The sequence below is a fragment of the Ornithorhynchus anatinus genome, chromosome 5, assembly GCF_004115215.2.
Source record: "Ornithorhynchus anatinus isolate Pmale09 chromosome 5, mOrnAna1.pri.v4, whole genome shotgun sequence".
Lineage (NCBI taxonomy): Eukaryota > Metazoa > Chordata > Mammalia > Monotremata > Ornithorhynchidae > Ornithorhynchus > Ornithorhynchus anatinus.
Genome location: NC_041732.1, coordinates 94433945 through 94505484, shown reverse-complemented (window position 1 = coordinate 94505484; position 71540 = coordinate 94433945). Strand labels below are relative to the sequence as shown.

General features: G+C 43.3%; 1 protein-coding gene across 2 annotated transcripts; it reads left to right on the top strand.

The window, feature by feature from the left end:
* Positions 1 to 12439: 12439 nt before the first annotated feature.
* VAPA (VAMP associated protein A) lies at positions 12440 to 71198 on the top strand. 2 transcript variants are annotated; one of them, XM_001512245.3, is made up of 7 exons: positions 12440 to 12553; positions 46171 to 46323; positions 55366 to 55469; positions 56974 to 57054; positions 65607 to 65738; positions 68042 to 68215; positions 68556 to 71198. In XM_001512245.3, exons 1-7 carry the CDS (start codon positions 12469 to 12471, stop codon positions 68712 to 68714), a joined length of 888 nt encoding a protein of 295 aa, XP_001512295.2. In that variant the 5' UTR covers positions 12440 to 12468; the 3' UTR covers positions 68715 to 71198. The 2 variants fall into 2 exon arrangements, with proteins under 2 accessions (XP_001512295.2, XP_007667045.1); XM_007668855.2 differs by lacking the exon at positions 65607 to 65738.
* The last annotated feature ends 342 nt before the right edge of the window (positions 71199 to 71540 follow it).

The window sequence follows — 71540 nt, the reverse complement described above, 5'->3', positions numbered from 1 at the left end:
CAAGAGGCCTTCTCCAACTAAGCTCTTATTTCCCCTAATCCTGCTCCCTTCTGTGATGCCTTTGTACTTGATCTATGTCTTTTATACATTTAATATTCATTCCACCTCCAGCACTTTTGTCCATACTCATAATGCATTTTAATGTCTATCTCTCTCACCCTAAAATGTAAGCTTCTGGTGGGTAGCGTGGTTCAGTGGAAAGAGCCAGGGCTTGGGAGTCAGAGGTCATGGGTTCAAATGCTGGTTCTGCCACTTGTCAGCTGTGTGACTGTGGGCAAGTCACTTCACTTCTCTGGGCCTCAGTTACTTCATCTGGAAAATGGGGATTAAGACTGTGAGCCTCACGTGGGGCAACCTGATTACCCTGTAAATCTACCCCAGAGCTTAGAACAGTGCTCTGCACATAGTAAGTGCTTAACAAATTCCAACATTAGTATTATTATTATCTACCATCCCTGTTGTACTTTACTCTTCTAAGTGCTTAGTATAGTGCTCGGCACACTGTGAGTGCTCAATAAATGCCACTGATTGATTGGTTATCAGTAAAAGTTTTATTTTGGTTTGTATGTTACACTTTTCCAACAGCCTTGAAAATAAGTACTGACTCACTTTTAAAGAGCCTAAAATCAATCAATCAACCAATAGTATTATTATTATTATTATTATTACATCACTTCTCTGTGCCTCATTTTCCTCAACTGTAAAATGGGGATTCAATCCTTCTTCCTCCTACTTAGCCTGGGCTCCCAGTGTGGGACAGGGCCTGTGTCCAACCTGATAAAACATGTATCCACCCCAATGTTTAGAACAGTGCTTGACACATAGTAAGGGTTAATATTAATGATGGTATTTGTTAAGCACTTCCTATGTACCGAGCACTGTTCTAAGTGCTAGGTAATGATGGTATTTGTTAAGCTATTACTATGTGCCAAGCACTATTCTAAGAAATGGGTAAAAATTAAAAAAAAAATAAACGTTGGTATTTGTTAAGCGCTTACTATGTGCAGAGCACTGTTCTAAGTGCTGGGATAGATACAGGGTAATCAGGTTGTCCCACCTAAGGCTCACAGTCTTCATCCCCATTTTACAGATGAGGTAACTGAGGCACAGAGAAGTTAAGTGACTTGCCTACAGTCACACAGCTGCCAAGTGGCAGATCTGGGATTCGAATCCATGACCTCTGACTCCCAAGCCTGTGCTCTTTCCACTGAGCTAAGCTGCTTCTCTGCATAGGGTAATCAAGATACAAGGTAATCACGTTGTCCCACATGGGCCTCGCAGTCTTAATCCCCATTTTAGAGAATGAAGTAACTGAGGCACAGAGAAGTGAAGTGACTTGTCCACAGTCACACTGCTGACAAGTGACAGAGCCGGAATTAGAACTCATGACCACTGACTCCCAAGCCCGTGCTCTTTCCACTAAGCCACACTGCTTCTCACAAATACCATGAGAAAACATTGGGGAGCTGGAGGAGATGGAGATGGAAAGGAAGGGGTAACATACTTAAGGATTGCCATTGCTTAAGAGCCCTTGTGCACCAGTAGTTTTGTGTGGTATTTGTTAAGTATTTAATAATAACGTTGGTATTTGTTAAGCACTTACTATGTGCAGAGCACTGTTCTAAGCGCTGGGGTAGATACAGGTTAATCAGATTGTCCCACGTGAGGCTCACAGTCTTCATCCTCATTTTACAGATGAGGGAACTGAGGCCCAGAGAAGTGAAGTGGCTTGCCCACAGTCACACAGCTGACAAGTGGCAGATCTGGGATTCGAACCCATGACCTCTGACTCCCAAGCCCATGCTCATTCCATTTACTATGTGTCAAGCGCTATTCTAAGTGCTGGGGTAGATTCAAGTGAATCAGGTCAGGCATGGTCCCTGTCTTGGGGGGGCTCCTAGTCTAAGTAGGAATTTTTGATATATCTATGGGAAGGAGTTTCTTTTAGATCCTGTGTTCAATTCTTCCCACAAAATATTTAATAATTGTAAGTGACACGGTTGCCCATCCACATCCACGTCCAACAAAAACTGCTCACCATCGGCTTTAAAGCATCCCACCATCTTGCCGCCTCCTACCTCAGCTCACTACGCTCCTTCTACAAGCCAGCCCGCATACTTTGCTCCACTAGTGCTAACCTTCTCCCTGGGGCTCTCGTCTGTCTCACCGCCTACCCTGAACCCACATCCTGTCTCTGGACTAAAATGCCCTCCCCCCTCAAATCCATCAGACGATGACTCTCCCCCAGCTTCAAAGCCTTAGTGAAGGCCCATCTCCTCCAAGAGGCCTTCCCAGACTAAGCCCCACCTTTCCTCATCTCTCACTCCCTTCTGCATCACCCTGACCTGTCCCCTTTGCTCTTCCTCTGACCCAGCCCCACAGCACTTATGTACTATCTGTAATTTTATTTATTTGTGGAAGCAGCGTGGCTCAGTGGAAAAGAGCCTGGGCTTCGGAGTCAGAGGTCATGAGTTCGACTCCCGGCTCTGCCACTTGTCAGCTGTGTGACTGTGGGCAAGTCACTTAACTTCTCTGTGCCTCAGTTACCTCATCTGTAAAATGGGGATTAACTGTGAGCCTCACATGGGACAACCTGATTTCCTTGTATCTACCCCAACACTTGGAACAGTGCTCTGCACATAGTAAGCACTTAACAAATACCAACATTATTATTATTATTGTATTGAAATTCATTCATTCATTCATTCAATAGTATTTATTAAGCGCTTACTATGTGCAGAGCACTGTACTAAGTGCTTGGAATGTGCAAGTCATCAATAGATAGAGACAGTCCCTGCCCTTTGACGGGCTTACAGTCTAATCGGTGCCTCCCCGACTTCAGACTTTAAGCTCGTTTTATGGGCAGGGAATCTGTTGTCATATTGTAATAATTATGGGGGTATTTGTTAAGCCCTTACTATGTGCAGAGCACTGTTCTAAGTGCTGGGGTAGATACAGGGTAATCAGATTGTCCCTCGTGTGGCTCACATTTTTTAATCCTTATTTTTACTGATGAGGTAACTCCCAAGTGCTCAGTGCAGTGTTCTGCACATGCTAAGCGCTCAATAAATACAGTTGAATGAATAAATGAATGAACCTAATAATTTAACTCTTGGAAGCTGGATTTTCTATAAGAGGAAGGGTCAGGTGACTGAGAATCAGGATTTTTTTTTTTATCCTCAACTTTACCAGTGTCTTGTGACGTTCTGAGCTGTGCTTCTGTTTCCTCATTTTACAATAAAGGTAATATTTAGGAAGAATTTTAAGGGTGTGTTGGGTATAAATGAGATAATGTTCGTTTTATGGTTGTTCCAGTGGATAGACCGTGGCTCTGGCAATCGGGAGATTTGGGTTCTAATCCGAGCTCTTCCCGTGGCTGGCTGATATGGTCGAAGACCACACATGTCTTTTGCAGTGCACTGCACCGTTATTATTATTTTCATCTTTATCATTATCATATTTATAAAGTGCTTACTATGTGCCAAGCACTATTCCAAGCACTGGGGGAGATAGAAGTCAATCGGGTCAGACACAGTCCCTGTTCCACAGAGGGCTCACATTCACACTACCTACCTGCACGGTCACTGAAATTTGTACCCAAGTGAGAAGATGGCTGCCAGAGAAAAGAGAGGCAAAGTGACACTTTGCAAACCACTAGGACTATAATCAATTCCTCTGTGCAAATTCTAAATCCCGAAGTCCTGACTCAAGTTCATCCTCCATTCCTGATGGGAGAGTCCATTAGCGGTGACATATTTAAGCTTGGAGGGGAGGCCTTTAATAAATGTAAAATACAATAATATAAATAGGGTAAGATATAATTGGAAAGGGATGATGGGGGAGAGGACCACGATAGCTGTGAGTATGGGGACAAGCATATTTCTGGAGATAATTTTCTAGGGGAGTTTTTTTTTTGATTTGGCCCAAGGCACACCTAACTTTAAGCAGGGATTGCCCATGCAGTCAATGTGAATATTCCTGGAAACATACACCATTATTCCTGCTGCAGAGTCCGTTCCTGAAACTCAAGAGATAGCACATTTTCTCGACTGACGGACAGTGCTCTGGGCTTTGCCAGATCTGTCCCTCTGTGCACTAACACCCACTAGGACTCATGTACTTGTTTTGTTTTGTTTTGTTCTGTTTTGTTTGGCTGTCTGTCTCCCCCGTTTAGACCATGAGCTCTTTATTGGGCAGGGATTGTCTCTATCTGTTGCCGAATTGTCCATTCCAAGCGCTTATCCCAGTGCTCTGCACATAGTAAGCGCTCAATAAATACGATTGAATGAATGAATGTAAAGGAGTCGGTCAGAGCCGCCTTAGCAGCAGCGGGCAAATCAGGGGGTCTTCTGAACAATCAGGAAATAGACCTGATGACATAATCTTCATGACCCGCTCCCTATTAACCCACCCAAGAGAGGCAGCGTGGCTTAGTGGAAAGAGCATGGGTTTGGGAGTCAGAGGTAGTGGGTTCTAATCCTGCCTCTATCCCTTGTCAGCTCTGTGACTTTGGGCAAGTGGCTCAGTTACCTCATCTGTAGAATGGGGATTAAGTCTGTGAGGCCCACGTGGGACAATCTGATAACCTTGTATCTATCCCAGAGCTTAGAACAGTGCTTGGCACATTGTAAGTGCTTAACAAGTATTATTATTATTAACAGCTGGATAATTAGATGGATTTTTAATTAAGATCTTTGAGAAATATCATTGTGATCAACAAATATGCATAAAGTGTACTCTTTTGTTCACTATCCTGCTCTAAGTGCTGGGAAGTTGCAGTGAAGGAATATATAGTCCCTGACCACAAGAAGTGTACATTTTAAAGCGAAGAAACAAAACACAGAAAAATCCCTTCACAAAACACCCTGCTCGGGGAGATAAAACTGTTCTCAAATAAGTAGTCAACATGTTGCTTTTGCAAACTTTTAAAAATATGGCATAAAGTTTACCCCATCCACATTCTGTTCAAGCTATTTCGGTGAATAGTAACAGAAATGTTTTCTGACAGAGTACTATTATAAGAGAATATAAACCATATTATTAGTTACTAAAAGTCTACATAAGCTTGCGGTGGGCAGGGAACGTGTCTTGTATTGTACTCTCCCGGAGTACAGTTTTCTGCTCAATTAAGTGTTCAGTAAATATCATTGATAGTATCTTCGCCAAATTTTAATCTTGATAATTGCATTCTGTCTTCCCAGAACTACCCCTTCAATTTCAGAAGGAAAAGGATCAAACATGAATATGTAAAAAAGAACTCTCCATGTCAACAGTTTTCAATTATAGCCTTGTAAAATTGATTTTGCATGCTAATGTCCTCCTCAGGTTCAAGACAGGTAGTTTTCATTCATTGAGTTCCAAGAAACACTTTCTCACATCTTCGATTTCCTAGTATGTATAATAATGGTCATAATTTAATCAATATTCCATATCAGTAATTGGATCCTAGCCAAGGTACTTTTTTCAACAAAACCACATTCTTGTTCTAAACGTAAAAAGAAATATCTGATTGCTCTTCCCCATTAGTGCTGTACTATATCTCCCATTAACTTCTCTTGTTTTTGTCCACAAGTGAGAGGTATATGATCTGCTATATTCATTCATTCATTCATTCATTCATTCAATCAATCGTATTTATCGAGCACTTACTGTGTGCAGAGCACTGTACTAAGCACTTGGGAAAGTACAACACAACAAGAAACAGTGATATTCCCTGTTCATAGCGAGCTCACAGACTAGAGTGGGGGAGATAGACATCAATACACATAAATTCAATTTCAGATATGTACGTAAGTGCTTTGGGGTTAGGAGTGGGGAAGAGAAAAGGGATAAATAAAGTTACAGATATGAACATTGGAGGACATGCCCGAACTCTGAAATAATAATACTATTTAAGCGCTGAAATAATCATGATAGCCAAAACTACCAAATTCCAAATACCAGGATCAGTGTTCTTTGTTCTTTTTAAGAACTTCTATCATTTTAATGTTTTAAAAGAATGGTAAATATTTGGCAAATGTTTTCAAACCACAGTTTTTAATTTTTTCAGAAATTAGTTATACCTGGAATGATTAAAAAAATCAAATCCTCTCAACTGCTTACTGCTTCCTCTGTTTCCTTGGATAGGTTAGAATCAGAATGTCAAAACTGTACCATATCTGCCACTTTTAAAGGCCACACGACCTTAGGCTAGATGCTATTTTAAAATTTAATCAAATAAATTAAAATTACTGTTGTGAAAGTATCACTTTCAAAAATAATAGTAATCGTACCTTATGAAGAGAGCATTCATGATAGAGCTACCTTGCAGAAATGATCGCTTTGGCTGATTTGCTAACCTGTGAACTGGACACTTTATCTTCTTCCCCAAAGACCTTAATTTTACGTTTCTGCCTAATTGACTCTGTCCAGAGGGTGTGGCCTGCTGCCGTGGGTTTTTGTAGTAATATTTTATTGCAAACAGCGAGGCCATACCTCTTCAGCCAGCAACACACCAACTAATTCTGTCACTCAGGGTTTCTTCCTAGATGTTTATATCGATGTTTCGTTGCTTCAAGTCTGCCCATGTGTTTGAGGTGTCTTTATTTTGGGGGTATTTGTTGAGCGCTTACTATGTTCATTCATTCATTCAAAAGTATTTATTGAGCACTTACTATGTGCACAGCACTGTACTTAGCGCTTGGAATGTACAACAGATAGAGACAGTCCCTGCCCTTTGACGGGCTTACAGTTTAATTGGAGGAGACGGACAGACAAGAACAAGAGCAATAAATAGAATCAAGGGGATGAACATCTCATTAAAACAATAGCAAATAAATAGAATCAAGGCGATGCACATTTCATTAACAAAATAAATAGGGTAATGATAAATAGGGTAATGTGCCAGGCACTGTACTAAGTGCTGCGATAGATACAAGTAAATCAGGTTGGAAGAGTCCTTATATCACATGGGGCTCAATCTTAATCCCCATTTTACAGATGAGGATACTGAGGCCCAGAGAAGTGAAGTGACTTGCCCAAGGTCATACAGCAGACAAGGAGCAGAGCCGGAATTAGAACCCAGGTCCTTCTGGCTCCCAGGCCCATGCTCTATCCACTAGACCACGCTGATTATTCTGAGTTTATTTATGGTGCTAGTTCACTGCAAAAAAAGGTTTTGGATAATTATCACATCCTGCCCAGTGGAATCTATTTAAGATTATTATAGATTTGTCCTCAACTCAGGATCCCAGTCTTGGAGATTTTGACAATGCCATGGATAATGAATGTGGCAAATCCTAAGAAGGAGTCATTGGTGGAATTCTTCCAGGACCCGGACATGACAGGAAGATGAAATCCAGGTTTCACATTTAAACCACAAAGAGCTACAAAGGCTGTTTTCACCAGCTTTAGTTTAAAGCCTGGAGCTAAACCCAGCCGTCCAAATAAATGTCCCCAAATCAATCAATCAAATTTATTGAGAGCTTAGCATGTACAGAGCACTTGGGAGAGTACAACACAATAACAGACAAATTATCTGTCCACAACGAGCTTACAGTCTAGAGGGAGACGGACATTAATGTAAATAAGTAAATTACGGCTATGCACATAAATGCTGTGGAGCTGGGGGTGAATAAAGGGAACAAGTCAGGGCGACGCAGAAGGGAGTGAGAAAAGAGGAAATGAGTCAGGAAAGTTCTCTTGGAAGAGGTGTTCCTTCAGTAAAGCTTTGAAAGTGGGGAGAGTAATTGTGAGATATGAAAAGGGAGGAGATTCCAGGCCAGAGGCAGGACATGGGCAAGAGGTCGGTGGCAAGATAGATGTGATTGAGGTATAGTGGGTAGGTTGGCATTAGAAGAGTGAAGCGTGCAGGCTGGGTTACTGTAGAACAATAGTGAGGTGAGGTAGGAGGGGGCAAAGTGATTGAGTGCTTTAAAGCCGATGGTAAGGAGTTTCTGTTCGATGTAGAGGTGGATGGGCAACCACTGGCGTGTCTTGAGGAGTGGTGAAACATGGACAGAGACATTTTTTGTTGAAAAATGACCCGAGCAGCAGAGCGAAGTATGGACTAGAGTAGGGAAGAGACAGGAGGCTGGGAGTTCAGCAAGGAGGCTGATAAAGCAATCAAGGTGAGATAGGATAAATGCTTGGATTAACGTGGGAGCAGTGTGGATGGAGAGAAATGGGCAGATTTTGTTAATAATAATAACTGTGGTATTTGTTGAGCACTTACGATTTGCCAGGCACCGTACTAAACGCTAGGTTAGATACAAACAAATCGGGCTGGACACTGTCCCTGTCCCATGTGGGGCTCACAATCTTAATCCCCATTTTACAGCTGCAGTAACCAAGGCCCAGAGAAGTGAAATGACTTGCCCAAGGTCACAGGGCTGACAAGTGGCAGAGCTGGGATTAGAAGCCATTACCTTCCGACTCCCAGGGCCATGCTTTATCTACTACGCCATAAAGCTTCAACATTTTAGCAATGTTGTGAAGGTTGAACCGGCGGGATTTAGTGATAGATTGAATACATGGGTGGAATGAGAGAGAAGGCAAGGATAATGCCAAGGTTGCAGGCTCGCGAGAGGAAGGATGGCGGTGCAAGTCAGGGGGAGGGCAGGCTTCTGAGAGGGCAGATAGGGAGCTCTGTTTTGGGCATGTGAAGTTTGAGGTGACGGCAGGATATCCAAATAGAGATGTCTCTTTTTGCAGGAGAAAATGCGAGACTGCAGAGAGGGAGAGAGATCAGAGTTGAAGATGTAGATTTGGGAATCATCCTCATAGAGGTGGTAGTTGAAGCCATGGGTGAGAAAGAGTTCTGTAAGTGAGTGAGTGCAGATGGAAAATAATGATATTGGTATTTGTTAAGCGCTTACTATGTGCCGAGCACTGTTCTAAGCACTGGGGTAGATACAGGGTAAGCAGGTTGTCCCATGTGAGGCTCACAGTTAATCCCCATTTTACATATGAGGGAACTGAGGCACAGAGAAGTGAAGTGACTTGCCCAGAGTCACACAGCTGACAAGTGGCAGAGCTGGGATTCGAACCCATGACTTCTGACTCCCAAGCCCAGGCTCTTTCCACTGAGCCACGCTGCTTCCCAGCCATAGAAGGGGATGCAGAACTGACCCTCGGGAGATCCCCCCACAGTTTGGGGGTGGGAGGCAGTGGAGCAGTCCAAGAACGGTAATAAACTTAAATATACGAATTGCGGGGCGTTGGGGGGTACCACCTAGTGGGATTTGAAATACAAACATACACCATAAAAACCCTTCATCCAATTCCCCCCATGTTAGAGAAGGAGCACGTTGTAGTGGACGGAGCCCGGGCCTGGGAGTCAGAAGGTCAGGGGTTCTAATCCCAGCTCCGCCACTTAATGATAATGTTGGTATTTGTTAAGAGCTTACTAGGTGCCAAGCACTGTTCTAAGAACTGGGGTAGATAGAAGGTCATCGGGTTGTCCCATGTAGGGCTCACAGTCTTCATCCCCATTTTCCAGATGAGGTAACTGAGGCACAGAGAAGTGAAGTGACTTGCCCAAGGTCACACAGCTGACAAGCAGCAGAGCTGGGATTAGAACCCATGACCTCTGACTTCCAAACCCAGGTTCTTCTACTAAGCCATGCTGCTTGTTGGTTGTGTGACCTTGGGCAAGTCACTTCACTTCTCTGGGCCTCAGTGACCTCATCTGTACAATGGGGAGGTCAATCTGTGAAGCCCACGTGGGACAGGGACTTTGTCCAACCCACTTTGCTTATATCCACCCCAGCCCTTAATATAGTATCTGGCACAGAGTTAAGCGCGTAACAAATACCATTTTTATTATTTAGGGGAAGCAGCCTGGCTCAGTGGAAAGAGCACGGGCTTGGGAGTGAGAGATCATGGGTTCGAAAGAGATCATGGGTTCGAATTCCGCTCTGCCACTTGTCATTCATTCAATAGTGTTTATTGAGTGCTTACTATATGCAGAACAATTCGGGAACAGAGACAACCCCTGCCCCATGACAGGTTTACAGTCTAATCGGGGGAGACAGACGGACAAAAACAAGACAACATGATCACGATAAATAGAATCAAGGGGATGAACGCCTCATTAACCAAATAAATAGGGTGTCAGCTGTGTGACTGTGGGCAAGTCACTTCACTTCTCTGGGCCTCGGTTACCTCATCTGGAAAATGGGGATTGAGACTGTGGGCCTCACGTGGGACAACCTGATGACCATGTATCTCCCCCAGCGCTTAGAACAGTGCTCACCTCCTCTTAAAGCTCACCTCCTCCAAGAGGCCTTCCCAGACTGAGCTCCCCTTTCCCTCTACTCCCTCTACCACCCCCCTTCACCTCTCTGCAGCTAAACCCTCTTCTCCCCCCTTTCCCTCCACTCCTCCCCCTCTCCCTTCCCATCCCCTCGGCACTGTACTCGTCCGCTCAACTGTATATATTTTCATTACCCTATTCATTTTGTTAATGAGATGTACATCGCTTTGATTGTATTTATTTGCTATTGTTTTAATGAGATGTTCATCCCCTCGATTCTATTTATTGCCATTGTTCTTGTCTGTCCGTCTCCCCCGATTAGACTGTAAGCCCATCAAACGGCAGGGACTGTCTCTATCTGTTGCCAACTTGTTCATTCCAAGCATTTAGTACAGTGCTCTGCACATAGTAAGCGCTCAATAAATACTATTGAATGAATGAATAAATGAGTAATAACAACAATGTTGGTATTTGTTAAGCGCTTACTATGTGCAGAGCATTGTTCTAAGTGCTGGGGGGGGGGGATACAGGGTCATCAGGTTGTCCCATGTGAGGCTCACAGCCTTCATCCCCATTTTACAGATGAGGTCACTGAGGCACAGAGAAGTTAAGTGACTTGCCCACAGTCACACAGCTGACAGGTGGCAGAGCTGGGATTTGAACTTATGACCTCTGACTCCCAAGCCCAGGCTCTTTCCACTGAACCACGCTGCTTCTCACTTAACTTCTTGGTTGCCTCAGTGACCTCATCTGTAAAACCCGCCTGTCAGCTGTGTGACTGTGGGCAAGTCACTTCACTTCTCTGTGCCTCAGTACCCTCATCTGGAAAATGGGGATTAAGACTGTGAGCCTCAGGTGGGCCAACCTGATTATCCTGTATCTCCCCCAGGGCTTAGAACAGTGTTCTGCACATAGTAAGCGCTTAAATACCATTATTGTTATTATTATTATTATTATTAAAAGGGGGACTGAGACCGTGAGCCTCATGTGGGACAACCTGATTACCCTGTATCTCCCCCAGGGCTTAGAACAGTGTTCTGCACATAGTAAGCGCTTAAATACCATTATTGTTATTATTATTATTATTATTAAAAGGGGGACTGAGACCGTGAGCCTCATGTGGGACAACCTGATTACCCTGTATCTCCCCCAGCGCTTAGAACAGTGCTCTGCACATAGTAAGCGCTTAACAAATACCAACATTATTATTATTATTATTAATAAAGGGGGATTGAGATGGTGAGCCTCACGTGGGACAACCTGATTACCCTGTATCTCCCCCAGCACTTAGAACAGTGCTCTGCACATAGTAAGTGCTTAATGATGATGATGTTGGTATTTGTTAAGCGCTTACTATGTGCAGAGCACTGTTCTAAGCGCTGGGGTAGATACGGGGCAATCAGGTAGTCCCACGTGAGGCTCACACTTAACCCCCATTTTCCAGATGAGGTAACTGAGGCACAGAGAAGTGAAGTGACTTGCCCCCAGTCACACAGCTGACAAATGGCAGAGCCGGGATTCGAACCAAGGACCTCTGACTCCCAAGCCCGTGCTCTTTCCACTGAGCCACACTGCTTAACAAATAGCAACATTATTATTATTATTAATAAAGGGGGATTGAGATGGTGAGCCTCACGTGGGACAACCTGATGACCCTGTATCTCCCCCGGCGCTTAGAACAGTGCTCTGCACAGAGTAAGCGCTTCCCAAATACCAACATGATTATTACTCTTGAATGAATGAATGAATGAGATGTTCATCCCCTAGATTCTCTTTATTGCTATTGTTCTCCCCCGATTAGACTGTGAGCCCGTCAATGGGCAGGGATGGTCTCGATCTGTTGCCGAATTGTCCCTTCCAAGCGCTTAGTCCAGTGCTCTGCACATAGTCAGCGCTCAATAAATACTATTGCATGAATGAATGAATGAATGAATGAATGAATGAATGGTGGCCGCCCGGGCCTCGCGGCGCAGGCGCGCAGCGGCGGCCGCGCCAAAAGTGCGGCGGGGTGCGGGGGCGCGCACGCAGGACGGGTCACGTGGCGGTCGCAGTGCGCGCGTCCGCCGAGGGTCGGTCGCGGCGGTTGCGAGGGCGAGGAGCGCGTCCGCTCGGGTCCGCTCGGGTCCGCTCGGGTCCGCTCGGGTCCGGTTCGGGTCCCCGCGCGCCCCCGCGCCCCCAACGGCCGCCGGCGCGCCCCCGCGCCCTCCCCCCGCCCCCCTTCCCCGCGCTGGCTGATGGCGGCCGCCGCCGCCGCCGGGGCCATGGCGAAGCACGAGCAGATCCTGGTCCTCGACCCGCCCACCGATCTCAAATTCAAAGGTAAGCCCGTGAAGGGGCCCCGGCCGCGGCCTCCCCTCAGCCTTGCCCCTCGGGGGCGCGCGGCCGGCAGGGAAGGAGCGCCGGGCCCGCGGGGCCTCCTCGCCGCCGCCATCTTGGGCTCCCTCAGGGCCCCGGCCGCCGCCTTGGGCCTCTCGTCGTCCCGGCCCGGCGGAGGAGGAGCGGCGGGGACCCCCCCCCCCCCGAGGGTCGCCGATCCCGGGGAGACATCCCCCCACCCCCGCCCGGGCCGCGGGCCCGGCCCCGTCATGGCGGGAGGCAGCAGGCCCCGGGCCTCCCCGCCCCATCAGGACCGTCGCCGCTGGCCGCGGAGCCTCGTCGCGGGGCAGGGATGGGCCCCGTCGTCCGTGCCGAGCGCTTAGCCCGGTGCCCTGCACGTAGAAGCGCTCCCTCGATGCGATCGAATGAATGAATGCGCCGCCCGCACAGCCTTGGAATGACCGGCGTCGGTTGAGGGCTGGGTCGTGGAAGACCCCCGCGCCCCGCCCCGGGGACGGGTGCCGCAGGCCGAAGCGCTTAGCGGACACTAGGCGCTCGGGAAGTGCGGGCTGAATGAAGGAGGTTGCAGGCCGGAGGGGGGAGAGCGCGGAGGGGGAAGAGCGCGGAGGCGGAGCCGCTTGTCCGCCTCTCTCGGGGGTCCCTGGGTTCCTTTGGGGGTCGCCGGGTCCCCGCTGGGTCCCTTCGGGGGGTCTCGGGGTCCCCTCGGGGTCCCTTCGGGGGTCTCTGGATTCCTCCGGGGGGGGTCTGTGGGTACCTTCGGGGTTGTCTGGATCCCTTCGGGAGGGGTCTCGGGGTTCCCTCGAGGGAGTCGCTGGGTCCCTTCGGGGGGTCTCTGGGCCCTGTCGGGGTTTGCTGGGTCCCTTCGGGGGGTCTCGGGGTCCCGTCGGTGTCGGCCTGGGGGGCGGTGCAGGGAGGGGACCCGGGCCCCCCGCCCTTGGGCCTGCCAGGCTCCTCCACCCCCCACCCCCTGCCCGATGGGCACGGTGGCCCGCCCCGTTGGCAGCCCACAAACCCCGAAAACCAGAGGGCGGAGGGGGGGAACCCCCTCAAAAGTACCCCGGACAAGCCGGGGGGGGTCCCCTTTTCTGGTCGCTAAACCGGGGGGTCCCCCCCCCCGACCTAATGTGGGACCCCCCACCCCCAAGGGCCGGTCCTTGGCCGCCTCCTGGGGCTGGCATTGCCCATCCAGGCCCAGGAGACGAGGCGGGGGAGGAGCCGCCTGCCTTCTGCCCGCCTCATTTCATTTATTTATTTAATTATTTTGCACCATCACCTCTGAGGGACGAGGTGTGGGGATGGCCCAGGCCTCGGAGGAATCCCTTTGACAAGGTAGAAGGGCGCTCCCGAAAAAAAAAAAAGTTGAAATTCAATAAGGCGTTGGCTTCAGGGATCCTCCGGCGGGAGGGAGGCGGCCATGGGGAAGGGAGCCCATCAAAACGCGCAGTGGAGGGTCATTCATTCAATCGTGTTTATTGAGCGCGTACTATGTGCAGAGCACTGGGCTAAGCGCTTGGACTGGGCAATTGGGCCACAGATAGAGACCATCCAACGACGGGCTCATAGTCCAAACGGGGGAGACGAACAGCGAAGCAAAGCAGAACAAAACAACATCATCGAGATAAACAGAATCATGGAGATATACATCTCATTAACAAAATAAATAGGGCGATAAATAATGTATGTAAATATGCACAGTGCCGAGGGGAAGGGGGAAGAGCAGAGGGTGGGAGGAGAGGAGGAGCAGAGGGAAAGGAGGGGGGGGCTCATTCTGGGAAGGCCTCCTGGAGGAGGTGAGCTCTCAGTAGGAGAGTCCATTGGCCATCCTAGTTAGAAGCCGTTATTCGGGCTCGAGTTTTAACCTGCTGTGAAGATAGGGCCCCAAAACACCTTTCGGGGAGCAAATGAAAGAAGCTGAAGTTCAGATCCCCGGGCGTATTGAAGGCAGAAAAGAAAAACTTAACACAGACACCCCACCCCCAAAGTAGCCGCTGGAGAAAGAGTGCTATTTAGTCCAAAAAAATGAAGAGGCGTTGGGCCGGGGCGGGGTCGGAGAGTGTGCACAGTAATTGTTTCTCTGGAACTATTTTCATCTGGGCCGTTTGCTGATTTAATAAAATAGATATTTAAACACCATTTATTAGGTAGGGGATTCGATTAAAGGGCAATGTTGACATTGCTGTGTCTTCCAGACGTTCTGCTGGAGGACAAGGAAAGGCTTCAAAGGAAAGGCTATACTTTTTTTTTATATTCATTCAATCGTATTTATTGAGCGCTTACTGTGTGGAGAGCGCTGTACAAAGCACTTGGGAAGTACAGTTTGCCAACAGAGACAATCCCTATCCAGTATTAGCTGGGGAAAATACCTGAAAAGCTGGTTTATAGTTGAAATTATTCGGCAGCATCAGGGCGTGCCCCGTTTTATACTGTAAGCGTTCTGTTTTTACTCCCTGCTACTATAGTAAGGCTTTGGCAGCTTGAGAACCTCTTCCAAGGGCATCGTGAAGTAAATACCTCTAGTGGACAGGTAGGCTAACCCAGCTCAGTGTGCTTCCCTTTAAAGGCATGGGAGCCTTGAAAACTAGTTTTTAGGTAAGCTGAATTAGCTCATCGCTATTTTGCTTGTATTTAACCTTATATGAAAAGCACCTTTTGGTTGTATTTTTATCACGCTTGATGTACTAAAGACTCTTCATTTAGTACTATTTCTTGAGCGCTGGTGGATGCAGAGCATGAACTAGGGCAACAGACTGGCCCCTACATAATCTGAACACAACTTGAACTTCTCATTAGATGTAAAGATAACATGCATTTATTGGTTTTTCATTTGCTATCAAATAGTTTATATTTAATCCTATGCTGAATTCAGTAGGTATGTGTATAAAGCCAGTTGCCTTGGCTTATTCCGCCTCTGATGGAGGAGCAGTGTGGTCTAGTGGAAAGATTTAGGGCCTGGGAGCCAGAGGACCCGGGTTCTCATCCTGACTCTGCCACTTTCCTGTTGTGTGACCTTGGGCAAGTCATTTATCTTCCTCTGTGCTTCGTTCTGCCTCCTCAAATTGTGAGCTCCCTGTGGCACAGGGACTGTGCCCAAACTAATTATCCCATACTTATCCCGTCACTTAATACAGTGCTTGGCAGAGAGGAAGGGCTTAACAAGTATCACAATTACTTTGGAAGCTTTGCACAGAAAAAGTGTGTGCCATTTGGAAAAAATAATGGCTTTGAGGATTGGGAGAGCTAGGTATTGGACACATTTTCCAGTTTAAATAACTCAATATGAACAGCAGTGATTGGGTTAGCTCACTTTGCACTGCTGAGTCTTAATACGAGTGGCTTCTAAGTGGACTAGAAAAATTATAAAGTTTATGGACATCAAAATGTGCATTCGATGGCAGCATACTATGTATCCCCCACCACTAGACCGTAAGCTCGTTGTGGGCAGGGAATGTGTCTGCTTATTGTACTCTCCCAAGCGCTTTGCACAGTGCTGTGCACATATTAAGCACTCAATACAATTGGATGAACAAATATCTAGTTTATGTAAAATGTAGCTGAGCATTTTGGGCTTCTCATCCACCAACTCTAGAAATGTGGAGTGCCTAATGCTTCATCCACATTCCAAAGTGGAGTTTATTGTTATTTTTGCCTAGCACTTGGAAAAGATGCAAATCGAGAATATGCAGTGTGACAAATCAGGAAGGTTGAACTTGGAGTAAAAATAGCTCACCTTTGAATCTCTTTCCTTGTCCTCAAAATCTGCTGCCAGATTTGGCCTAGGCAGTGCCCTATTTGTATAGGAAGTTTGAGGTGAGTGTCTTGTTCCATGAATACTTTACTAGAACTCATCTTTTATTTCTAACTAAGCTCTGTCCAAAGAGTCAGCAAGGGTGTGGCAGATTACTATTGAATTGCTTTTTTTTCAGACCTTCCTGCTGGGAAGGAAATGTTCTTCAATTAAAAATAAATAGCATAGAACAAAGTAATTGGATTCTAACACTTAAAAAAGCATCTTAAGAATATGTGGCTATCAGGTGAGAATTTATTGGGTGACAATTGACTTCGTTTACTGTCCTCAACTGTAGAAGGAGAATGTGTATTTTAATTTGGGAATGTTGAATAAATCAAGATTAATTCACTTCCATCTTTATTGATATCTGTACACTTAATTTATTGGATGTTAATTTTGTTAGAAATAGTTATTTGTTTTTGTAGCGTATGTAAAGTTCTGTAATCGCCTATGTAAATTTCTGTAATGAAATAAAGAAAAATTGAATGTGTTAAGTGCTTTCCGATCATCGCATACGGCTAATCTTTTTTCATTTTGAAATTGTTTCTCGGTATCAAAAATTAGTACTGACAAACTGATTATAAGAAAATGTGTGGGTGGTGAATGATTGATTTTGCACCATAGATTTGCCCAATGAAGATTCATTAGCCTGCTGGGAATCTTCAGAAGAACTAAATGGATATTTGTTGCCTAGACAGAAGTACTTAGAGAAGCATAGTGGCACAGTGGAGAGAGCATGGGCTTAGGAGTCAGAGGTCGTGGGTTCTAATCCCGGCTCTGCCACTGATCAGCTGTGTGACTCTGGGCAAGTCACTTGACTTCTCTGTACCTCAGTTACCTCATCTGTAAAACAGGGATGAAGACTGTGAACCCCACGTGGGTCAACCTGATTACCTTGTATCTACCCCAGCGCTTAGAACAGTGCTCGGCATATAGTAAGCACTTAACAAATGCTATTATAGTTATTTTGTGAGATACAGCCACGTTCAGGACTTTGGCTTGGTTCTAGATAACTTTACTGAGATACTTTACCCAGGGATCTTAAGTTCTTAAGAACACCAATTCTCTATAATCACAAACCTGGAGGAAATTAGGTTTCGTTTGAGGGAACAGAGGATATGTGGTGTGCCCAGGATTTTTATAAAGCAATCAGTGGGTTGGAATTTACTCCATTTTTTTATTTGGAGGCTTGTTCTCCACCTGGTTGGGTACTTAAATTCTTAACCATCAAAATATACTTTAGGCTTACTTGAAAAAGGGTTAGCTGTCATTTTTAATTCAGTGGGCACATTACCTGTTTCCAGAAACTTTGTGTTCTCCATTCATGTTAGTCGTGCCCTTGGATTTTTAGAGAGAATCCAAAATAGATTTGTGACAAGCTGGTTTTATTTTGATATTGGTATTGTTGGGAAAGTTTAAAGCTTAGGGCTCCCGAAATATTTTCACATTAAAGCAATAGAACCCAACTATGTACAGTTCTGCCTCGTTACAGAGGATAATATTTGCCATGGTTCAGTTGATAAAGTATTAGTTTATTCTTTTAGCCTTACCTATCTTTGATGTTTAATGTTTGAGGGGATTATTAGTGAACGTTTTTAATCATTTGAAAATCTGTTTAGTCACATCCAAATCCTATCAATCAGTTGGACTTACTGTGTGTAGAGCACTGTATTGAGCACTTGGGACAGTACTGTGTATCGAAGTTGGTAGACACGTTCCCTGTCCACAATGAGCTTACATAGTAGAGTTGTTTTCCTTGCTTCCCTCTGAGGTGGGTTATTAAATTTTTAAAATTTATTCTATGGAGTTGCGTTTATGATGGAGGCCTTTACATTGAGACTTTGGCTCTGATCAAAAAGATGTGGTGGACAAGCATAGGTGACCTCTTTATAAGGTTGGTGGATGAGGGGAAGAGCAGAGTTGGTGCTGGCTTGTTTTTAGCTTAGCTCATCTATATTGTCAATGTGAGGCTTCAGAGTGGGAATGTAACAGGATGAAAATTCCCCCAGTTGCCTGGATGCCTTCCATTTCTCACAGCTACTTGAAATCCCGAGTTCCTGAGAGCAAAATGGTTTTTCAGTGGTCTAGGTCATGGTGGATCTAAATAAATTTTTATGATATTGATAACGCCTTGAGGTATGCTTCCCATATTTGGAATACTGTGTTAATTTGAGATTGGAAAGCTTAGGAATGGGCACTTAACAGCATTAGAGGTTTTTATCTATAGTCTTCCTTTATATTCGAAGGAGACACCACTGACGGTGATATTCAGCAATGACTGCATTTGGCCCCGTACCAGTGTGGAACCCACCCAAAAAAGCTGTCCTGTGTGTCGTCGTGCCTGGCATTTTTTTTCTCTTTTGCCTTCTTGTCTTTACCAAGCTTTTGCTCAAAAAAGAGCCCCTCCTTTCTTCTCTAGACTGTAAGCTTCTTGCGGGCAAGGAACGTGTCTGCTGACTACTGTACTCTCCCAAGTGCTTAATACGATGCTCTGCAAAGTAAGCAGTGATTGATAGCACACCCATGCTAACTATATCCCGAGCAGCTGACTCCCGGTTTTCAGCTGAGATTCAGCGTTATCTGAGGCTTTGCTTCATTGTGTCCTTAAAATATGGCCTCCTTGCCTTAGGTTCTGGTTTCCCAGTTTCAGTTTAGATATTCTGTTGGCTTTCGTTCTCCTCACGTGTCCTACTCAAGCATAGCTGTGCTAAGGTGAGCATAGCTTTGATCCTAGAAGATTGATATTGTTTGTAGAACTTCATTGTTGTAATCTGGCTTTGCCACTTAAAGATATTTGTTAGCGCTTACAATGTGCCATGCACTGTACTAAGCGCTGGAGAATGGCCAAAAAGATTTAATTGCTCTACCGAAAGAGGAGCAAAAGCACGAAAGAGAAAGGGGCTTGATATGGGAACTAAGCATACATATGGGATAGTGGAAATATTCTGTAATTTGAAAAGTAATTGAATTTAAGAGTAAGTTTGCAAGCAGCTGGCAAAGCTCACTACTTTCTCTTAAAAGTCTGAGGAAAATAACTAGAAATATAGGAAGGTAAAATCTACATTCCCTTTCTCTCTGTCCTTACCCCAAATGCAGAGTTTTGCACTGCTGCATTTCAGATATGGTTTTCTTCAAAGGAGAAGCTAGGCAGGTCATGAATCATGGGACTCTTGATTGGTTTTGTAAAAAGTAGCCAATTCCTGAACATGCTTTTTTTCTAACTTTAATGATTAATTAAAGCGATGCTTTTTAGTTGCTGTTGAGAAATATTTATGGATGTATCTCATGTGCATAACAGTAAGATACATAAGATGCAGCATTTATCCACCTATCTGAAATATATTTATATCAATGTCTGCCTTCTCCTCTCCCCACAGCCCCCCAGGCTATAAGCTCATTGTGGGCAGGGAATGTGTCCACTAACCTTTTTTTCATGGTACTCTCACAAGCACTTAGTAGAGTGCTCTGCATACAGTAAGTACTCAGTAAATGATTGATCTTAGCTTGTCCAAGGAGTTGAGTGTTTAGAGAACTGATATTCTCCATTCTTTTAAAGAGCTTGTGCTTTTGTGTGTGTGTGTGTGTGTCCACTTGACAGGCCAGAATCAAACATGGTTGCTGCAGAAAACTACAGTTCAAAGGAAAGTTTAGCTGGAAGGGTAATGATGTTTTTAGTGTATAAATTTATAAAATAAATTTTATGTTTTCATTTACATTTTACATTTTTCTAAATGATTTTAACTCTGGGACAACTCAAATAATTTACATTTTGACTGGGCAAGAAAACAAGTTGAAGATTTCAGGGCCGAGGACCAAGGAAAGGTAATTTTTACCATCTTTAGAGTAGGCTAGTTTAACCAGACACCCTGGGTGGGAAGTGAAGAATGCTGCTGTTTATGTTCCAATTATACCTCCTAGGCCGAAATAGTTCAATTTAGACTGGTTGATTTGGCGGTTCGTAATAATAATAATGTTGGTATTTAAACGCTTACTATGGGCTGAGCACTGTTCTAAGCGCTGGGGTAGATACAGGGTAATCAGCTTGTCCCCGGTGAGGCTCATGGTCTTCTTCCCCATTTTACAGATGAGGTAACTGAGGGCACCGAAAAGTTAAGCGACTTGTCCAAAGTCACACGGCTGACAGGTGGCGGGGCAGGGATTAGAGCCCACAACCTTTGACTCCTAAACCTGTGCCCTTTCCACTAAGCCACGCTGCTTCTAATGAGAATGAAATGCAATGGAATATTGCACTGTGAGACTACTCAATGCATTCCAAGATAAAGTGGCATACTTGCTAGGCTGACTTTCCATATCTATGTTGACATATGGCCCCACTAAACACTCCTGTAAAGGTAGAGAAAAACATCTGTCTAGTTTGGAAAGCCAGTAATTCTCTATTTGAAGTGGCTGGGGAAGGGAGAAAGAAAACTGGCAGAGAAAGGTAGGTGCTTCAGTGGAAGCACATCCAATGAAAAACATTTAAAGAACATCTGTTCTTGCCTGTCCTGCTGGTCGGCAAGGTCCTTGTGGGCAAGGATCAAGTCAGATAACTTGTGCTGTCCCCAAGTGCTTCGTACAGTCTTCTACACAGTGGGTACTCTTCGAACATTACTGATCTATGAGATTTGGATCACTTATTTTGTAGCTTCAAGCCTCACACTAGCAAGGAAATTTTGCCCAGGTAGAGCATTTATGAAAACCGTAGTAGATTCTAAACTTCACAAGCCTGTTAAAGAGAAAAAAATAGTAATTAGAGAATTTATTGTCCATGCTGTGAAGATGCTTTTGGTAACTTTTACCACGATGATTTAAAGGAAAAAAATTTCAAGATTACAATCATATGATTTCTTCACCCAAAGGCATTTTTTTATGCCATTCTTGCCAGCTCTGAACTGGTGCGTGTCTTCCTTCTGAAGCTTGTGAGAATTTGAATCCTTCCACTTTTCTTGCAGGCTTGCACAGGTCTGAATGTTGCAAAAGAAATATGGGTCATTTTGCCTTGATGATGTACAAGGAGAAAACTATTAGATAGCTAATGAGAAGCAGCGTGGCGCAGTGGAAAGAGCACGGGCTTTGGAGTCAGGGCTCATGAGTTCGAATCCCAGCTCTGCCACTTGTCAGCTGTGTGACTGTGGGCAAGTCACTTAACTTCTCTGTGCCTCAGTTCCCTCATCTGTAAAATGGGGATTAAGACTGTGAGCCCCACGTGGGACAACCTGATTCCCCTGTGTCTACCCCAACGCTTAGAACAGTGCTCTGCACATAGTAAGCGCTTAACAAATACCAACATTATTATTATTATTAATGTGTAACACGTTGTTTTTAGTAGTTTAAACAAAACCCTATACATACTGGAAAATACACCCAATTCTCCTGTAATGAAGGGGTCAGGGGAAAGCGATTGTTTTCTTTTAGAGCCCCATGTTAAGGAAAGCTCCTTTTGTGGTCCACACCCGTGCTCTGCTATGTAATATGTGTACAACCATTTCTTCAGTCAATGGTACTGAGTGCTTACTGTGTGCAGAGCTCTGTACTGAGGGTTTAGGAGAGTACAATGGAATTAGCAGGCACAGTCCCTGCCCATAACTAGCTTACACTAATATAAACATATTAGTATATTAATATGAATAAATGATTTAAAATACCTAATTTAAAGGGCATTTATGTAAATTCCGTGCAGTCGACATATGCTGTATCCATACAGACCCACATTGTTGGAAGAGTGTTTCCTAGTTCCCCCCATCACGGAGTCTCTCCCAAAATGGGTAGTGCAAAATGCATATGGCAGAACCGAAGGGTGCTCAAAGACTTTCTGCTTCTTTAATACATTAACATCTGTTCAGGACTTTTCTTTTTCCAATATTCTGCCCCAGGGAACACAACTGACAGGGATGAGCATGAGCAAACCCCTAACAATTCTTAATTCTTTCCTGCAGGATCTGGGTCCCGAAGTCATCGTGACTGTATAATCAATCAGTAAATGGAACTGAGCACTTACTGTGTGCTGAGGACTGTATTCAGTGCTTGGAAGAGTACAGTATAACTGAGTCAGTAGACACTTTCCCTGCCCACAACAAGCTTACAGTCTAGTGGGGAGACAGGCATTAATACTTAATGATAATTATGGTTTTGTTAAGCACTTATTGTGTATGGGGTCCTTTACAAAGCACTGGGATGGATACAAGCAAATCGGGTTGGACACAATCCCTTGTCCCTCATGGGGCTTGCAATCTCAATCCCCATTTTACAGACGAGGTAACTGAGGCACAGAGAAGTGAAGTGACTTGCCCAAGGTCACAGCAGACACGTGACGGAGATGGGATGAGAATTAATATAAACAATTTATAATATAGATACGCAAGTGCTCTGGGGTTAAGGGGGGGTGAATATTAAGTGTCCAAAGGTTACAGATCCAAGTTCATAGGCGACATAAAAGGGAGAGGGAGCTGTTGGGGAGAGAAGGCTTGTCAGGGAAGGTCTCTGGGAAGAGATGTGATCTTACTAAGCAATTTGGAGCATAGCTCTTATAACGGGAGACTCCATTATCATCATTCTGGGGTAGCCCAAGAGGAACGGAGGAGTGCACGTATCCAGTCTTTTAAATCTACCTGAGAATAATAATGTTGGTATTTGTTAAGCGCTTACTATGTGCCGAGCACTGTTCTAAGCGCTGGGGTAGACATAGGGGAATCAGGTTGTCCCACGTGGGGCTCACAGTCTTAATCCCCATTTTACAGATGAGGGAACTGAGGCACAGAGAAGTTAAGTGACTTGCCCAGAGTCACACAGCCGACAAGTGGCAGAGCTGGGATTCGAACTCATGAGCCCTGACTCCAAAGCCCGTGCTCTTTCCACTGAGCCACGCTGCTTCTCCAAAGGAAGCTGAAACTCATATACCCAGTTCTTCAGTAGTGCAGTGGTTGCATATTAGCAAAACTCCAAGTTAAGGAAAGCTCAAGTATGACCATATACTGCATTACAAGGATGTGCAGTTTTTTCCAACACTGCGGCGCACTGTATCCAGCGGGCTTTGTGTGGTCAGGTGAATATTCCCTACCCTCAATGATAGCGAAGCCCGTAGTAGGGAAGAACCGGGTGTACCATTAGGGAAGAACCGGGTGTACCATTTTCATTCAGCAATTTGATAGGCACATAAAGCTGGTAATGAGCACACTGAAGCACCTGTGGAACTTGTCGTGTCCTGCCTAAATTACAGCTTCGGTCTCCTCACTGACCTTGCTGCTTTCATAGATTGTGAGTCGTCCCCCCCCCCCCCCCCCCCCCAGGGCCAGGATGTCTAATTCCTGCTTGTACACTCTTTCCCGGCACCTAGTAAAGTGCTCTGCACACAATAAGCACTTAATAAATACTGTTGCTACTCTTACTCCAGCCTCTCCCCTGTCTGGTGCATATTTCACTGGATCATTTTTCTAAAAAATAGTTCTGAGCAAATTTCCCCACTTCAGGTACCTCCGATGGTTGCCCATGTACCTCAGCATCACACAGAATCTTCTCCCACTACAACCCAGCCCGCTCACTTTGCTGTTCTAATACAGAGTTATTCACTGTCCTTCCTTCTTGCCTCTTGCCACCAACCCCTTGCTCATGCTTTCCCATCTGCCTGGAACTCTGTCCCTCTACTTAGGAAAGACCAGCACTGTACTCTCCCCATCTTCAAAGGCCTCCTGAAATCTTATCTCCTCCAGGAGGCCTCTCATCTCCTAAGGCTGTTTTCCCGCCTAACTCCAGATTCCACAGATGAGGTAACTGAAACACAGAGAAGTTAAGTGACGCCCAAGATCACCCAGTAGACAAGTGGTGGAGGTGGGATTAGAACACAGGTCTGTGGTCTTTTCAGTAAACCCCATTTACTGATAATCTGGTTTGGATCCTGAGTAAGGTTGCTTGTTTCTTGTCTTCTCCCACCAACCACTTTCTCACTCCCCTTTCATATACATCAGACCATTGCTGATCATTTATACATCATTAAAACCCTTCTGAAATTGCATTTTCTTCAGTAGGCCATTCCTAAATTAGTCATCTTCCCTCCCCTTCAACAGCCATGAAAGCACCTGAATACTCCCAACTCTGACATAGCACTTATTCACACGTTACTTCTTCCTACCTATAATTTAGTGTCTGACTTTATGAGGGTCAGGAATGATGTGTGCTGTACTATATTCTCCCAAGTGCTTAGCACAGTGTTTTGCACATAGTAAATGTTCAGTAAATATTATTGCTTGAGTTACTACTATGTGAAAATGCAGCACTTTAAGCAATTTTTAGCTTGCATGAAATCTTGAAGCATATATTTCTGTAGATAAGTGTTTCATGAGTATATTTTATCTGGAAGTAATGGCTGAGTTTGCATGTTCTTCGTTATGCCCAACGCCTATATTGAGGTCTTTCTGTATGCAGAGAACTGTTCTAGGAATTAGCATTTCCATTTTCAGGAGACTAGTCTGTAGGATAATTCTATAAAGTGTGCATTTGTGTAGTTTTAGATATATTAACTATTCTGATGCAAAATTGCAGCTTAAATATATGGTTAAGCACTTAATAAAATGAACTTTAAAATAAAAAGGTTTTATGTACTCAACTTTTTATAAAGCAAATGTGACTGAACTTTAAAAAAAATCCATAGATATGCATGCATGCATGAATGCATACCTGCACATATAAATTGTATTTATATTTGGCCATTAGGGTGAATGTGCCTTTGAGGGAAAAGTTTCTTAATAGGTTTTTTTTACCTCCATGATGATATATGAAAATAATATTGAATTTTAAAGAACCATTTTATATCATGAAATTCAGATATTGTATCTGTTTCAAAACAAATTTATAACAAATCCCCATAATGCTCACAAATGTGAAAAGGTTTTGAGGTCATTCTGCTGCTTTCTCCTGTTTAGAAACTAAAAAAAAATTGGCTTGAAAAGAACACATTTCCAAGGTGACGTACTAATGAAATGGAGTGAAACTTCCTGCCAATGTTGATTTCAATTGGGCTACTAGGGTTATCTCTGTGGACAATTATGTGGCTCTTATAAGAAGATATTGTTGATCTAGTACAGAGGTTGATAACTCCTCACCATCCCCCGTTCTCGCCTATCCCTCCGTCCGACCGTCGACCCTTGGGCTACGTCCTCCCACCGTCCTGGAATGCCCTCCCGCCGTCCTGGAATGCCCTCCCTCCTCACCTCTGCCAAACTAATTCTCTTCCCCTCTTCAAAACCCAACCTAAAGCTCACCTCCTCCAAGAGGCTTTCCCAGACTAAGCTCCCCTTTTCCCTCTGCTCCCCCCCTTCACCTCTCCACAGCTAAACCCTCTTTTCCCCCCTTTCCCTCTGCTCCTCCCCCTCTCCCTTCCCATTCCCTCAGCACTGTACTCGTCCGCTCAACTGTATATATTTTCATCACCCTATTTATTTTGTTAATGAGATGTACATCACCTTGATTCTATTCATTGCTATTATCTGTCTGTCTGTCTGTCCGTCTGTCTCCCCCGATTAGACTGTAAGCCCTTCAGTGGGCAGGGATTGTCTCTACCTGTTGCTGAATTGTACATTCCAAGCGCTTAGTACAGTGTTCTGCACATAGTAAGCGCTCAATTAATTCCTGATCCTAAGGAATGACAGTGATTTTCTAGTGGGACACAGAAAGATAGTGGCAGGGTGGAGATAGGCCACTGTCCTCAATTCCTCTAACAGAGGTTCAAGTAAATTAAATTTTGTCATTGCTGTATCGGCAGAATCTCTTGAATGGAGTGAGTCAGGTATAAATACTTTGGAGATTTTAGATTTTTTTTTTCCTCAAGAAAAACAGTAAATCTGGAGAGTGCTCAGTTTCACCCCTCTCTAGGTGAGCACATTTCATTACAGTCCTTATTTGCTTCCTTCTACTGTGTTATGAAGGGGAAGAAAAGAAAGATTTTTTTTGATTACAACACCTTTAATCTCCTATTCGCTTGTAGTTCCTAGAGTCCATTGGGACCACGTTCCGAAGCCTTGAATGTAGCCGTCTTGGTACAAGGTCGCAGATAGTTACTGTTCTCTCTTTTCCCACCAAACTTTCACGTATGTAAGCTAATTCCTGCCAGTGTTTCTGTGTGGTGTTCTAGGGTCATCAGCAGGGATGAGGTAGCAAAACCAAAACTTCTGTTTCCCAAAGCTAATATAAAAAAAAGTAGCCAGTAGGATTTCAATTAAAAAGTACAAGTCATCTTCATATTGCCTTCAGTGGGAGTACTCTTTGGAAAGTTAGGGAAATGCAGAGAAGTTCCAGGAGAACTTATTGGAAATCTGGGAGTTTGCAAGGGCAAGGGATTTAAAATAGTCTCCTTTATCTAGGAACCATACATCTAGTTGGCTCCCTGTAAAAAATTATTTTGTGTGCAATCAGGCCTGGGAAGAGAGGTAGGAGGGCTCCATGTGGCAAGTGAAGGGAGAGCCTGACTTAAGGAATTGGATTTGAGGGAGTGTAGGCAGGTGGGAATGGCTGCTGGCTGTGCACTTTCAGAGAGCCAGAGTCAGGGCACTGTGTAGATTTTCACATATCCAAAACAATCAGTCAATGGCCTTGAGTGTACTAAAGCCCTGTACTAAACACTTGGGAGAGTTCATCAGAAGGTGCATTCCCTACTCAAAGGCTTTATTAGCATACCCAACCCAGGTTGCTCTTGATTATGTAGTGTTACTTTAAGTTCACCAATTTAGGTTTTAGGCTCCTCATATTTTTGACAGTTTAAATAAGGACTACGTGGGGGATGGAGAGAGTAGAAAGATGAAGGGGTTTATGTAGCATCAATCAAAGCGATGGTTTTTATTGAGCTCTTTCTGTGTGTGGAGCACTCCTCTAAACGCTTGTGAAGGTACAGTACAGTAGTTGTTGGGTACGATCCCTCTCCACAGGCAGTTTAAGGTCTAGAGGGAGAGACAGACATTAAAATGAATTACAGCTAGGGGTTACCATATTGCCTTTAGGGATTACTCGTGGTCAGGATTTTCTAGAGAGTTCTGGAGACATGTGATCACTCTAAATTTAATCACTTTACTTAGGACAATAAAAATATAATTAATAAATATGAAAATATTTTCTGAAAACTGTAATTGTTCGGTGTTTTTGTGTAGTTGCCATCCACCAGCCTATATTCTAATAATAACTGTGGTATTTCAGTGCTTACTATATACTAAGCTTGGGGGTAATAATACTAACAGCTGGTATTTAGGTGCTTACTATATGCCAAGCACTGTACTAAGCCCTGGGATAGAAGGTAATCAGGTCCCACATGGGGTTGTGTCTAAGTAGGTGGGAACATAGGTATTAAATCCCCATTTTGCAGATGAGGGAACTGGTGAAGTATGGAGAAGTTAGTTGATTTCCTCTTTTCTCTTCTCACACTCCCTTCTGTGTTGCTTCATTTGTTCTTCCCCCCTTCCCAGCTCCCTAGCACTTAAGTACATATCTGTAAAATATATATATTTGTATTGATGTCTGTCTCCCCCTCTAGACTGTAAGCTTGTTGCAGGCAGGGAATGCCCTTGTTCATTGTTGTATTGTACTTTGCCCAACACTTATTATAGTGCTCTGCATACGGTAAGCCCTCAATAAATATGACTGACTGAATGAATGAATGATTTGCCCAAGGTCACACGGGCGATAAATGGCAGAGTTGGGATCAGAATCCAGATCCTTCAGCTCCCCGGCCTGTTCTCTTTTCACTGGGCCATACTGTTTCTCAGATCCAAGGTAATGAGGTTGGAAAGAATTCCTGCCCCACATGGGGATCACAGTCTAAGTGGAAAGGAGAATAGGTGAATAATCTACATTTTACAGATGAGGAAACTGAGGCACAGAAGTTAAGTGACTTCAAGATGGTTACCCAGCAGGCTAGTGTCAGAGCCAGGGTTAGAAACCAGACTTGTGTTCTATCCATGAGGTCACACTGCCTCTCTGTACAGACAGCAGCAATAGCAACCTGCACCCCCCTCAATCATTGCTTGGATTAGCTATGAGTATTTTTCCGGATTTTCATTTGAAAAAATGTATCTGGAACATGCTTAGGTAATAAATGTCCAGAATATCTTTTTAAAAGACTTTCAGAGATCCTTTACAGTCAGTAGTGAAGTTTAAGTTCCACAGACTGGTCAGGGACTGGTCTTGTTAATTCTCTGGTTGATGTATACATTTTTTAGATGGAATGTTGAACATTGAAGGCAGAAAAAAAGTAAATGGAATAATAGATTTTACTAGATAAAAGAACCGCTTTTTACTGAACTCCCTAAAAATAGGGAATATTGTACAGCATGTTGGAAAAGCTGAAGGCCTTCTTAACCCCTAAGGAGTTTGAGTTCCTTTGAGGATCTCTTTAGCGTCAGAGGGCTGTCATCTCTCCTGTATCCTTTCGACTCTGAAATTTAAGGGAAACCAGGAAGCCAGTTAAGAACTGGAGAGCTTTTTAAGTCAAACAGAGAAAGCTCTCCCTGAAAGAGTGTTCAGTGGTTGAAAACTCTCTTCATGCTTTTTCCAATCTCATATGACAATCAAATCTCTCCTGTTTCCCCCCAGAGACCTCCAGTCTTTTGACCCCCCTCAAATTTTCTAAAGTCGTCATGTTGTATTTGGTCTCCATATACAACCAACCTTCTCTTGACGCACAGATTGACACTCGCAACACCACCCTCTCCATTGAACTCAGCTCCCTCGCTCCACATCCCTGTGCCAATCTTAGTACCACTAGCCACCACCCTGGCAACACCTCCACGGTCTTCTATTTCTGCTACTCTGCATGAGCTGCAAAGCTCTGCAGGTGGAAATCTAGACATCAGGCTGACCTTGTCCATCATAAATTCATCCTCTCCCGCTTTAACTCTGCCCTCTCATGTCCAGCAAAGCTATTTCTTCATCCTTATTGACTCCCATGCCCATTGCCTTCGCCATTTGTTTTAAACATTTACCTCCCTTCTTAAACCCCTTGTTCCCACACTTCTTCCCCCATTTTTTGCCCCTAATGGCTGGCCACATATTTTGTTCAGAAAATTGAAGAGATTTGTCTTGCTCTTTGTAAAATCTCCCCTACTCCTCTGCATTCCCTCCATCCCTCCTGCCCTCTCTTCAATTCCCCAGTCTTTCCCAGCACAGTGTCAAGGTATCTCCAGCCTCTTCTCAAAATTTACCCCCTCCACTTCTGCCTAAGGACCCCATCTCTTCTAACCATATCAAAACACGTCCCTTTTCCCCACCCTGACTACATTTTCAACCATTAACTTTCCAATGACTTCTTCCTCACTGCTTTTAGACACACTCATATATCTCCTATCCTAAAAAAAAGAAAAAAATCCCTTCCATGACCGCATGACTCCCTCTAGTATTGCCCATCTCCCTCCTGCCATTCCTCTTCGAACTCCTTAAGGGACTTGTCTATATCCGCTGCCTCCATTTCCTCTCCTCCGGTTCTCTCCTTGCTTCCCTCCAGTCTGGCTTCCCCCACTTACCTCCACAGAAACTGCCATCTCTGAGTTCACCAAAGATCTCCTTCTTGCCAAATTCAGTGATCTGTACTCCATCTTATTTCTCTTGACCTCTCAAGATGCCTTCGACACTGTGAACCACCCCCTTGCCTAGAAATTTTCTTTAACCTTGGCTTCTTTGACTCTGTCATCTCCTGGTTCTCTTGTCTTTCTGGCCACTCCTCAGTCTCCTCCTCTGCTTCCCACCCCCTAATAGTGGGAGTCCCTCAGAGGTCAGTTCTGGGTCCCCTTCTATTCTCCATCTACATCCACTGCCTCGGAGAACTCATTTACTTCCTAAGTTACAACTACCGTCTCTATGTGGATGATACCCCCAAATACTTCTCCAACCTTGACCTTTCTACTTCTCTGCAGCCTCACACTTCCTCTTGTAATCAGAACAGCTCTACTTGGATGTCCTGCGAACATCTCAAACTTAAACATGTCCAAAACAGAACTCCTCAACTTCACACCTAGACTATATCCACCCTCTGCTCTTTTCCATCATTGTTGACCACACCATTATCCTCCCTGTACCACAAGGCCAAGTCTTGATATTATTCTAGACTCATCTCTTTGATTCAACAACATGTTAAATCTGTCACCAAATCCTTTTGGTTCTACATTCGCATCATTACTAAAATCTGCTCTTTCTTCTCTGTAATAATGATAATAATGATGGCATTTGTTAAGCGCTTACTCCTCCATCCAAACTGGTACTAAATGGATCCAAGCACTTGTCATATCCTGCCTTGACTACTGCACCAGCCTCCTTGATGGTCTTCCTGTCTTCTGTCCCTCCACTCTCCAGTCCTTCAGTCTGCTTCCCAGATAATTTTTTTAAAAAAATCAAAACAAATGCTCGTCTCCCCAGTCTTCAGGGATCTTTAATGCCTTCCTATTCGTTTCCTAATCAAGACAAACTCCTTACCATCAGCTCTAAAGCACTTAATCAGTTCACTGCCCCCCTTACCTTGCTGATTTCCTACTACAACCCTGCCCACACTTCAGTTCTCTAATGCCAGCGTACTCTTTGCACCTTGATCTCATTGTTCCTGTCACTGATTCCCTTGCCCATGTCCCCTACTTAAGCCTTCATTTCCCATATTCCTTCTCCCCTCTGCATGGCCTATGCATTTGCTTTTGCACCCTTTCAGCACTTATTATTTACTCCACTCTCAGCCCTATAGCACTTATGTATATTTCTAAAATATATTGTAATGTCTCTCTTCCCCCTCTAGACTGTAAGCTCTTTTGGGCAGCCAACACTACCAACTCCTGTTGTACTCTCCTAAGAGCTCAGTGTTCCGCATGCAATAAACCCTCAAATACCATTGATTGATCAGATCTAACAATGAGGGTATGTACTTTGGAGTGATGTCTGTCTCATGAGCACAAGATATTTGGGATGACTGATTCAGTCCATCAGTCGTTTGTACAAAGTGGTTTAGTTGTGACTTTTAGAAGTAAAAACCGAGCTGCGTATCAATCCTCTCAGGCAGAGCACTTGTCCGCATTCCTGGTGTGTCCATCGCCTGTGAGGATAGTTCTCAATCTTAGATTTGTAAGAAGAAACTGGATAAGGGGGTTGCTTAGTAGAGGCAATCTTTGTTTATGGGAAGAGAGGGGAGGGAAAGGAGAGAGGAGCCTAAGGCCATTTAGGTTCAGTCTCCAGGGAGCTATTTTAGGCTGCTGTGGCTAAGTAGCTCTTTGCATCTGAGAGAGATTCAGTCAATCAGTTGTATTTATTGAACACTTACTGTGTGCAGAGTACTAAGTGCTGTACTAAGTTCTTGGGGGAATACAATATAACATAGTTGATGGGTACGTTCCCAGCCAACAATGAGCTTAAAGTCTATAGAGTATAGGATAGGGTAATCTGTAGCAATAATTCAGTATGACCATACTTCCTTTGGAGAACAGTGAATGTGATTAAAAAAAAAGCCAGTTTTCTTGGTGGCATTGCAACATTTCTGGTCTTTCTGATGGCAATATTGGAGTTCTGCTCCTCAAAGTTTTAGATGAGGTTTCTTTCTCTCTAGTACCAGTGGACTTTCAATTAGCCATTCATATTTTAATTAATCACTTAGTGGTATCTATTGAACAAGACTGTCAGCCCATCAATGGACAGGGATTGTCTCTATGTGTTGCCGAATTGTACATTCCAGGCGCTTATTAGAGTGCTCTGCATATGGTAAGTGCTCAATAAATACTATTGAATGAACTTACTGTGTGCAGAGCACTGTTCTAAGTGGTCAGTTATATGCTTTTAAAAAAAGAATAATGGATACATTTCTCGGGGAAAACTTTCAGCAATCTAGAAACTCTACTAATCTATAATATTTATGAAGAGGTAATTCTTTCACTATTTGCCTTTTATCAAAAGAAGTTGGAAGGGTCATTCTGTTTCAGTCCTAAAGTGATGAATTGATATAATTAGAACCAGGAGCTACCATGTTAATACAATCACTTCCGCCTGGGTTACTGCATCAGCCTCCTTGCTGACCTCCCAGCCTCCTGTCTCTCCCCACTCCAGTCCATACTTCACTCTGCTGCCTGGATCATCTTTCTACAGAAATGTTCAGGACATTTCTCTGCTCCTCAGACTCAAAGGTTTGCCCATCCACCTCTGCATCAAACAAAAGCTCTTCACCATTGGCTTTAAAGCACTCCACCACCTTGCCTGCTCCTACCTCACCTCACTACTCTCCTACACTCCAGCCTGCACACTTTGCCCATCTAGTGCCAACCTTCTCTCTATGCCTTGATGTCCCTGCTGACCCCCTAGTCCACATGGTGCCTCTGTTCTGGTACACCCTTCCTCCTCAAATCTGACAGACGTTTACTCCCTTCCCTCCCTCCCTTCAAAGCATTATTGAAGGCTTATCTCATCCAAGAGGCCTTCCTAGACCAAGCCCCCCCCCCCCCGTTCCCCCCCCCACCCTTATTTCCTCTTCTCCCAGTCCCTTCTATGTCTGCCCTGACTTCCTCCCTTTGCTCTCCACCACCGCCTTCAGCCCCATAACACTTAAGTACATATCTGTAATTTTATTTATTTGTATTGTTGCCTGTTTCCCTGCCCTCCTCTAGATTGTAAGCTCATTGTGGGCAGGGAATGTGTCTGTTTATTGTAGTGTACTCAAGGGTTTAGTACAGAGCTTTGCACAAAGGCAGTGCTTAATAAATACAATTGAATGAATAAATAAGCTCTAACCTTTGAACTTAGTTTCAATTTGTAGGGGCCCTGTAACTCCCCAAAGGTAATGCAGTACACTCCATAGTGCTTGTGACATTGTTTAGAATTGGCAGGGGAGGAAAGAAAATTCTGTCACAACATATACTATTTATTCTCTTCCCAAAGCAAGAGGGAAGGGGAAAAGGATCATTTTTTTCTTTTTAGTGGTATTTAAGTGCTATGTGCCAGATACTGTACTAAACACTGGGGTAGATACAATGTAATCAGTTTGGACACAGTCCATGTCCCACATGAGACTTGCTGTCTTAATCCCCATTTTACAGCTGATATTACAGGCACAGGGAAATCAACAGACTTGCACAAGATCACACAACAGACGAGTGGCGGAGGTAGGATTAGAACCTAAGTCCTCTGACTTCCAGGCCTGTGTCTTCCCACTAGACCACACTGCTTCAATGTAAGGCCAGTTTATGTTTTTCATGAATCAACCAAAAAGATTTGGTAGGTTTCATGCCCCAGGCGTAAATATTGCTCTTTGAGGAAGTATAACCTGATTTTGATGTCTATGGAAGTAGAAATCAGGTAGTTAAATTATGAGTTTAATCTTCTAGTTTTGAATAAACAAAGGGAAACCTGTATCTCCCATAATATTGTAAATATTTCACTTCTAGTAGCTGTTTTTTAGTGTTATTTGGGAGCTGATTGAGCTGGTTGAGGTACCTTGAGTTTAAATGGGGGAAAAGGAAAATCTTGAAAGAACTGGATTATGATTTTGTTGAAAGCAAAGTAGCAGTTTCTCTCAACCTTTAACTGCCTTTTAAAATTGCAGTTAGTTGGAAGCTATAGTGTTTATTGAAAATTTATCACCTTTTATGGATTACAATACATGGACTTATTTTGTAATATATGCCTGATGTAAGAGGTTTTGTTGGAAGATGGTATATTATTAATTTTCTGGAAATAAATCTGACCTGGAAACTTACAAATGGAATTAAGCCAGAGTGTTCGACTTAGTTTAATGAGCCAGACTGAAAGAGAGTTAATACAGTTGACTCATGAACCAGAAGCGAAGTCTCACCATAATTTAAAGAAGAAAATTATAAATTACAAAGAAATCCATGGTTCTCATTTACAGTTGTGCATCTTCAAATAGGTAGGGAGCCATATTAGGTCCCAAGCTCTTTAGGGAAGTAATTTCTTAAACGTTTTGGTTATGTGTTTAAACTTTTGAGAAGGGAATTAGATCACCAATAAACAATGCAGGGAATTTTTCACCCCCAGAGGGATAACTTAATTATGCCATTGGGGTTAAACCTGATTGCTAAATTCCCTTCTTAACCCTCTCTATTCTTATCAGTGGGAGTTCCACAGGTGAGAAGAGAATTCATGGGGTAAGAGTCAAGTCATTGGATTTTCTTTCCCAGTCCACTCAGCTGCTAAAATGATCATAATGGAATATTACTATGTGCTTACTATGTGCCAACCATTGTACTAAGTACTAGAGTGCTTAGTAAGGTGCCTGGCATTTAAAACATGCTTAACATATAGCATAAAAAAACCCCAAAAGCTTTCTTGGGTCCCTTGGAAGAATCATGAGTGGAGGCTTAACTGGTCTAAATGTGGAGCTGGAAATTATTAATAATAGTATAACACACTTACTATGTGCCAAGCACTGTACTAAGGCCAGATTAGGTCACAATAGATCTAATCAGATGGGACATAGGCCTAATCCCATTTAAGGCTCACAGTAAAAAAAGATAGGGAAAGTAGTTGTTTTAGCCACATTTTACAGTTACGGAGACAGAAGCACAGAGAGGGTTAAGTGACTTGCCCATGATTACACAACAGGCCAGGACCAGAGTGGGAATGTGATCCTGAGTCCGCTGACTTCCAGTCCCATGCTCTTTCCACTTGGTCATGCCGCCTTTAATTAATAACTTTAATAGTTGTCTGAATCACATTGCTTGGATGCAGATGACATAAGGCGACCAATAGTTGAGAGCAAGTTTTGCAAAACTCTTTTCAGTTATTGCTCTTCTGTTTCCTGACCTTGTGACTTTTTCATTATAAGTAAATTGCAAGGCTCAAACGGATGACTTCCTATCCTGTGTTCAGCCTGTTGATACTGTTTCTTTTCTGCTCTCAAAAATAATTTTTTTAGGGTGGAGCCAGTGATTTTCAACAAGTTTGCTCAGTGTTTAAATGGATTGAGATAAGCTAATGAACTTGATATTGTGCTATTAGGTACTGGAAAGAGGTGGGTGGGAAGTTCCTAGAAGGACAAGCAAAAACTCTTATATACACGAATGCCAGATAACTGGATTTGGCAAACTCTGAAATTTATCAGCTATCTGAGAGTCCATCATATGCCCTCTGGACCTTTGAGTGAGACTCTGGTGTGAGCCCATCATTGGGCAGGGATTGTCTCTGTCTGTTGCCGAATTGTACATTCCAAGCGCTTAGAGTGCTCTGCACATAGTAGGTGCTCAATAAATACTATTGAATGAATGGTAAAAAAAAATAGTTCACTGAAGTCTGAGCTGCAAGAAAAAGAAGAAAAGTCATGTCTAATACTCCTGGGGTACTATTCTTGCCCTGGAAATGGGAAGTGGGCATCCCTTCACTCTCCACCTGAGAAACATCAGGGGTAATGAAATTTAATCAGTCCTGATCATTTCACGTATCTGAGGGTATACTCTATATTTGAGAGGAATGTCACTGTTTTACAAGTTTGGGGTTTTATATCTAAATTGTCTATTATAAATTATATTAATGTCTGCCTCACCCTCTAGACTATAAACTCATTCTGGACAGGGAATGTGTCTGCCAAATCAATTGTACTCTTCCATATACTTAGAGAAGCAGCGTGGCTTAGTGGAAAGAGCATGGGCTTGGGAGTCAGACATCGTGGGTTCTAATCCCGGCTCCTCCACTTGTCTGCTGTGTGACCTTGGGCAAGTCACTTAACTTTTCTGGGCCTCAGTTACCTCAACTGTAAAAAAATGGCGATTAAAAAATGTGAGCCCCACGTGGGACAATCTGATTACCCTGTATCTACCCCAGTGCTTAGAACAGTGCTCAGCACATAGTAAGCGCTGAACAAATACCATAATTATGCTTATTATATACTTAGTATAGTTCTCTGCCATGGTAAATGCTCAGTAAATACCACTGGTGGTAATATGGGCTATGAGACTCAACTAGGGAAGCATTGCATATTGGAAAGAGCACAGGCCTCGAGCCCAAGGCCCTGGGGTTCTAATCCCAGCTCTGATGCTTGGCTGCTGTATTATCTTGGGCAAATATTTCATTTGTAAAATGGAGTTTGTCCTACTCCCTCCTATATTGGCAGAGAGCCCCATATGGGACAGGAAATGTTTCCAACTTGATTATCTTGTATATCTCCCCCAGCACTTAGTGTAGTGGTTAGGACAAAGTAAGTGCTTTAAACAAATACAATAAATAACGTAAGCATCATTGTGAATTCTTCCAGTCTTTAAAAAAAAAATAATGGGCTAAACATTGAATCAGTATAGAATGCATTTGAAACTGGCAGTCGGGTCCTGGTTTCCCACAGTGGATTCAAAATTGTTTTAATAGTGAATATATTTTTGTGTTTGAAAGAGAAATGAGCTGGCCAGGTTAAAGCTTTTAAAGCTTTTGATAATTGATTCATTATTTTTATTAGCAACCCCCTAATTTGGAGCAAGTTGTTCTATATGGGTGAGTGAGGATGGTTGCTATGTCTAAACTTCTTTGAGTTTGTAGATGTAAAACACTGCATTTCCTGTCCTCAGAGCCCTTCAGAAGTCACATCTCCTTCAGGAGGCCTTTCCTGATTAATATCTAATTTCCCCAGATTATAGCCTCACCAAATGTCACTTCAGCATTTCTACACTGCCTGCCTATTTATATACTCACAACCCCCTGGGGCACTTAGGTGTGTACCCGGTGACTAACTCCTTCTGCACTCGTCTCCCCTTCCTTTTTACCCTTTCTAAATTATTTTACTGGCTGTCTTTCCCATTGGATTGTAAACTACTTGAGGGAGGCATCATGTCTAATAACTTTTGTCTCTCCCAAGAGCATAGTTCCATTCTCTGAGCTCAGTAGGCATTCAATGCAGATAGTAGTGACTGAGCCTTTCTTTCCAAACAAAATCAAAGGCTCATTTAGCATGAGTGTTTTTTCAGTTCATTTGCATTGCACGGGAATCTAATTAGAACAAGCTTCTTGCTGTGCCTTTTTCGTGCTGCAGTGGCTGCCATGATACCCTTCCCCACCATTTGGCGGGCGGTCTCTTAGCTCACGGTCTGGAGGGGGAGATAGACGTCAGTACAGTACAATGTAAGAGGTCTCGTAGACTCCTAGACTTATCCCACCTCGGCTTCACTGGCACTGTCCTCTCCTGGTTCTCCTCCTATCTCTCTGGCCACTCCTTCTCAGTCTCTTTCATGGGTTCCTCTTCTGCTTACCATCTCCTAACTGTGGGTGTTCCTCAAGGTTCAGTTCCGGGTCCCCTTCTATTATCCATCCACACCCACTCCCTTGGAAAACTCATTCACTCACATGGCTTCAACTACCCTCTTTATACTGATGAGACAATCTACATCTCCAGCCCTGATCTCTCTCCCTCTCTACAGTCTAGGCATGTCACTCCCCTCCTCAAAACTATGTTGCCTATCAACCTTCACATGAAGCAGAAACTCCTCACTCTTGGCTTCAAAGGTCTCCGTCACCTGGCCCCCTCCTTCCTCACCTCACTTCTCTCCTACTACAACCCAGCCTGCACACTTGGTTCCTCTAACGCTAACCTTCTCATTGTACCTCGATCTCGTCTAGCTGCTGACCTCTCGCCCACATTCTACCTGTGGCCTGGTATGCCCTCCCTCCTCATGTCAGAGAGAGAATTGCTCTCCCCTACTTCAAAGCCTTATTGATGGCACATCTCCTCCAAGAAATCTTCCCTGACTAAGCCCTCCTTTTCTCCCGCTCCCTTTTGCATTATCCTGACTTGCTTCTTTCACTCATCCTCCCTCCCATCCCCAAGGCACATATGTATAGACCTGTAATTTATTTGTATTGATGTCTGTCTCCCTCTCTAAACCGTGAGCTTTCTGTGGGCAGGGGATATGTCTGTTGTTGTACTCTACTCTCCCAAGTGTTTAGTAGAGTGCTTTGCACATGGTAAGAACTCAATAAATACGATCGAATGAATGATGCATTATGCATACAGATCTTGGATTCCAGCGCTTAGAACAGTGCTCGGCACATAGTAAGCGCTTAACAAATACCAACATTATTAACATTATTAACTCTAAATGATGGTGAATGTCCAAAAAAGTGGAGAGGAACAATCCAAGAGAGTTGGGAGAGGAAGATGGGTGAAAAGCCTGCTTTGTGGGGAACTAGCCTTTCGTTTGGCCTTCCCTTTTTAGGTCTTAATTTCCCCTAACTATACTCCCCTTTGTTTTGTCTATGCACTTGGCTGGGTTGTACCTCTCTTGTACTATTTAACTAGTTTGCTGCCCCAGCCTTCATGTATCTATCCCTAATTCTTCTCTGTTGCTTATTGTCTGTCTCCCTCTTTAGAATGTAAGCTCTTCATGTGCAGGGATGGTGTCCACCTACCCTGCTGCATTATATCACTCAATCAATGGAATTTATTGGGCCCTTACTGTGTGCTTTGGCGAGTACAGTGTAACAGAGTTGACAGACAGGTTCCCTGCCTACATGTGTACTCTCTCAAATGGTTGGTATAGAGATCTGCACATGGTGAGTGCTCAGTATGTGCAGTTATTGATTATTGTGCACTTCCAGGTGCTTAGTACTGTGCTGCGTAGGCAGTTAAGTGCTCAGTTTAATCTTGATTAGACAGTAAGCTCGCTGTGGTCAGGGAAAATGTCTACTAATTCTGTTAAATTGTACTGATTCGCATAGTACTGTGTTCTGCACACAATAAGCACTCCCCTGGGGCACTTCTCTCCTGGGCCCTGTTCTTGCTCCTTTGGGAAAACAGTAGGATGGATAGTGATTGGTCAGAGCCCCATTGCATCTATAGATCACCAACCAGCAGTTTAATTCTGTTGGTTACATCCCAATATTTTATATAACGTAACTTCTCTATCCTTTTACAAATAGCATTTAAAAAACTCCTAATAAGTGAGAGAACACTGGAATAATTCTCACTTGGCTTGGACAGTGAGAACATTTTAGTGTACTGTAGAGGCAAAATATTTACTAGACTTACTAATATTTTGTAGCAGTCATATTCATGAGAAAATATGCAAGAATTGGAAAATTACTCAACCGAAGCAGCTTCAGGAAAGGTTAACTTAGCTTGTAAAGTTAACATCTGTCTTGTCATGTTTAATGTTTATAATAACTTTCAGATCTTTATTAAAAGCTTATTTAATTTTCTCTGGTTTATAGATATTTAGTTGAAATTATATCATTTATAATTTAATCAATGACCTCTCCATTTTTTTTAAAGCTACATTTTTAAGGCTGGTCCAGTTGTTTTAGTGGGTAAAAAAAATTCATAGCTAGTGAGAATACCTAGGGAAGCTAAAGTATTATAAACAGGATGTTTTTTCACTAATAAGATAAACAGGGTTTGCAGATCCGTTCATTCTAGTTTATATTTTACTTTAGAAAGGAAGATGGCAAATTTGCATTTATAATTAGCTGAAATGTTTGTTATGACTTCTACACCTAAAATTTTCAGTTTTTGAATTGCAATCTATTTTAATTTGTGTATTGGTAATATATGCAGTAATTATGGTTTGTGCTCGTAGGTGCTAAGCGTTGACGCTGATGGCAGTCAGACAATTCTTGTGTCAGGCTCACAATAAAAGATGAATTTTATATTAATTGATATACCATTTATTCAATTTTTTCTTCATTTTTGCACCTGGTATTTCATTTATGAGAGCTTAGCAAACAAGGACATAATTATGTAAATATGTAATTGCTAAAAATGAAATATTGTGTTATTCTTTGGTCACATGTAGTGCCCTCATTTTCCATTCTAATTACATTTTCCTCAGAAATTTATAGGTGTTAGCTTGTAAAAACTTGTAAAAATTGATAGAAAAAATATAGTATTTTAGTGTAATGGAGGACAGAATTGAGTCAACCAGCTGAACTACACCACAGTGAAATGACAGGTTTTTTCCACTTGAAAAATTACTTTTAAGATTTAAAATTATTAGTTCAAATGTGTTACATTTAACAGTGGAAGGGATATTTAGAAATAATTTAAAGCATTTGTTTTATTTGCTAAAGAATCAGTGTTTTATTGGACACTTTGGGGCATAATTTCCTAAATCCATTGTGGTCAATAAGTAAAAATCTATTTAATCAATCTTTTTTTCTTTTCACTTAGTCAAATTTTGAGCACGTGTATTATAAGAAGCATCTATATTATATGATCCCCAAAATGCAGTTAGTACCTTGGTACTCTTATAAATAATCGATTAATATGAAAATGGGTGAAATAGATATTTTCGGGTAAAATCCAACTAATTTTGATAAAATTAGATTTAACTGAAACTAAAAGATTCTATTCAAATACTTTAAGAAAATTAGTTTGAATTTTTTCTCATGCTTAGTGTAATCATTGGGATTAATTCCCCAGTTGAATTATTCCAGTAAAACATTTATTGGAAACTCACAATTATATAATTGGGGCAAAGAGAAGAGGCAGCAGATATAGGGAGAGCATGGGTAAATGAAAGCCACTGGAAGTAGAAAACTTTGTTTAATACTAATTGCCACATCAGTTATAACCAGAGTTGCTTCTTGAAGCAAAACGGAGTTTAATTTTAATAATGGTAATAATGCTAATAGTATTTAAGTGTTTTTGTGTGTTAAGCACTGTACTGAGCTCTGAGGTGAGTAGAAGAAAATTGGATCAGACACAGTCCCTCTACCAGATAGGGCTCAAAATCTAATAAGGAGGGAAAGAAGGCATTGAATCCCCATTTTACAGATGAGGAAACTCAGGCACAGAGAAGTTATGCGACTTGCCCAAAGTTATAGTAAGCAGGTGGCGGAGCCTGGGTTAGAACACAGATCCTCGGACTCCCAGGCCCATGCTCTTTCCACTAGGCAGTGCTGCCTCGCTAGTCTTTTTACCTGCTTAATCTCCAATAATTCCATAGTTCATTCAGCCCCTTTAAGAATATGTTTTTTTCATTACAAAAATATCACTATACCAGTTCAATGAGTTAATGGTATTTATTGAGTGTTTGCTGTGTGCAGAACACTGTAAGAAAGGCGTCTGAGAATGCAGTAGAGGAGGTAGATATGATCCCCTCCATCAAGGACTTTGTAGTCTAGTGAGGGAGATAAATGCTAAAATATATTTCAACTAGAGTTAGAAACAGTGTACAAGGGTATGCACACGTGCTGTACGGATAGGGTGAACATCAAAGTGCTTGAGAAGCAGAGTGGCTTAGCATGGCCCTGGCAGTCAGTTTCTAATCATGACTCCACCACTTGCTTGCTCTTTGATCTCGGGCAAGTTTCATAACTTCTCTGATCTCAGTTTCTGCATCTGTAAAATGGGGATTCAGTACCTGTTCCCCCAATCCCTTAGACTGTGAATCCCTTGTTGAGCAGGGACTATGTGTGATATGATTGTCTTGTATCCAAGTGCTTAATATGGTGCTTGGCATGTAACAAGCGCTGAACAACATGACATTATTATTATTAAGGGGTATGGATTTAAGGGCACAGGTGATGCAAAATGGAGGGAGAATAAAGTGGGGAGGTGAGAGATTAGTCAGAGATGGCCTCTTGGAGATATAACTTTAGTAGGGCTTCGAAGATGGGGAGAGAGACAGTCCATCAGATCTGACAAGCGTTAAGAGTACCGGGAAGGAGTGAAGGTGTGAGCAAGGGGTTGATACAGGAGAGATAAGATGGAGGCACGGTAAGGTTGGTATTAGAGGAGTGATGTGTGCCGACAGAGATGAAGTGGGAGAGGAGCGAGAATAGGTAAGTTGCGGAGAGCCGATTGAGTGCCTTGAATGTAGATTTGGGTGGGCAACCATATTGGAGGTTTTTGAGGAATGAGGTGTGAGCATGACTTTTTTCCCTCCCTCAGAAAAATGACGTGGGTAGCAGAGCGAGGTTTGGACCAGACAGAAGAGGCTGGTGGCGGGGAAGGTCAGCAAGAAGCCTGATGCAGTAGTCGAAATGGACTATGACTAGTTCTTGGACCAGCATGGTAGCCATTTAGATGGAAAGAATGGGCAAATTCTAGAGATGTTGTGAAGAGAGAAATGACAGGATCTGATAGACAGAAATTCCTACTCGAAGCAGAGAGCACTTGTCATATCCTGACTTTACTAAGACAGCCTCCTTGATGTCTGGATCATTTTTCCATCAGTTGTATATATGGAGCACGTACTGTGTGCAGAACACTATAATAAGCACTTGGGAAAGTACAATATAATGGAGTTGGTAGACACATTCCCCTGCCCAAAATTAGCCTACAGTCTAGAGGGATCGTTTTTCTGAAGCATCACTCTGCTCAAGTCTCTGCATTCCTCAAGCAGTCTGATTGTTGCCCATTCCTTTCCAGTCAAGCAGACACTCCCGACTTGAAGGCAGTCAACTCTCGTCCCTCTTATCTATGCTCTTTCTTCTCCTACTACCTCCCCCCCCCCCCACCCCGGGTTGTGTGTTCTGTGCCTCTTAAGCCAGTGTACTTTCTCTGTCTCATTCTCATTTTTCCAACTGTGCACATTTTGCTCAACTCACTCTCCTTCTTCCCTCAAACTCCCTCCCTCCCCTTCATATGTGGCTGACCACTGCTCTCCCCGCTTTCAAAGCCCTTCTGAAGTTACACCTCCTTCAGGAGCCCTATCCTGGCTTCTCATATCGTACTGTCCCCCAGCTGCATCACTTAAACCCTTGGGATGCCACTCCCCCACCCCATAACTCCCAATGTTCGTATCTCGATATCCCTGCTCCTTCTTCCATGTTATTCATTTTAACGTATTTCCCCCGCTACTAATTCTCTTGCACTCTTCCAAGCACTTAGCACAGTGGCTCTGCATACAGTAAGCTCTCAGTTGTTTTATAGCTGGCCTTAATCTCAATATCAATTTATTAAAAAATAATTTCACAGAAAAACATTCTGCTGCCCTCATTTTTGGACATTATTTCCCTCAGTATGTAGCATCAGTTGTCTATTCTGATGTGAGATTTGGTTGTTTGGTTCCTCTTAGGGATTGAATAGATGTGCCTGGAAATTTTCCAATGATTTTGGAGGCTTCAGGAAAATGTCTGTTTAGTAAGAATATAACTTTTATGTCCGCATTTGTGCCTGTGTGCTCTCGATTCTACCGTCCTTTAGGGCGGGGATCGTGCCTACCAATTCACTATCCCAAGAGCTTAGTAAAAGTGCTCTGCACACAGGGGGTGCTCAATAAATACCATTGATTTTTGCGTTTTCCTGGGCTTGTAAGTTTGTCTTTCTTTACTTGTAGTCCTTTTTGCTCAGTTGAATAAATATAATTGTATACAATCAAGTTTGCTGACAAGGAAAGAAAAAGGAGCACAGTTAATCGTTTTAGCTCCAAGTACAGAATAAGAATTAAATTAGATCTGCCTCTGATGGGAAAGGGAAAAGAAAAAAACGAGTTGTAAGACCGAGAATATTTAATTAACAAAGAGTGTCTTGAGATTAAAAGTGACATATGAAAGTTTCCCAGGTGAAAATCAGTAGTGTTGCATCACATATGATGTCAGTGGCAATTCATAAGTATTCTGTTAAATCTGGCTTCTGCCTTGAGCCATTTTCCAGTAACTCTACAAAGTGCGTATTTTTCATCGAATGATGCACTGAACAAAATGAAAAGCATATTTTCTTAAATATTTTACAATGCATTTTAAAACAAATAGACCATATTAATGTCAGTAACACAATTCCTTTTAAATTCTGAAAAGTTTTCAATTTTATCCCAGAATAAGGAATGCATGGACAAGATGTGGTGTTAATTTCCAATGAAAGCTTTAAAATAAAAAAGTAGTGTCGAAAAGCTGTGGGCCACCCCATTCTGAAAACCTTACCTAACCTTGCTTTCACTGACCCCATCATCGCTTGGTTTTTCTGTCATTCTGGCTGCTCCTTCTCAGTATCTTTCACTGGTTCCTCCTGTGCCCTCCTCCCTCTAATCTTGGGGTCTCTCAAAGATCAGTCCTGGGTCTCCTCCTATTCTCCATCCACATCCACTCCCTTGGAAGACTCCTTTGCTCTCTCATCTTCAACTACCATCTCCACATGGGTGGTTCCCAAGTATGCCCTCTCCTCTGCAGTCCCACATTCCCTCTTGCTTTCAAGACATCTTGTGTGTCCCATTGGCACCTCAAATTTAGCATGTCCAAAGCAGAGTTCCCACCCAAACCACATTCTCCCCTTTCTCACCATCACTCTAGACAACCCTACCATTCTCCCTCTCTCACAAACCCCTAATCTTGGAGTGATCCCCGACTCATCTTTCTGGTGTGTAACCCATATTTCACTCTCACCAGGTTTTTTTTAACGGTATTTATTAAGCACTTACTATGTGCCAGGACTGTACTGAGCTTTGGGATAGATAGGAGGCTTGACACAGTCCATGTTCTACATGAGGCTCACAGCACTTGTGTGCTGTGTGGCCATAGGCAAGTCACTTAATTTCTCTGTGCCTGATACATCATCTATAAAGTGAGGTTTAAGAATGTGAGCCCTATGTGGGACAGGTACTGTGTCCAACTCAAATTTGCTTGTGACCACCCCAGTGTTTAGTACAGTGCCTGGCATATAGTGCTCAATAAATACCACAATTATTATTACTATACATTGCCTCTAGACTGTAAGCTCGTTAAGGGCAGGGAATGTGCCTGCTAATTCTGTTGCATTGTACTCTCCCAGACACTCAGGACAATGTTCCGCATATAGTAAGTGCTCAATTACAATTGATGCAGTGGCAAGGAGCTGAATGATTGAATGATGGAGCCATTATCTCAGTGGTCCCCCTTTACACTTGTAATTAGGCAGGAGAACAGCTTCTCTATAGCTCTTGAGGCTTTGACTTTGGCTTTGGATTTGTAGGGGTTCAATAGTGTCTAGGTGCATGTAGTGTTCCACCTCCTCGTCTGGTTGGATATCTATGACTGGGCATCTTCTGAAGGGCCTCTATATTGGGGAAGGGGTCTCATTCAAGGAAGGTGGGAAGTGGTCTGTAGAAAATGAGAAGGAAGCAGGGTATCCTAGAGAGGATTGATCAAAGAGTGGCATGGGTGTGTGCATTCTGCCTCCTTTGGTTAAAGGTTGCATTTTGGAGAAATGTTTCTATTGACCTTGCAAGCCTGAGACTTATTTTTGTCAGTGCTGCATATCTCCTTGATACTGACGCAGATGATGATTTTCTGTCAGATTTAGGCCTTGAGGTACAGTAAAAAATGAGTTGAGGAAGGAAGATAATTTTCTAGAGGATAGAGCTGGGTTTTTTTTCATCATATTTGTTAAGCGGGTAGTATCTCCCAAACATTATATTAAGTGCTAGAGTAGGTGCAGGCTAATCAGGTTGAACACAGTCCACTCACACTTGGGGCTCACCGTCCTAATCCTCATTTGCAGATGAAATAACTGAGGTATAGAGAAGATAACTGACTTGCCAAGGTCGCACACAGCAGACAAGTGGCAGGCCTGGGATTAGAAACCAGGTCTTCTGACCCCCAGGCCCCTGCTCTTTCACTAGGCCACGCTACTTCTCACTTAGTAAAGAAATGAAAAATATCGAGCCAATTTTAACCTTAGGAATCTTCTTAGAGAGTTTTAGGTGTGGGTTCCTTTAGTGTTCCCTATAGTGCTCTGCACACAGTAATCGCTCAAATACGATTGATTGGATGAATGAACTCCAGGCAGATATGAAGAGTGTTTCTTTGTGTTCCTTTCAGGTCCTCTGCTGGTTGGAATTGAAGACACATATGTATAAGCTGACACTTTCAGTCATGAATTTCATTTCTGGTGGTACAGATAACACAAAGACAAAAGCATAATTCCTTCCGTTATTGATCTTTGCTTTTCATCTTTCTCATCCTGCAGGCCCCTTCACAGATGTAGTCACTACAAATCTTAAGCTGCGGAATCCATCAGACAAAAAAGTATGCTTCAAAGTGAAGACTACAGCACCCCGCCGGTACTGTGTGAGACCAAACAGTGGAATTATCGAGCCAGGGTCATCTGTTACTGTTTCAGGTGATTAATTTATTCCTTATATGTAGTCCATGATACTCAGAAATCTTTCAATGTAATGGTTCATCAAGCCAGTGGATTCTAATGTCTTCAACAAATGGTTATATTGTTTATTATTTCTCCTGTTGCAGGAGCCCTCTGAATTGAAATAGAGAGGCAAAATGCCAGCTCATACAAATGAGCATCGTCTTCTCTTTCTTCTCCCCCCTTTCCGTTGGCTGGGAGACAGAATGATGGATATGGTAGTGAGCTCATTTCGGGCAGGAAGTGTGTCTGCCAACTCGGTTAAATTGTTATTTTGTACTCTCCTAAGTGCTTAGTACAGTGCTCTGCACACAGTAAGTGCTCAGATACTATGGAGTGATTGCCCAGTTTCTCCTGTTTTTGACATCCTGCTCTTTTCCCTTGAAAATACTATGGCTCAATCATTTATTGAGCACTTACTGTGTGCTGAGGAGAGCACTTGGGAGACTACAGTACAATACTATTGGTAGACACACTCCTTGCCCTCAAGGAGCTTACATTCTAGTATTACCGTTGCCAGCAGCTCCACTTCCCCACTCTTGTGCTTCCTGCTCTCTCTCGTGCCCCTTGCCTGCTACCTCCCATGGTCTCTTTTCCCTCTAGAACACAGCGACCAGTTAGCATGTTTCTTTGACCTTGGCTCAAGTTACAGTTTATTCTTGTCTACCCACCCCATCATGATTACAGTACCATCCTCAGGAAAAACCCAGTCAGTAGTTTTTGAGTGCTTACTGTATGCAGATGCACTGGGACTACCATACCTGTTCCCTGCGCCAGCTGGTCCAGACATTTAACTCCCTCCTCACAACGCCCTGTCGCCCATTTACGCCCGGCACCCCGTCTTCTCTTGCCCTTAATGACCTGGCCATGTACTTTATTGAGAAAATTGAAAACATCAAGCATTATCTCCTTAAAGTCTCCCCTGCTCATGTCCAGTCCCTCCCTCATTCTGCCTCCTCGCTAGACTTTAAACTCGCTGTGGGTAGGGAATGTACCTGTAAATCGTTATATTGTACTCTCCCAAGCACTTAGTACAGTGCTCTGCACACACGAAGCGCTCAATGAATACGATTGAGTGACTGATTCTTCTACTCCCTTCTCTTTCCCAGCAGAATCACAAGAGGTGATCTCTCTTCTCCTGAAATCTACCCCTTCTACTGGCCCCTCTGGTCACACACTAAAAAAACTTATGATCCCTTCACACCTTATGTAAACACTTTGCTCCCTCCTTTCTTCCCTTCGTGACAATAATCTTCAACCATTCATTTTCCAATGGCTTCTTCCCTCTGCTTTCAAACATGCTTTTATATTCCCTATCCTTAAAAAAGACTCCCATGGCTCCCCCCAGTTACTGCCCTATCTGCCTAATACCATTCTTCTCCTAACCTACAGGTTTTACTTCCTCTTCTGCAATTCTCTCCTTGTTCCCCTCTGATCTGACTTCCTCCTCCTTCACTCTTTGGAAACTGCCCTCTTTAAGGTCACCAGTGACCTCCTTCTTGCCAAATCTAGTGGCCTCTACCCCCGTCCTAACTCAGATTAGCAAAGCAGATTAGAAAAGCAGACTCTCAGCTGCCTTTGACACTGGTGCACCCCCTTTCCTGGAAACAGTGTCTAACCTTGGCGGCTTCACTGTCAGTCTTCTCCTGGTTCTCCTATCTCTGACTGCTCATTTTTGGCCTCTTTCCCAGCCTCCTCCTCTGCCTCCCACCATCTGAGTAGGGGTCCCTAAAGGCTGAGTTCTGGGTCAATCAATCGGTGGTATTTATTAAGCTCTTGCTGTGTCCAGAGTATTGCACTCAATACTTGGGAGAGTACAGTAGAACAGAGTTGGTAAGCATGTTCCCTACCCGAAATGAGCTTTTAACGTAGAGGGTCCCTTCTAGTCTTCATCTACACCCACTGGATCTAAAGCTGCCTTTGATGTTAGCAGGGGCTTGAGACTATCGACTGCAGGCTTGGCAATCCTACCCTGCAGCACAAAGGAGGCTATTGATTGGATGGAATCGGTATGGCAGTGACTCTCTGGAGGGTATATGGGGGAGAGGTAAATGGGTTTAGCTGCTGGAGCTGTTGATAGGAAGCTTGGCTTCTGATTGCCGTCTCAGAGAATCTAGCCAATGCCAACAGCATTGTGTCACCCCAAAATGGAATGTTCATCTTCTGTTACAGTGAATTTCAGTATAAGGCTCCCCCCCCCCCCCCGCTTTTTTTTTTTTAACTAGGGAATTAAGCACTGGTTTCATCCATTGTGCTTAGAGGTGGGGAGAGACGGCATTCTGTATGCCCACCTTAAGTTATTACGTGATCATGGTTCTGTAGAATTCTGGGTTTGGAAAGCTTTGTGGCATTTGTATGTCAAGGATGAGGTAGTTAGGTGGGAAAGGATTGGGAGGGAGAAAGGAAATCCTGCAGCGTAGCAATTCTGCTGAGAAAAGATGCTGTCTTGACCCCCCCCAAAATCCAGAGTGCTGGCATTTTCCCTGAATCAGCCAATGAGTGGTATTTATTGAACACTGTGTGCTGAGTACTGTACAAAGCACTTGAGAGAGTACAATACAACTGAGTTGGTAGACACCTTCCCTGCCCACAGGGAGCCATCCAAACTTCACCTCCTGCTCTGAGCCCCATTCTGCAACTCATCTTCCCGACAATTTTATCGCCCAGACATGAAATCCCCGAAGTACAGTCGTGAGTACCTGTTGGTTTCCTCCTGTATGTCTCACTCTCACCCATTTGTCTGAAGGTCAAGCAGTCAGTACAGTGCTCTGCACACAGTAATTGCTCAGTAAATACGATTTAATGAAAGGTTGTATGTGCGTATATACTCCAGATGACACATTAGCCCCCCCCCCCCAATAAAATACAGTCATGTAAATGGTAGCAAATACAAAAGGAAGGAAGAATTAGGAAAATGCTTACAAAAAGAAACAATGATTCAGAGCCGGAAAAACACACGAAACTACAAGTGGAGAGGTTTTGGGGGTTCCAGAGTACTCCTCTAGTGTGGCTGAGAGAAATTAAGAAGGTTTAGGCAACAGCGGATAACATGACATGAACAGATGAGTTGGGGAAGAGAGAAGGTGTGTGGTGAATAGTTGAAGATGCCTATGGGTTTAAGGGCTCATCTAGTGATGAGCTCAAGCGCTCTCGTGAAGAGAATGAATGGTCCAAGATATACCGAGTGCCCTTTGCCCCATAGCCCTGATATTTTGGAGGAGTGAGTTCATGTAGCGACAGTGACAGTTGGCATCATCATAAAAAGGGATGTGGGAACCAGAGTACTGGCACTCGGGCATTGAGTCCCCAACCTCTGGCTTCCTCTGGCAAAGGGCGGGGAAAAGGAAGTGCCTCAAAGACAAGTTAGATGATGTCGAGCGAGTACGTGCCTGAGGGAGGAAGAGTTGGAACTGTGCTGGCAGTCAGGAGATTTTTCACCTTCAGCGTTGTCTTTGAACATGAAGGGCTACAGTTAGCGCTCAGTAAGTACCGTTGATTGGTTCCCTGAGCTCAGTAGTGCTCAGAATGGGTGAGAAGAAAGCCTGTCACAGCCCTTGTACTTGATACTTGTGGCAGCTGGGCCTTGGGGCGCTTAGTTTGCAGACTTAAGATGCCATGTAGAGGTCATCGCAGATGCTACATCTGGGGTCCAGGCCCTACGGCCGGCGTAGGTCAGGGGAAGGCAGAACTGAACTGGGAGTAGTGGCCCTTGAGAAGTAGTCCGGGAGTGCTGGTGGCTTTTGCTGCTGTTCCCATCCGGCGGGGAGGGAGCGTTGAAAATGTAGGGTAGAAAAGCAAGGTAGGTGGGGACCCGTTCCCAGGTCTCTACATTTTCATTCAGTAGTATTTATTGAGCACTCACTATGTCCAGAGCACGGGACTAAGTGCTTGGAATGGACAGTTCGGCAACAGATAGAGACAATCCCTGCCCAACGACGGGCTCACAGTCTAAACGGGGGAGACGGACAGCAAAGCCAAACAAAAGAAGACATCATCACGAGAAGTAGAACCATGGAGTTATACACCTCATTAACAAAACAAATAGGGTAATAAATAATATATACAAATAAGCACAGTGCTGAGGGGAAGGGGGAAGAGCAGAGGGTGAGGGGGGGAAGGGGAGGGAAGGAGGAGCAGAGGAAGCTCAGTCTGGGAAGGCCTCCTGGAGGAGGTGAGCTCTCAGTAGGGAGGAGGTGGCATTTTCAAGTTAGAGGCATGCATGCCTGCACTGAATCAGGCACTCTGTCTTCTTGTGGAGGCCCCGGGAAACAAATAGCTTGGTAGAATATATCACTCACTCTCTTCCACTCCCCTTCTGTCTCTCTTCCCCCCTTTCTCTCTCCCCCTTCTCTCATTCTCTCTTCCCTCCGCCTCCCCTCCACCCTTCTCTCCTTCTCTCATCTGCCTTAACGGGTGTTCTCATTACCCATTTTGGCTAGAATGCCGATGACGAATTAAGAATTGCTCTCAAAGCAGTCATACAGCACGCTATAGGGTGTTGAAAGAAATGGATGTATGTGCTGCTGCCTTAGGCCGTCTAATCGTTTCCGACCCATAGTGACACCACTGACACCTCTCTCCCAGTACGCCCCGCTCTCCACCTGCGGTCGTCTTGGTGGTGTAGCCATGGAGTTTTCTTGGTAAAAATATGGAAGTGGTTTCCCGTTACCGCATTCCACACCGTAAACTCCGCCCTCGATTCTGTCCCGTGTCGCTGCTGCCCAGCCCGGGTGAGTTTTGACTTAGAGCAGATTGCCTTCCACTCGCTAGCCACTGTCCGAGCTAGGAATGGAATGGGTCTGCCTCCGCTTGACTCTCCCTCCCGTAGCCGAGGCCGGTGGAGGACTGGAAATTCTAGTCAGAGTCATCATAGTAGTACAGCACATTTCCTCCTTGATTTGAGGCTCTTTAAGAGCATTGGCTCTGTTGGAGGAGAATGGCTTCTTCTTTTTCACTTCCCTCTAAGACTGTAAGCTGCTTGTGGATAAGGAACTTGTCTACCAACCCTGATTTATTATTGTACTCTCCCGAACACTTGGTAAAGTGCTCTTCACACAGTAAGCACTCAATCAATTCGTTTGATTTGAGTACTTCGAGCCCCTGGAATTATTAGTTTTATTTCTTGGTTATTACAGGAAATGTGAAAACAGAACCGAACAAAGTCCTTTTTTTTTTCTACTATGCACCAATTCTAAAATTATGAAATAATTATTCAAAATAAACCTTATGCCTATAGGAGCCAAAAAAGTTTTAGAAAGCCATTGCCGTTTTTAGTGAATCCCTATTGCTTCCTCTTTGCTTCAATTATTTTTAATTATTATTAAACTTTAAAAGACTGCTTAAAAGTGGATAAAACTCCATTAGGCAGACCTTGAAAACTAAAAATTACTTCTTTCTTCCCGTCTCTGCTTTTCAACTCTTTCTAGAAGACATTTATTTCCTGTAACTGCTTTTAAAGGCCCATGCAGTTTTTTTGACTCACAACCCTAGCTCGTGTAATAATTGCTGTGGTTCACCAATTTTAGCTGCGGTGAGAATCATGTTGAGATAGGTATTATAATGCAACTATTTATTTTCCATGTGATGTAGAAGAATGTGGCTCTAATCAGCTCTACTACAGCATAGAGATTGTGTTCTCACAGCATTCTATCCTGAGGAAAGCTTTATTGTACTCACCCTGTGCCTAACGCTGTGAGCAAGAACATGACCGTTTCTTCCAGGCAGATGTGCCTTTTTGGAAGAGCGTTCTGTAATGAAAACATATTGTGAAAACGTTCTGGAAAAACTGTGATTTTGATCTTGGTTATCTTACTTTGCAGATGCACTTGTAATATTTTCACAAATTTGAATGGATATTGTAAGGTTTTAGGTATTTTAAGCCCTTTGACAAGTGTATTCCGTCCTCCTCCTCTCTGCTGCGACTGTCTCTTCCCCCTAAAGTTTTAATAAGCAAAGGTAGCCTGAGGAGTTCATGTTTAAATTTGGAGTAGAGAAGGATGTGTATGGTGATGCTGTTGAACAGTAAGTTTCGAACACCCTTTCCTGATGGTTGAAAACATTGTTTTCTAAATGGAAATGTTAGTTTCTCTGTTGAACTTTGCTTTTACTTTTACTATGATTAATACCTATGCAGCTTTATCTTTCTGTTGCGGGGTCCATAGTATTTAAAGCTTAAAAAACACACCGGGTTTCCTAAGAGAAAGGGAAATTCAGATATTAGGCTGACAGTTATACTAGTTGGATTACTTTCACTGTAAAAAGTGTAACGGCTTTATTGAGTCCAGGAAAGAGCTTAGGCCTGGGAATCAGAGGACCTGGGTTCTAATTCTGACTCTGCCACTTTCTACTATGAGACCTTGGGCAAGTCGCTCAACTTTATGCTTCAGTTTCTCCCACTTCATAGCGTTGGTATTCGTTAAGCGCTTACTGTGTGCCAAGCACTGTTCTAAGCGCTGGAGTAGATACAAGGTAGTCAGGTTGTCTCATGTGGGGCTCACAGTCTTCATCCCCATTTTACAGATAAGGTAAGTGAAGCACAGAGTAGTTAAGTGACTTGCCCAAGGTCCCACAGCTGACTAGTGGCGGAGCCAGGATTAGAACTCATCACCTCCGACTCCCCAGCCCGAGCTCTTTCCACTGAGCCACACTTATTCAATAGTATTTATTGAGCGCTTACTAGGTGCAGAGCACTGTACTAAGCGCTTGGAATGTACAAATCGGCAACAGATAGAGACGGTCCCTGCCCATTGACGGGCTTACAGTCTAATTGGGGGAGACAGACCAAAAAAAATAGCAATAAATAGAATCAAGGGGATGTACATCTTGTGAGCACCATGTGGGACAGGAACCGTGTCCAACGAGAATATGTTGTATATACCCCAGCACTCAGTCCGGTGCTTGGCACATAGTAAGAGCTGGAATCCTTAATTTTGTATTTAATCAAACATAATAACGCTCAATTCTGCCATGGTGGATTCTCACAGTGGGAGCCTGTATGGATACATTGTGACGCTCCGTTAGAGGAAAGGGTTATGTAGGCCTGCCCGTGGCATTGATTTACAGCCAGTACTGCAAAAGAAATTTCCCGTAATTTCTGATTAAGGGAAAAACCTGATTCTCAAGACATCGACCCTGTGTTAATGGAACTGGGGGCGTGCGGCGGAACTGTTTAAATCCCTGCAATGTGAAATGCACTTTTGTCCTGAAACCACAGGGTGGCTCCAGCAACTGATTTATCCAGGTAGTGTTAAAAGTTATTCATATACATTCTCTATCTAGACTATTAGCAAGCGTTAAAATTGTTTAAAGTAGTGGATTCATTTTCTGAAGACTTATTACTGAGTCACTTTGGAAAATTTCCGCCATTGCTCTGGAATAAGAAGTAGAAAAAAGACAATTTGCTGAGAAATTGAACATACGTTTCAGGGCCAGTAGTCTAAAGACTGTAAAAATTTGTGCTCAGTAAGTATTAGAAGTAGGGCTGCTAAATAGTTGTACAATTCTAGTGCAGTGTTTTTTGTTCGTACGGCTCACTGGAAAAATAATAATAATGTTGGTATTTAAGTGCTTACTATGTGCTGAGCACTGTTCTAAGCGCTGGGGTAGACGCAAGGGAATCAGGTTGTCCCACGTGAATTCGAGCCGGAATTCGAACCCATGACCTCTGACTCCAAAGCCTGTGCTCTTTCCACTGAGTCTCGCTGCTCCCGATCCCTCAGGCTCCGCCACTTGTCAGCTGTGTGACTTTAGGCAAGTCACTTCACTTCTCTGGGCCTCAGTTACCTCATCTGTAAAATGGGGATTAAGGCTATGAGCCCCATGTGGGACAACCTGATTACCCCGTTACCCCCCCCCCCAGCGCTTAGAACAGTGCCTTGCACATAGTAAGCACTTAACAAATGCCATCATTATTGTTATTATCTACTTGGTTTTTAACCCCCCAAATCTGTTTACATTTGGGTGTGAACTTTTAAAAATGAAAAATGTCCATCAACTATGAATTAGAATTACAGTTAGGTTCATTTAGAGGAATGACCATTCATCCAAACCTAATAGCCAGTCCCTTGCTTCATTCAGTAGTATTTAATGAGCGCTTACTATGTGCAGAGCATTGTACTAAGTGCTTGATATGTACAGTACTGCAACAGATAGAGACAATCCCTGCCCAGCTTCAAATTTTGCCATGTCATAAAATAGAAGCAGTTGGCAATTAAAGGAATGTTAGGCCCATACTTTAACACAATTTTAAATAATTTAATTTTTAAATTGACTCCTCCTGATGATGTCTGTCTGGTCATCATGATTAGGATGCTTGATGTGAGGGTATCAATCATCTTGACTTTGTGGTCAGCATCTGCACGCTGAAATTGTGCACCCAGAAGGGAGACCTAAGTTTAATTCCCAGCTAGTGCAGTCAATCGGTGGTATTTATTGAATGCCTACTGTCTGCAGAACCCTGGAAAAACACTTGATAGAGTACAATGTAACTAACTTGGTAGACACATTCCCTGCTCACAAGGAACTTACAGTCTAGAGGAAGTCTGCAGTCTAGTGCAGATCCTTTCAACAACCTTTTTGGAACTCACTGAAACTTTTTGAGTTCTGCCTTCTGTGCCCTGCGGCATCCCAGAGTTTGAGTCCTAGGGAAAAGGCTCCCTTTAAATATAGAAAGCCTCTGGAAGATGAGAAGGTAGAGGGAGAATCTTGGTATACAGACCCTTTGCCTCCCAAATGCTTTATTCATTCATTCAATAGTATTTGAGTGCTTACTATGTGCAGAACACTGTACTAAGCGCTTGGAATGAACAAGTCGGCAGCAGATAGACAGTCCCTGCCCTTTGACGGGCTTACAGTCTGATCGGGAGACAGATAAAAACAATAGCAATAGGCAGTTCAAATTTTCCAGTGATTATCTTGCTAATGGATGATTTCCCAATAGAGGACCGGGTAAATTTTCATTTCATCACTGTCACACAGGATGTCTGATAATAGGTTCAAGACTGTTTTTTTCTTCTTTTGCAGTAATGTTGCAGCCTTTTGACTATGATCCAAATGAGAAGAGTAAACACAAATTTATGGTACAGACAATTTTTGCTCCTCCAAACACCTCAGATATGGAAGCTGTGGTAAGTACAGGGAAAGGGGAGGAAGAGGAAATTCACTTTAAGACTGGAGGGACTTTTTTAATTGTATTTTTTTAAGAACATACTGTGTGCACTGTATTAAGCGCTGGGTTAGAGAAGCTAATTGAGTGTTAATCCCCATTTTACAGATCTGAGGCACCGAGAAGGTAGGCGAGTTGCCCAAGGTCACACAGATAGGTGGCAGAGCCGGGCTTAGAACCCAGGTCCTGCCTCAGGCCCATGCTCCATCCCCTAGGCCACCCTGCTTTTCATTGTGTTCATACACATGCAGAGGGTTGAGAAGGTCAGAGGAAGTAAATCCCTGAAGATTATGGATGGGTGGGAATGAGAGGACAGGGAATTTTAGTTACCAAATTTCTTGGGAATCATTGTACTGCCACTAGTTATAAGAATGTGTGGAGGCCAAATGCGTTCCTTTTTCTACTATATTTTTAGCTAGTCTTTGTGTTTAATTGAAACTGTATTTTGTCTACTAAAAATGGTTGAGCCCTGGAAAACCTGTCCATTACTCTATACTTTAGAGGCTTGCCAATTTATTCCTTTTGAAAACTTATTAGTGACAATTTGCTTTCCCCCCGCCCCCCTCTTTAAATTCAAAAAACTTTAGGACATCTAAAGCACTATAGTGATGCCTTGGATATACGTTACCATGTTCATTTCCTTTCTGCTGCCATCTAGGTATTGTGTTGTATTGCAAGAGATATGAAACACTGGAAAACCCAGAGGCCTCTGTTCCTTTGGTATATTATTCTGCAGATTTGTTTGTTTTCACACAAGCAGTTAGTAGATTGCTGCACATAATAAGCACTCAGTAAATGCCATTGATGGCTTGATTTATTTTGGCAGATATGGAGAAGGCGGGATGAGAAGGTTGATGATCTTCTGTCTTCTCTAGCTGATTTCAAGCTACTGTGCCATTTGTTTTTTTTTTTTTTTTTTTTTTGCTAAGGAAACCCTGGTGGGCAGTTAGCGGAGTTGGGAAGCGGTGAAGGTTTGAGGAGAAGGGCTGACCGGGGGCCCTTTCCATCATCCCTTTACACACTCTTCAGGGTCCAGGAGTGGGGTAGGAGTCGATTCTGTTAATCCTATTATTGGCAGAGCCCTCCAGTTCTGATCAGAAGTAGTTTGGCCTACTGGAAAGAGCACAGATCTGGGAGTCCCGAGGACCTGGGTTCTGATGCCGGCTTGGCCACTTATATGAATCCTCAAAAGCTGGTGTCCCTCTTACCTAGCCTTTGAGCCCCATGTGGTACCTGATTATCTTGTATTTATCCCAGCACGCAATAGAGTGCTTGGCACATAATAAGCACTTAACAAATCCCTTCCCCTTCTTCCCCTTCCCCCCCACCTCCCCTCCCTGAATTTCTGGGATAACTTGGTTCCAGTGAACTAAAGTTCAGTTTAGGTTTCTCATACAACTACATAATGCTTCTCTTTTGCAACCATATGATATGAGTAGTTTTGGAATGTATATTTCTTTTTTCAGTGGAAGGAGGCAAAACCTGATGAACTAATGGATTCCAAATTGAGATGTGTGTTTGAAATGCCCAATGAAAATGATAAATTGGTGAGTAGCCTATTAATTACTCTTAATATTACCTCTCTATGATTTTTATAGGATCTTTCCTTTGCTGTAAAAAGAAAAAAAGGAAACCAGAATCATTATGTTTTAGCTTAATTTGAGCTCACCCAAGAAATATGTTCATTTTAGTTTTAATAAGGTAAGGAATGGTGGGGATGAGGAGTAGAGCATAGGGTGATGTGATAAAAGTATGTGTGTCTATTGTTTGACTTAGAGATGCATAACTTCAATTTTTTTTTTCAGTGTTTGGAAATTAAAGAGAAAAGTGCCATTTAGATTGGTGCTTTAATAGTGCATTATCTGGTCATGTGTAAAAAGTCACAAGTGCTACTTGCCATTCTTGAGTGTAACTTACTTTGGGAACCTTGAACTAAAGCAAGAATGCCTGCAGTTCACACATCATTGTGACCAATGTGTCATTTTAGCAAGGCTTTAAGGATTAATTTTTAGCCTGCACTTTATCCAGTGGACCTAATCTCTTCCTAAACCAGATTTAGTAAAGTGGAAAACTGCTCTCCATTATAAACTAGTTTATAACAGAATAACATTACTTATGTGAAGGTGGTATTTTATGAAATCAAGATTTAGTAACTGGTCTTTTGCTTCTCCCCCCAGCTTACCCCCTTGGAGGAGATGTGACCTTAATAAGGCTTTGAAGGTGGAGAGAGTGATGGTCTGTCAGATCTGAAGAGGTGGGGAGGGAGTCTTAGGCCAAAAGGAGGATGTAGGTGAGGGGTTGAACTGGGAGTTGGGATGGATGGAGAGGAAAGGATGAATTTTAGCAATTCTGCAAATTCTGTTAGTACTGACAAGATTTGGTGACATTGAATATGTGGGTTGAATAGAAGAGGTGAATCAAGGGTATTGATATTAATTATAATATTTGTCAAGCCTTTACTATGTGCCAGGCACTTTTTCTAAGCACTAGGCTAGATACAAACCAATCAGGTTGAACACAGTCTCTGTCCCTCCTAGGGCTCACAAGTCTTAATCCCCATTTTACAGATGAGGTAACTGAGGCTCAGAGAAGTGAAGTGATTTGCCCAAGACCAACCAGCAGACAAGTGTCAGAGCCAGGATTAGAACCCATGACCTTCGGACTTCCAGGCCTGTTTTCTATCCACTATACCATGATGCCAAGATTACCACTGAGACAGGGAGGGCGGTGACAGGAAAGTCAGGAGGAGAGCAGGGTGTGGGTTCTGTTTTGGGCGTGTTGAGTTTGAGGTGTCAGTAGGACATCCAAGTTAGAGATGCTCTGAAAGCGCTCAATAAATACGGTTGAATGAAGAAGGAAATGTGAAACTGCAGAGGAGGAGGAAAGACTAGGGTTAGAGATGTAGTTTTGAGAGTCATCCATATAGAGATGGTAGTTGAAGGTGTGGAAGCGATTGAGCTCTCCAGGGGTGTAGGTGTAGGAGAATAGAAGGGGACCCATAACCAAGCCTTGAGGGATTTCCGCAGTTAAGGGATGGGAGGCAGAGGAGGAGCCTGTAGATAGGCTGAGAATGAGTAGCTAGAGAGAGAAGGAGAGGAGGAGAACCAGGCAAGGACATAGTTAGTGAAGCCAAAGTTAAGTAATGGACTGTATGAGACTAGTAATATAATGTATAAAGTAGTATGCTGTATTGTAGTTATGTACTCAAAGTACTGGTGCAGAGGAAAAAACTCCATTTGTATGCACCTAAGACAAATTGGGTTAAATGATAATAGCCCTGTGACTAGTAAATCTTGACCAGTTAAATTTCCTTCAGTGGCATGGCAAGCTGGCAGATTTGGGGGAAAACAATCAATATAAAATAGGTTGACTTCAGTAAAACTTTTGATTTGGCCCCATAAGCATTTTTCCTATGCTTTTAATTCATGATAAGCAACCCCCAGTCCATGTAGTAGAGAGGTTTACAGTACTCCAGTGCCCTTGCCATTCTCACCCAGATTTACTGCCGTTTCAGCTCCATACCATTCCAGATCCTTGCTGTTCCCTCTCACCTTTCCCTTTTCTCTCTCCGCTGTCAAGCTCAGCACAACAAACAAAAGAATGCTCTTCTTTGGTTGAGTTTAGGTGGAAGGACTCAGATGCCTAAAGAGTAGTTCCTGAAGAATGGTTGCCAGTGATGAAGTATGAGCAGAGAAGGGCATATGGCATTCACAAGGAGTTGCTATAAATGTCAGATAGAGAGTATGCAGGTTAAATTGCAGGGGGCAGCAAATTTGGTGAGCTAGTTAACTGCTTAGTGAACTGAAATTCAAAATGACTATAGCAAGTTTGACCTATCAGCATCATTCAGTATAGAAAAGATAAAGAAATTCACCTAGAGGGAAAATGAATTGCCCAAGCATAAAATGGGAATAAGATTGGCGGTGCCCAAATTTAGCAGTAAAACTTTGGGGCCACAGTGGATTTGATTTACATGTGAACTAGTATTGAAGTTCTGGGCTTTTTTTTTTTTATTTTAATTTTTTTTTTTTTTTAAATCGGGGCAGGCTGAAGAAAAAGCTGAGGCTAGGGAACCACGAGCTAATCTTGTTCCGAAGCAAAGTTTTGGATGACTGTTAGAATGCACTGGGTTCAGTTGAGGTCTCTGCAACTGAAATGTGGTATTTGGAGAGCATCCAGAGCAACAAGATTAAATGATTAGAGATTTGGAAAATAGGCTTATTAGGCCAAAGGAACTGGGTTTATTTAGCCGTGAGAACTTAATACTGGTAAGTTTAAGCCTTCTATAATATGGGTTAATTCAAGACAGTGAATGACAGTGAGCTGTTCAGTTTCTGTTCAGGAAAAGAGGGCATGAGCCTAAATTATTGTAAGATGGAATTTGTTAGATATGAAAATTTCTGGACTGAATTCCCATTTTAGAAAAATAGATACACTGTAGTCATTTGAGCAACAAGAGCTTGGAATCATCCAGCCTAGTATTTCTATAATAATAATAATTATTATGGTACATGTTAAGCACTTACTGTGTGCCCATGCACTGCTCTAAGCACTGAGATAGATACAGGCTAATCAGGACAGGTGTAGTTCCTATCCCACTTGGGGCTCAGTCTAAGGAGTGAGTAGGATTTAATACCCATTTTAAAGATGCAGTAACCTTGGCACCGAGAAGTTAAGTGACTTGCCCAATGTCGTACAGCAGAAACGTGGCAGAGCCAAGATTAGATCCCAGGTCCTCTGACTCCCAGGCCCATGCTTTTTCCCTTAGGCCATGTTGCTTCTATGTTTCAGTGTTTCAAAAACCCAGTCTTCAGGTTTTATGTTAAATGTTCTGGCAGAGGAGGAGTTGCTGCTCTGTTTTTCAGACCTAGTATGTTTAAACATTGGAATCCTGTCATAGGAGTGGAAAAGAGCAAATTTCCTTAAAATGGTGCACCAATCAAATGTAGTCCAGGGATAGAAAAGTGTTAGAATGGTTAGAACCGAGATGTTTGGTTTCGATTTTTTTGATGAAATCTAGTCTACCTTCAGTTAAATGCCAGAAATCGTATAGCTGTCGTCCTAGGGGATACCATTTAATGTCAGTTGAGCAGTAGCAGGAATACAAAATGGACTAAATATAGCTTGTTTTAAACTAAAGGGATTTTCCAAATGGACTGGAGGATCATGTCCTCAACATTCACGGGTAGGTATTCTCTGTGGATTCCTGGAGGCCTGGGAGCTATGACCTCTGAACGGTTCTGTTAGGCTTGGTTTTGGTTCAGGTGATTAGTATAGTGTTCAGCCCACAGTAAGGGCTCAGTAAATACCATTGATTGATTCTGACCCTTAGGAATCTCTTGATAGAGCAGTTTCCTCTCTTTCAGATCTCTTTGCTGGGAAAGCAGCTCCGTCTTTCATGTGAAACTTGTTTTCCTAGGCAGCTATTTTTCTCAAGACAAGGTATTGCATCCTAAGCCTAAGAGGGCACCCCCCACCCCCCCACCAGTTGTTGCAGATCTGGAGAACCCCAGGCCCGGACGAGCACCGGCCTTTTACTTTTATTAGTGGTCGTCCTGCCATCTCTAGGGGCTAAAGGTATCCTAGATATCTCTCCCTCAGGATGCGACTGACAAGTACCCACCGGAATTGCACAGATGTGGAGTAAAATTCCTCAAGCTGAAACAGGTTCCCTATGACCAGATTTATTGTTACTTCCCCTGCCATAAAGAACAGCGAAGCTCAGGAGTTCTCATGAGCACCCGGGTCATTGGCATCTATTGTAGTGCCAACCGTGTTGATCCAGCCCTGGCACACAGTCGAGTTTGCCTTAATGTTTGACCAATGAAGGGCCACGTCTGTTTACCCAAACACTCCCGATTCATCTAGTCAGTTGTTTAACAAATTAGAGAAAACCAAATACCCAAAGACTAAAGTAAGTGAATGTTGTTGACAGACTCAGCCATCACCACTCAGCTGTCACTCTAACTCTGAATCAAATACACTTCCGTCTCTGGGGCCTGATGGGGTCCTGCCTGTTTGAAAATGGGAACCTTTAACTGAGGGAACTGGTAACAGGCTTATCAACTTTTTGGTATGTAGAGTTCAAAATATGGGAGGACTACCAGGGACTGGTTCTAAAGAATTATCCCAAGAAATGATATCTCAAAGATTCATTCATTCATTCAATAGTATGTATTGAGCACTTACTATGTGCAGAACACTGTACTAAGCGCTTGGAATGTACAAGTCGGCAACAGATAGAGACAGTCCCTGCCCTTTGATGGGCTTACAGTCTAATCGGGGGAGACGGGCAGACAAGAACAATGGCAATAAATAGAGTCGAGGGGAAGAACGTCTCATAAAAACAATGGCAAATAAATAGAATCGGGGTGATGTACATCTCATTAAACAAAATAAATAGGGTGATGAAGATATATACAGTCGAGCTGACGAGTACAATGCTGAGGGGGTGGGACGGGAGAGGGGGAGGAGGAGAGGGAAAGGGGGGAGAAGAGGGTTTAGCTGCAGAGAGGTGAAGGGGGGAGTAGGAGCAGAGGGAAAAAGGGGGGAACTCAGTCTGGGAAGGCCTCTTGGAAGAGGTGAGCTTTAAATAGGGATTTGAAGAGGGGAAGAGAATTAGATTGACGGAGGTGAGGAGGGAGGGCATTCCAGGACCGCGGGAGGACGTGGCCCGAGGGTCGACGGTGGGATAGGCGAGACCGAGGGACGGTGAGGAGGTGGGCGGCAGAGGAGTGGAGTGTGCGGGGTGGGCGGTAGAGAGAAGGGAGGAGAGGTAGGAAGGGGCAAGGTGATGTAGAGCAAAGACGCACTAAGTCAGATAGTTGTGGCCATAGATGCTGCCTCTCTTGAGATTGACTTTAGGCCCTTCTTAAAAAAAGACCCCAAGATCCTGATCTCTAAAGCTGTGTTTCACGGAAATGTTCTGAAATACAAGCATTAATGCATTTACAGCTACCCTAAAGGTGCCCAGATCAATAATGGGACATCACTGGGTGGTCAGATAAGGGGTCACCAAAGCAAGCTGCTTGGTAATTTTTAAGTGTAATGCTGAGCACCTGGCAGTGGAGCTTGGTGATTTTTATCATGCCAACAGCTGTCTTAAAAACACTGTTGTGGATCGACTGAGTAATTACGAACCAAATTCGAGTGATTCCCTCGCCCCAACAATTCCTAAAACTTTGTTTGACCAAAGGGGAACATCCAAAGTGGATCTCTCCACCACAGAGGACAGTCACAAGCCCATATTTTGCACAAGACACCTCTCCTTCCACTGCCAAAGTGATAGTCTGGGTATGAATTTCCCAGTAAACCTTTGCTCTTGGTGCCTGGATCCTAGCCACGCCGGCCCACAGAAGTGACAGGTTTGGATTCCTCCCATTTTGGAGTTACCTCTCTATGTTTCCGTCAAACTAGGTAGTGGACTGATCCAGGATCCTTTACTTTGGATTCTAGTTCTCCTTAGGAAATGGAAATCAAGATAGGAACTCCCAAGGTCAGTGCAGCCCTCCTTGTTGGCTAACAGTGGACCTTTACTGTAAATGGGAGTGTTTTTTGAAATTGCAACTCAAGTTGCACTCCTGCCTGTTCACCACACTGAATTTTTGAATGGTCATTCATTCATTCAACAGTATTTATTGAGTGCTTACTATGTGCAGAGCACTGTACTAAGCGCTTGGAATGTGCAATTCGGCAACAGATAGAGACAATCCCTGCCCATTGATGGCCTTACAGTCTAATCCAGGAAGACAGACAAAAACAATAGCAATAAATAGAATCAAGGGGATGTACATCTCATTAACAAAATAAATAGGGTAATAAAAATATATACAAATGAGCAAATGAGCACAGTGCTGGGGGGAGGGGAAGGGAGAGGGGGAGGAGCAGAGGGAAAGGGGGTCGTTCCATGAATAACTTTTCATGAGTTTGTAGAATGCAGTTCAGGTCAATAGTTATGATAGTAGCAATAGAACTTAGCAAGCAATTACAATATGTAAAACATTACTAAGTGCTGGGAAGGAACATGGATGAAATAGAGCTAGTCCTTGGCCCCTAGGAGGCTCTCATTTAAGAAGAAGATGGGGAGAGAGTTGATGACAGGAACAGGGAAAGAAGAAACAAATATAAAAGGCAAGGGTGATGATGAATGACAGGAACAGCAGGATTTCTGGTTCATCGTGGCTCAGATCATTAGTCTCAAAAGTCAACTGTGGCTTTGGGGGTGACCTTCCCAAGGCACTATAAGTTGAGACGGCGTGGAGCCACTGCCCAGACCTTCCCGGGCTGGAATAGGGCCCCTGATGGGAGTCCCGGTGGCCTGGTGGTAGGGTGGCTTCTCTCCCTTATTCCAGGCCCTAGGCTAGGTGTTAAGGGTTTTGGTGGGGGAGTGGGCGGTGGAGGGAGCTTGCTGCTGCTATTTAGCTCCCCTCCCCATGGTATCCAGAGTAATGAATGATCAATTCTCCAGTCATACCCCCTTCCGTTCCTGAGGTGTGAATGGGACGATGAGTCGGTAGCCTGGGAAAATTAGACAAACCGATTCATTCCTTCACGGTGAAATTCCATTCTGGGCCAGTAAGTGAGAGTGAACCAGATCCCGGTGTTCAAACCCCCAATACCTAAGTCTTTGAGGTTCAAATCATCCTCCAAATCCACCCAAGGCTTCTTTCCAAAGAGACCTCCATTTTTCAAGAGGATTATATTGTCCACCTTCTTTCACAACCACCTGAAGTCTGCATGGAAGTTATTTGCCCCTTAATGCAAGTGTACAGCGATTTCACTTACAGGGTCTTCGATTACTCTCAACCTTTTGGCTCGTTTGAGCCGAACCCCATCGTCAGTTACCTAGACAGTCGCTCAGACTGGCAAGTTGGATTGCTTTCTGCTGTGAAAAGACAAGAAAGTGCAGAGTCAGCAGAGTAATGGCTCCCGCTGTCAAAAGCCACGGAACCTTCGCATCTCATTTTCGCAACGTGCTTCTGGGCCGATTATGTGGAAGCGGCTTCCTGGCTTCAGCGCTCCATTAATCGAGAGCTATTGCTGGGATCGTGCCCTGGTCTTAAAGCCTCAGTTTGACGTGCCCTTGCTCAAACATTGTTTCAGTAACTGCCTTGCCCTTCCCCCTCTCCCCCCTTGATAAAATCAGATAGCATCTCCCATCAAGATTGATGGATGAGCCTCGGCCAAAAAGAGCTACTCGGTGCTCGTGACCCGAGCAACACTGGCCACTAACACACTCGCATTTCTGCCAGTCATGATGCCTCGTGATTATGGAGTGCGACGAGGGGGTGGACGGGCAGGGCTGGCAGAGGTGCAGGTCATTGCAGAGGCCACGTGTGTTCTTAGCCCATCTACCCGGGTCTCCCGATTCCCAAAGTTGCGTTCCTCCTGGGGGACCAGCAGTGTTTCCCCCCTTGTCCTAACAAGGCACAGGCAGTGGGCTTCAAATACCATCAGTTGATGGATGGGAGTCCATTTACGTAATGGATCTGTTGGTACTGAACTGGAGCAAGTGGTCATTTTGTACCTCCCAGGCCCCTAGTACAGTACACTGTGCTGTGGGGTTGCTCAGTAGATGCAGTTGTTAGAGCTGCCTATCTCCAAGTAGCTGCGATTCTGAGGTGGATGGTCAAGTCACCTGTTCACCAGTCACCTTGCCGACCTCTCCGAATCTTCTCTTGCTTCAAGGGAGAAAGCTTCATGTAGGGAGACTTCCTCGGTGAAGGAGGGGTCACAGCCCACCCGGGCAAGGCCTTGGGTCCCATTTGCAGAGCAGTTTTCGTTGCTTTGTGGTTGAGTCAGACATCCAATGAGGGTTTCTCCTCTAGTGAATCTCTCATCTTCAGAAAATCTAGTCTATGGGCAAGTATTCCCTGTTTTGTATTTAATGTGAACTGAACTTTCCTCCTCATCACAGCTGTCCCTTGTTATTTTTTTTTATTGCTTATCCATAATTTTAAAGTGTTTTTAAAGTAATGAATCGAGGGGTACAGAGATTAATCCTTTGTTCAGAGTTTTTAGTTGCTCTCAAATCGTGCAAGGAGAAATCTGATGTGTCTAATAGAGCCAGTCTGAGAGTATGTTTCCCCTGCCACCTCAGGGTTTACCTCTACCAGGGACCAAGTTACTCACTCCAATCAGCAGCACCAGTTCTCTGGCGACACCTCCCAGTTATAGCCTGAAGAATGACCTGAAGGGACCAATCAATGCATTCACACACAACAAGAAGCAGGTTTGTTTCAGGGAATAAACAGTTTTAGGATTAGAATCGGTGTTTCTTAACAGATATGGTAGTTGTATAGTAGATGCAGAGCACCTGTCAAATTTGGTTAATTGCAAATGGATATGTTATGAAATGAAGCAGGTATGATCTTGAGTATATATTGCATTTTTTCCAGTATTGAATTTTTAAAAGCTAATATATGTTGAAACATGTTTATTAAAGCAAAGAAAAATAAATGCAGTTTCTGGTGGGGAGGGTGATAGGTTTCTTGTTCTATCTGGAACACAGTAGAAAGCTGGTTGTGACAACTAATTTGATTCCAGCGACTACACAAAATTTGGATTTTGGGAAATCTGAATCAAGTGCTTAGTTAAGTGCTCTGCACATAATAAGCACTCAAATACTTTGCTAGGAATCGCAGTGAACCCATTTGGATGGATGGGTGCCCAGTTAATCCTTTTTGGAAGAGTGGTGGGGCTTATCACACTAACCTTAGATTGGATAAATGTTGATGCAGTAATTAGATTTTTGTTTTATGTTGAATTCATGGGCTGTGCATTCCTGAAGCACTGCAAACTGCCATTTTGGAATAGTAATAATAATAATAATTGTGGAATTCAAGCACTTATTAAGTTCCGAGCACTGAATTAAGTGCTGAGGTAAAGAAAGACAATCAGATCGGAAACAGTCCCTGTCCCCTAGAGAAGTTAAATTTATGTACCCAAGATTCCACAGCAGGCAAATGGCAGAGCTGGGATTAAAACCCAGAAATATGATTTCCAGGCCTGCACGCTTTCCACAAGGCCACTGAGGTTCTCGCTAACACAGTTAGTGTTTGGAATTAATATAGCTGCAACTTGGCTTATCCTGTAAATAATGGGGTAATATGTATTGGTGTAGACTCAAAGGCTGAAATGATTCAGGCAGTGGGCAAATAAGAATTTTAACTAAAAATAGAAAATATGACCCACAGCATTCTGCCTTTACTTCAAGCTACTGCATATTGCTGTTCAGGTTGTCATTGGTAATCATGGACAATAGTTAAAATTTTATGGACTGAAGTTTCTTAGTACTGGTACTTATGTTGGTGGTGGTATTTATCAAGCACTCTGTATGTCCCAAGCACTGTGCTGTGGGCTGAGGTTGATACAGAATCATCTCTGTAATAATAATAATGGTATCTGTTTAAGTGCTTACTGTGTGTCAAGCACTGTACTAAGCGCTGGGGTAGATACAAGATATTCAGGCCCCGCATTGGGCTCACAGTTTAGGAGGGAGAACAGGTATTGAATCCCCATTTTTACAGATGAGGGACCTGAAGCACAGAGAAGTTTAAGTGACTTGCCCAAGGTCACGCCATCAGGTAAGTGGCAGAGCCGAGATTAGAACCTAGGTCTTCTGACTCCCAGGTCCGAGGTCTTTCCTCTAGGCCGTGCTGCTTCTCAGCATGAGGCTCGGGCCAAGAGGGAGGGAGCTAGATGTTTTATCCCCATTTTACAGATGGGATAGAGAAGCCCAGCATTTAGGGAACTCCATTCATTCATTCAGGGGTATTTTTTGAGCGCTTACTATGTGCAGAGCACTGTACTAAGCGCTTGGAATATACAGTTTGGCAGCAGATGGAGACAGTCCCTGCCCAATGACACGGGACTTGCCTACGGTCACAGTGGGCAAGCGGCGGAACCAGGACTAGAACCTGGGCCTCCTGACTCTCGATCCCCTGCTTTTTCCCACTAGGCTAGGCTGCCTCCCCAGGGCTGCTTCATTTCGTTTCATCATTCTGAGAACTTTTTCAGTTATGATTTTTTTTTTCCCCCTCCCTTTTTTGTTGCCATTTTTCTCCTCACACCCTGAGTGAAGAGTCTTAACTCTTCCCATTTCATTCTTAAAGTTCTTGTATGACAACTGAGAAATAGCTTAGACCACAACCACGGGGAGCTTTGCCACCCCAGAATGTCCCCTGAGCCGTGGAAGGACTCTGAAAATGGGGTTTCAGGCTTCTCTTTTACATTCGTCTTGCCTTGTGCTCTGACCTATGCAAGTGGTCATTTAGGCACATGGTGGTTTGAACTAATTAATTTGAACATCAAGACTTCCTTTTTTTTTTTTTTTTTTTTCCTTTTTCCTTGGTGATGATGGCCTGATACACAAGCAGTTTGTTTTTTCCCCCCTATTTGATGTACTTGAAGTTGAAAAGTCTCAGAAAATCTTTGTTTGAGGATTTGTTTCATAGTTGAAACTATAAATACTACAAATTGTTGTTTCTTCCCAGTAAATAATTTTTCTTTAAATGAAAATTGTGATATTTGCAGAGTGATGTGGAACCCAGCAAAGCTACTCCTCTGAATGCCTCTAAACAAGATGGACCCGTGCCAAAACCACACAGCGCTTCCCTCAGTGACACGGAAACAAAGAAACTAATGGAAGAGTGTAAACGACTTCAGGGGGAAATGATGAAGCTATCAGATGAAAATCGACACCTGAGAGTAAGTTCTGTTCAGAAGGAACTGCTTTTCCCGCAGAGTTAATTTTAACGTATATTTGAGTGAGTGGAATTACGTTCCCAACTGACCCGTGACAGCTAACTGCTTGTCTTTAGCTCTGCTGAGCCTTAAAGTCAGTGTACCAAAATGTAATTGCAATAATTTCATCTTAAAGACAGTGAGCTCATCAAAAGTGGTGTGCTGGAACGTCAGTTTAATCAGAACTGGCTTTCAACTTTTCTGTCCTGCATCTGGTAGCTGTTTAATTCGTAATTCCATTAATTGTATAAAGGATTTTTGTCGATCACCTGTTGATGGGCTTCTCTTGTGTGTTCTTTGGCAGGACGAAGGCTTAAGGCTCAGAAAGGTATCGCATTCGGATAAACCTGGATCATCCTCCAGCATGATCCCCAGAGAAAATGGCTCCAACCCACTCCCCTCGCTTCTTGTTGTAATTGCAGCCATTTTCATTGGATTCTTTCTAGGGAAATTCATCTTGTAGAGTGAAGCATGCAGAGTGCTGTTTCTTTTTTTTTTTTTTTTTTTTTCTTGACCAGAAAAAGATTTGTTTACCTACCATTTCACTGGTAGTATGGCCCACAGCGACCATTTTTTCTGTGTGTACAGCATCTTATAGGCTTTGCCTCTAATGATCTCTCACGGTTAGAAAACACAATAAAAACAAACTGTTCGGCTACTGGACAAATTGTATATTATCAGATCATCAATAGCAGGTGTGAGTTGCACATTAAGTCCTTTATGAAAATTCATAAATAAAGAATTGTTCTTTCTTTCTGTGGTTTTAATAAGAGTTCAAGAATTGTTCAGAGTCTTGTAAATGTTATTTTAATAATCCTTTTAAATTTTATCTGTTGCTGTTACCTCTTGGAATATGATTTATTTAGATTGCTAATCCCACTCATTCAGGAATATGACAAGAGGTATTCTGTGGGGAAATGGTGCCTCTTAGTGTAAATTTTACCCTTTCCCTTTGCTAATATCATGGCAGAATTTTTCTTATCCCTGGTGAGGCAGTTGTTGACTGAGTTTTTCATCCTTACAATCCTGTCCCATGGTATTTAACATAAAAAATAAAACTGTTAACAGATACTTGTCGGTAGCCTGTTTGTGTCTCTTCTACCATCAAAAGGGAATGCCTTAGAGGAAACAGTTAATATATAGGGTATGGTAATTTGATATTTGTAATGCAGTCTCTCCTGTCTTTACTGCCCTATTGATCTAGTCTATTAGGCTATCTGTATTTACAATTTTATTTTAAAAAATAATCCCACTCAGAGACAAGCCAAGTACTTATCACCTTTGAGGCTGCTCTCATAGCCCAGTTCATTTTCAACATCGGAGTTTTCTCGCAAATTGTTAAACAGTTCAGATGCTGATCAGGCTTAAATACTCTAAGGGGATGAGTGCTTTCAGCACTTGTGGAAGTTGTGTGGACTGGATTGGATTTAATGCACCAGTGCTTTATCAGGTTCTTCGATGGCTTTGGCTAGGACACCTTCTTTGTCCTAGCCAAGAACTTTTTATCCGGTGTCTTATTGCCTTTACCTTAACCCTTGCTGAAGTAGGTTTTCTTTACCCATCCTGGACACCCAAAATGGGTTTCCACAGAAATTTGATATTAACGAGCAACCCTTGAGAATCTTCCTAATGGAAAACCATTTATCAGCTGTTTTCACAAAATTTTTGTTAATCGGGTCACATTTTCAGGTTAAAGATTTCATTAACTGGGTCCGATGCTTTCCTGCACTTAGTCTTCTGTCTTGCCTCACTCCGTTGCCCTGATTGCATGTAAAATTGGAGGAAGAGTAGTAATATATCCAGCGGTTTCGACTGTATGCGTCCCAGCATAAAGGAGGCCTTTAGATGGCCGTGATGAAGGATACACCTAAGTGAAGTCGAACTTACTGACTTCTTGGCCTGCCAGAGCTGACGTGGTGCAGCGCAAAGTGTTAGACCCTGGTCTGTAATGCATGTTTTAACGCTCAGAAAAAATGTTCTGGAGAAAATACTGTCTCGGTTGCCTTTAATTTGTATTGTTTTGGTTGAAAACTGGTCACTTGTATCATTCCTCTCTGTGGTAACCTTTATAAGATCTCTCGTGTGTGCAAAGAAGACCGAAGCAAATGCAAATAATGCTTACCTGTCACTGTTCGCATGCCACCACAAGGTGTTATTGCCAATGGAGAATGCGCCTCTTCCTGCATTAACATTCCCTCCCAATCTGATAACTGAACAAGCGTGCAATCAGTTCACCATTTTCACTCCATTAATACACGATCTCCTCCCCCCCCCCCCCCAAAAAGCTCTCTGTCTCTGACCTTTAATGGGGCATTCTTGTCTAGACCACATCAGAAATTTCATGAGCACTCTTCCCTTCCCCCTCTTTTTTTTTTTTTTCCAAACTCCAAAGGAAGTTTCCATGCACAAGAACCATAACGAAATGGCTACTGTGCTCTGATAATGCTTCCGGGGAAGCAGCATGTTTTTCTGAATGGAAGATTGAGGAATAAAATAGTGTGCTGGAGTCATTTTAAATGGGGTGTATGAGATTTCATACTGATGGGTTATGGTTGCGTTGATGATTATTGCTCATTAAAATCCAAGTTGGAGGTTTGTCATGAATGCTTAGGGAAAACTAACCACCTGTAAATGGCACACAACTATTTTGAAGTCCAGAATATGTTAGATGGGTGGTACACGGCATTCTGTTGACTGGGTTGTGATAAAATATGCTGTAATTTGGGAAGTGGAAATCAGGCAATACATAATTCTCCAAACCAGTAAACATTACCAGAGGTGCTTCGATAGTATAGAAGGCTGTCTCGGTTTGTAGTAATACCTTCATAGCTGTATATAAAAGTGTAATGCTCAAACTATTTTGCTATCAGGAGTAACTCTGAATAAGTCCAAATGTATTCGGTGAATTATGGAATATGGATTAAATTCAGTTTGTCTTTGTTCCCTACATTGTTTAGAATTTTTTGTGCTGTCGGCCTGCCTGCTTGAAAGCCTAAAACCAAGAGACTGTAAGGCCTTTGGTTCACAAAAAGTGGCATTAAATGTACATTTCTTGGGTCCCGTTCTTTATGTCGAGTATGCCCGGGCTTTTTCTATTCATATTCCAGTTAGGAGACCAACTTGCTACTCGTATTTTCAGTGTGTGATACATTCTTTGGGATTTGAATATTCTTTTTATTTTTTCAGTCAGTTTCTTTTGAACATTTACTGCATGCAGAGCTTGGTAGAGTTCAGTACAACAGAGTTGGTGGAAGCATTCCCTACCCACAAGAAGCTCTCAGTCTAGAGG

What these genes read in the sequence shown, in the direction of transcription:
- VAPA (XM_001512245.3), top strand. Translation starts at nt 12,469, where the DNA reads ATGGCGGCCGCCGCCGCCGCCGGGGCCATGGCGAAGCACGAGCAGATC. An exon ending in GTCATCTGTTACTGTTTCAG is followed by an intron (nt 46,324 to 55,365) that starts GTGATTAATTTA and finishes CTTCTTTTGCAG; the next exon opens with TAATGTTGCAGCCTTTTGAC. An exon ending in CCAATGAAAATGATAAATTG is followed by an intron (nt 57,055 to 65,606) that starts GTGAGTAGCCTA and finishes CTGCCACCTCAG; the next exon opens with GGTTTACCTCTACCAGGGAC.